At 36.4% G+C, this 72,089-nt stretch overlaps 3 protein-coding genes across 6 annotated transcripts; all 3 read right to left on the bottom strand.

Moving 5' to 3' along the window:
- Positions 1-18,732: 18,732 nt before the first annotated feature.
- Positions 18,733-45,988, bottom strand: LOC139690709 (uncharacterized). Of its 3 annotated transcripts, XM_071588220.1 has the most exons (12): positions 45,557-45,988; positions 44,693-44,886; positions 44,124-44,232; positions 40,298-40,486; positions 40,089-40,213; positions 39,233-39,326; positions 30,507-30,733; positions 29,399-29,630; positions 28,597-29,296; positions 24,933-25,018; positions 23,978-24,056; positions 18,733-19,456 (listed from the first exon to the last, which is right to left on the bottom strand). In XM_071588220.1, the coding sequence occupies exons 1-12, from the start codon at positions 45,690-45,692 to the stop codon at positions 19,384-19,386; spliced, it is 2,244 nt and encodes a 747-aa protein (XP_071444321.1). In that variant the 5' UTR covers positions 45,693-45,988; the 3' UTR covers positions 18,733-19,383. The 3 variants fall into 3 exon arrangements, with proteins under 3 accessions (XP_071444321.1, XP_071444319.1, XP_071444320.1); XM_071588218.1 differs by having other exon boundaries at positions 28,597-29,630; XM_071588219.1 differs by having other exon boundaries at positions 28,597-29,630; positions 40,298-40,483.
- Positions 45,989-51,886: 5,898 nt separating this feature from the next.
- Sod2 (superoxide dismutase 2) lies at positions 51,887-58,515 on the bottom strand. Of its 2 annotated transcripts, none has more exons than XM_071588369.1 (6): positions 58,415-58,515; positions 58,192-58,286; positions 57,922-58,115; positions 57,729-57,845; positions 55,534-55,713; positions 51,887-52,184 (listed from the first exon to the last, which is right to left on the bottom strand). In XM_071588369.1, exons 2-6 carry the CDS (start codon positions 58,221-58,223, stop codon positions 52,039-52,041), a joined length of 669 nt encoding a protein of 222 aa, XP_071444470.1. In that variant the 5' UTR covers positions 58,224-58,286; positions 58,415-58,515; the 3' UTR covers positions 51,887-52,038. The 2 variants fall into 2 exon arrangements, with proteins under 2 accessions (XP_071444470.1, XP_071444471.1); XM_071588370.1 differs by having other exon boundaries at positions 58,198-58,286.
- Positions 58,516-62,235: 3,720 nt separating this feature from the next.
- LOC139690838 (protein dimmed-like) lies at positions 62,236-67,193 on the bottom strand. The gene is made up of 4 exons (XM_071588432.1): positions 67,125-67,193; positions 66,075-66,211; positions 64,274-64,512; positions 62,236-62,744 (listed from the first exon to the last, which is right to left on the bottom strand). The coding sequence occupies exons 1-3, from the start codon at positions 67,155-67,157 to the stop codon at positions 64,311-64,313; spliced, it is 372 nt and encodes a 123-aa protein (XP_071444533.1). The 5' UTR covers positions 67,158-67,193; the 3' UTR covers positions 62,236-62,744; positions 64,274-64,310.
- Positions 67,194-72,089: the final 4,896 nt, after the last annotated feature.

Genomic DNA, 72,089 nt, shown 5'->3' with positions numbered 1-72,089 from the left:
ACGGCGGGGCTCCGCAGCACGGCAGCGGTGGCGGCGCTCCCGCTTTGAATACATATCGCTGATTTTCGTCGGGGCTGTCGAATATTCGAAGGCAGTCACTCGAGAATTCTCGAGGAGGGACGAGGAGAGGGAGATGGGACGATTCGATTGTCGCCGGGCGGAGAGTTCGCTCGGAAAAAGCAAACGGGTAGAAGAGGGCAAACCGCGGCGCGGGGGAGTGGGGCGGATGCACGGGGTGCGGGTTCCAAGAGGAGGATCAATAAGCATACAGAGATACATACATACGTACATACATGCAGTGACTCCCATGTCCGAGAACAAACAATCGTTGGAAACTCTCCTTAAAAAAAAAGAGGACCCATTAACGCCCGGTTACGAAAAGAGGAAACTTTCGTGCAGCTATGTGAATAAACTGAAGGAATTTGTCTTGCATATTAATTTTTTCTAGGTTCGGTTTATTATATGATCAGCAACTAATGGAAGTAAGTGCTTATCTTGCATCAAAAATTTAAATTTAAAAGATTCATTTACCTATCCACCGCGTCAACATTAAATTATCAGAATGTGTGTTAATATCAGAGATCACATAACTTCCTTTAATTCAAAATATGACTAGTCGAAACAGAGAAAAGTCATTAATGATGGATAATGTGCAAGTATGATGCCTATGGGTTCATTTGCGATGGTTAAATTTTTTTCAAGAGACCGTATGAAATGCAGCCCGTCAAACTAGAGCAAATTCAATAAAAATGCTAAAACAGTGGCATTGGTACCATTTGAGTTTCATTCATCCTTAATATTTGTAAATTATAGACGGCATCATTCAACACCGATTATGAAAAAATAAAAATAAACTTAGATAACTTCAAACGCTAGCTCAAACGTTGGCCACACTTATTTTTTTTGTTTCTGATTAATCTTCAAGAATCAACAGGAAACTTTAATGCATAATAAATTATTCCAGAGCTATTTAAAATCGTTTAATGTGTACACCAGTAGTTGGTGATGGAACAACACCTCCATGGACTAAAACCCAAGTTATTCGTGAAATTGAATTTTCATCAAAACGTTACTCAACACACCGCGTAGTTTACACAAGTTTTAATGGCATTAAGTGTTAATAGACCAGCAGTTAAAGGGAGAGCAGGAAATAAGGTAGAATAACCTACCTTTGGATGACAGTCACTCCTTTAAGTGATTCAATAATTCACACTAAAAGTTCTTGCCATTATTAAACATTGAACGTAATTCATGAATAGAAAATGATGGATGAAGAGATAAAATCGAATAACAAACTGGTAAATAAACTATACTACTTCAGGATTTACATCGTGGAAGTTGAAAATATCGATTGAAAAAGAAAAACCGTGTTATCAAACAGAAATTTCAATGGTGGGATACTGTTCAAGTTTTCACGGCATCATTAAGCGCACATATTGAAGCATCATTCATTTGGGATACGACATGGACAAAATATGACCGGGTCATACAAAGGCCTCATTTAATAAGTAAATAAACTTGCGCCCGATTCTTCTCTTCCGATGACGCTAAAATAAATGTACCTCGCCTCTCGAAGACTAATTATTATGCAGAATGAAATGTGAAGCTATTAGCAGAAAAAAGAGAGAGAGAGAGTTCTCAAAAGAGTTTCTTGCAATTAAATTTGTCTCTATTTCTTGGGAAAGATTTTTCTATGAACTCATACTGAGTAATCTAAAAAACAGCGTAAAAAACCACCACAGTAACTTTAGACTCACATAATAGCCCACTATCCACAGTAACATTTACACACTAAATGATTCACACACAAATGCAAGAATTTCAGTGCAAAAATATTTTCCATGAGATGAATTCTATACTAAATACTTCTCAACGCAAGAAATATAAATTTAGTGACCGGTGGGAATCAATTTAATTCGATCTCCAATTATTTAATAATAATACACCAGACATGAACTCAATTTGAAAGCTTCTACGCTTTCTTATATGGATACAATACTCAGGTAGTACTATATACGAGGACTATACAATAAATAGTGATCGTACATGTTTTTCTAAGCATTACCTATTGTACAAAAATTTCATCTAATATTGTCTTGTTAGCTCAATGTGTAACTTTCACGAGATACTATTTTCATCCATTTCATAACTGTATTACGCCAGCGATACCCGTTCAAGTTGAAACATGTTCAGCTCGCCCACAGTAACGATGAAGGTAACACGCGACGCTGCGTTGAAATTTTGCTCGCGCCTGAACAAATCGCCTGTCAAGGCCTATTTGATGCAACAGAAGAATTAAATTACGTTTTTGGTTCCTTATAGCAGAGCTAGAATGTAGTTTTCAAATGCTTAAAGAGGGGAGACAATAAATTTCATCGGAAGGTGGATCTGGAGCTCCAGTTACTGCTCTTACGTAAGTATGTAAACATTAACACGACTGCTGCCATTGTGAGAGAAGATTGTCAAACAGCGTTAAGAACACTATTAGAAATATTTATAATATCATTGGGTGCCACCCACAAGTTATTAACATAAAAAATGCACATGGGACGTGTTTTGTGCGGGGAATTGCACAAAATCCACCGCGAAATCGTGACTATGATTTTTTATAATCAAAATTTGATTTCCATTGGTGAAATAAACGACATCATGGATTTTCAGTACATTTAGTCGTAAAGGATAATTCCAGCTTGATTCTATTCTAGAACACACGGGACCCTGCTATCCTTTGTTACGACGTTTCACAGGGCCTCAGATTCGATCAACATTCACGCTATTAACCTGAAGCGCGATCACGGAACATTCCTACGCCTAATCGCTGAACGTCAATATCGCATTGCATTTGCCTTTGAGATCACGAATCTCGCTTCATGAGGAGACCCACGCTATAATGGGACTTTCGTTATCTACGACGGAAAGGTCTACGGAATTAAACAATGATTCATCCGATTGCTTTCGTAACTCTCATACAGGGTAGGTATGCTGGCTGCCTCGCGGTGATTGGGATTCATGTAAATGCAAACCTATCGGCAAAATTTTAGTGCATTTTAAAATTATACGCCTTCCTCCTAAACCTCCGGGCAACCCCACGAATTCATATTTGTTTCTTTATCTACTCGTCAATTCAAAAGCTGAAATGTATTAACCGAACAGTCTTAAAATTAACCAATCAGGCAGTTGGTTTTAAAGGTGACGGTAAAGCTCATCCAGTATCAAGCCCAATGGTGAGTGAAATTCAAAAATTAAAATAGGTAAGTCGGTTCCTTTTCTGGTTCTGCCTCTAGTTTCCCAGGGAGAATGGTACCCGATAAATCGCACAGTTGGATAAAGCTGAGAGTATCCTCCAGAGACGTCACGGGGAACCGAACCCAGTCCCTCCGGTCAGTAGCTCAGCGCTTAACCCAATGGACTGTCACGTCCCGTCAACAATTTTTAACCTGCAAAAAAGGAAAATGTATACGTCTTAAGACTGCGAGATGCGGCATCGTATCCGAGCCTTAAACTACTCACTAAATAGTATTGGTGCAAGTATGGATGATGCCTCAGGACACATGTAGTCACATTCTCATATCGAGTAACGAGTTCTACGTTCATAAAAAAACACCAAGTTACCCGCGGACCCTTTAGGTTGAATATTTTGTACATCGAAACAATTTCAAAGAGGAGTGATATTTTGACCTCTTAAGAGTCTTACTTCGCGAAATTAATATTCATCTGTGAAAATCAATATAATAATGATGCACAGTGGTTTTCTTTTATTTCTATAACATTACCATTTTTTACAAAAGAACTTTTAACCAAAATATTTAAGCACCAAGCAGGAAAAAAATGCCGATAAAAAATGCCCATCAAAAAACTTAATGCCTTAGTTGTCATTTTTGCTGCCACATTAAGCATATACAAGCGGGTCTATTTGCTGTGACACCGGACGAGCGATTTCAACCGGCATATGGCTCGTATATCATCGTCCCAGATCGACTTCTGAATATTTTTTTAGATTTCATACGCATGGTATAAAATAGTGAACGTATGCCGTAATGGCAAAGATTTCATGTGCAGTGTATTTGATTGCCTGATTCGTATTTGCCTACAGGGATTTTTCCACTAGGTGATCATATGTAACTTCTTTCAGGTTGTTTTACATTTACTTTGTTATTGCTGTACAGTGTATGACCGTCTTTCAAATTGAAATTATTGGGTATCTACAAAGATAGTTTGGATTTTTTCTATTTTAAGTCTTGAATCAGAGAAAATATGGATTTCCTATGGTATTTGACAGATACCTAAACTGTGATGAATAAACCAGCTGTAATGCCAGAGGCGCTGCAATTTAAAATATAATGGAGGAAATAATGAAAGATATCTGCCTTACGTAGATTAACTTGGCTATGCAGCCACTATGGCTCATCTTGCACGCTTAAAGAGAGATAATGGCTTTGATTTAGAACTTATTGTAACAAATTTTGGTAACCCAAAGGACTTATTCATCAATCCAAGGAGAGTTAACAGCTAAATTAGATTGAATACTCTAGAAAACACCGTCCAGCTTTCAATCTAGTTTTTAAATTGTTTTTCAACAAAAAGTGATAGCAGGCATGTGTTAAATGAAAAAATTGTTGCAGTCCTATAACCCAGTGTTTTTTAAGGAATATTTTAGAAGGTCGGTAGCAAGCAATCGCAATTCCATTAATTAAAGTGCAAAAATAGAGTATCGCATTAGCCAAGGCTTCTCACAATGTCATTGTAATGGTCGGGGCTTTTACAGAATTTAATTTACTATTCACCTTCATTGATCACAAGGGCTGACATAGTCCGATGGATAAGCGTCCAAATCAATATGTTTAAGTATACCATGCATGCCAGTATCGTTTAAGTTATTTAACTATACTTCAACATTAGTACATTTATATCTGTAAATAAAAGGAGGCCCAAGTGAATTTAACATAGTTCGTGTTCTTAGTATGTTTCTCAAAAATGTCGTTATATAAAATTATCGATGACAGTTTTGAAGTCGATGTCTAATGCAAACAGTGGACTAAGTCACTCGGTGAAGAGTGTACCTTAGGTACCCTAGCTAATTCAAAATTCCCCCCTCCTTGCCAGGCTGAAGGTAAGGAAAGTCCGGGGAGATTTTTCTCTAAAATAATAATTATAAATGAGCAAAATAGCCTCTTCGTGCGAATATCTAAATATCAAATATTATTAGTGTTACTAACTATACCACGGGGCATAGATTTTTTTCTTTCGTCCATTTCTAATATCTTACCGCCAATACTCCGTGGCTGAGCTTTAAGCCATCGAAAGCGTCCATCAGGTCACGGATGGTGGCTCCGTGGTGGATATGATGCTAGCTACGACATAAGCGAGGCACTCGTCGAATAAGCAATCGTGTACAATAAGCGACTGTCCTCGGAGGAAATAGGAGCCCATTTTGGGGTAAGATGACCTAAAATACAACACAATCCTGCGATTACACCGTAACTTGGCGAGTGGCAACCAGCTAACCAGGCCGATTATCCGGAGGAGAGAGCGATATCCCTCTTTCATGCAAGTGAAGGTGGAGACCACCGTGCCCGGCACAACAACACTCATTTCACTGCAGACATGGTGGCAACAGTCATTTTAATGGCTGCAGTACGACAATGCGGAATGCAACAGGGAATCACCACATCACTATCCTCAGGAACAGCACCTTACCAACTTTTCTTTTTCACTTTTTACTGACTAAAATATCATACGTGATGTGTCCTCGTGCAAAATTTTCCAATTGTGTACTCAGATGGATACCACACCGAGAGAGTGCATAGGGAAAATCACTTTTGAATAAGGAATCGGAACGCTCCGAATCATTCTGGGCATCCGGAAGGGTAGAGAACTTAGAAAAGGTAGAAATTAGTTGAATGGGACCAGACGTCTTAGGTCTACCTGAAATGCAATTGCCTAATGGTGGCTTTTGAAGCGGTAACTAAAGGTAAATTATTACAGTAAAAAGTTAATCTAAGTCAATCCCCAGAATTAATTTAATACATCGAACATGATTCTTACACAGTGTATTATCATCATTGAGGCCACTTTAATAATGGCACACTATTGAAACCATTATTAGTGTATTATAAATCATATACACGTTCATATAAAACATATACATTTTCATTCACGGAGCCTGCGTAATTATCCAACAGGATAGAGCAGTAATTATAATGAATGAATCACAATATAATCGTTAAGGTGAAGACAGTACTGATACCGTAATGATACGAGTTTACATTCGGACGACTGACTGCGATGATGGTGGAGGATATAATCGTTGAAGAAATAAAAAATGCAAACCGAGAAGAAAAGATAACCATCCTCAGAGACTAAAATTCAATCATCGGAAAAGACCAAGAGGTAGATTACTAGGAACTTCAAAACATATGAAACTGTAGAGACTAAATGAAATCTAAGAAAGGTTTTTTTGCCGGCCTATAAAGAGTGAAAATTAATGGAGGAAAACACGTTATTCCTAACCCACTTACGAAGGAAGTACACAAAAAAGATGCTAAGAGACGTAAGAAAATGCCAACTTGATTATATACTCGTAAAGCACATGCTTTGAAATTAAATAAAGGACTACCAAAACTAACCATCGATAGTAATCATATTTAATATCAATTATCCTCTTAAATACAAGAAAGCAAGGAAACAAATAAGAATCAACTGCAATTAAAAATATTAAAATAAACTGCGTCAAAGACGAAATTCTAACGGGTAACAGAGAAATAAACAATAGAGTAGCAACATGGATCAAGATAGGTGGCAGGATATACAGATCGGGTCATTGGAAGCCACAAAATAAACTGTAGGCTAAAGGGAAAATATGGAAAGGAAAGCTAGGAACGCAGATCTATGGAAGGAGAAAACTTTCGACAAATTCAAAGAATGAGGGAAGTATTAAGGGTGAAGAAGTGCAGTTTGGTCAAGGCAAAGCTGATGCTGCTTACCGTGCTCTATCACTTTAATGAACATAGAGCTAAGGTTAATGCCATTCGAGATAGCAACTGTTACATTCTTACAGAAGTCAGAGACAAAAGGAAAAATTGTAAAGAGTGTTTGTAGAATCTTTACGATGAGAAATAAATGCGGCCCAGAATAATGAAAGAAGATGGTGTTCATAATGATGAGAGAGGGGGCTACATTCTCGGGTCTAAATTTGACGCCGCAGTGAAGGATTTACAGTGAAACAGGCCACGTTGAATCGATGGCATTCCCTCGGAAATACAACAGTTTCGGGAAATGAAATGTCTCGTAACTATATAACATAATATGAGTTACGTACATGAACCTTAATAATAATGTAAAAATCCCTATCAGACAAATGTGAAAACAAGAGCATTCACTCTGACGACACATTAATAAAAAAAGAAATAATAACAAGAGTAATTTACTTAAGAAAAAATAGGGAAAAATGAGGATTTAGAAGTAAAGAAAAAACAGAAGACTATATTGCTCTAAGATTCGTAGGAGAAAAAAGGATACAGAAAACACCATTTAGAGCATTCACGGACGTGAAGAAAATTTTTTACGTGAAAACGGAAATATGGCTACATATTTTCAAATAAACTGGAATGAACTAAAACAACAAGATTGATATGCCTTCTAAATAGAGAGTATACCTCCGCTTGCATATGTCTGACCCCGCCACTCGGCTCTTCGGCATGCATATTTGTGCATCCATTTTTGGAGTCTAAACACCATTGTTTAACTTCTTCATTCATTACTGTAGATCCATAAGTTAGCCACAACTTCCGCTTAATTAGGCAGCTGATGATTCTTTTGCAGGCAAAAATTGAATCACAGCACATTATTCACAGAGCGAGAGCAAAGACTTTTGCGAGCATTTTTATCTGTATTCATTAGCAAAAAACGACCATTTAATTTAAACAATAACATTAGCGGCTTCAAAAATGACCTATAGATGGGGCCGTATCCGTACAAAATTGTTCTGACCCTCCAATATTTAAATATAAGAAAATGGCACTTACTTTTCGAAAATGCCTAGTAAATGAAAATAATTATGGACGTCCTAACAGCCGTAAAAATTAACTGTGGGATAAAGATTAACTCTGAGGCATTAGTATTTGTGGACACTAAGAGTAAAGCCTTAAGATGAATCTTATTGCTTAAATTTCTCAAATATCACGTTTAGTTTTCTAATGTTATGACAGAAGGACGGGAGCAGTAGGGAAACGTAGATCTCAGTGAATCTGTATATGCGGTATAAATGCGGTCCTACAGAAGAATAATGAAAATAAAGTAGACTGACGCAGTGAAATTTCGAAAATTACTTTGAAGAATGGGTGAGAAGATAAGTATACGAAATATTTTTACAAGAAGAAAACTATGAGGACACATCCTGTGACGCGACAGTTTACCTGAATTAATTCCAATTGAAGGAAGCATAGAGGAGACGAACTACTAAGGAACTCAAAAGATGAATTACGAGAAGTAGGTGTTGGAAGACGAAACGCTTGAAAGATTACCATAAAATGAAAATATTGGCAGGTAACAGGACAACTGGAGAGCTCAAATCAATACTCGGATTAATGACCAATGATGGTGACTAATCACGTCCAACATAGTAAGGATGGAGAAATACTGGCGGGGCGTTGTTTTATCCAACTCACTGTCGGAGGAACTCCGCTCGCCACTGTTTCAATGAGCTGGATCCACTGGGCCTAATTGTTGGCAAGATAGTAGACCCTACCGCGAAACACCGAATCGGTACTCAGTCACCACCCACACCATTACACTCTCGCCCATTTCAAGAATTCCGACCCACTAACTTCCTCTATTGCCCCTCTATATAAGTCTCTCTCTCTCTTTTCCCCACCCTAGGCCTCCTCCGGTCGCAAACCCTTTCCATCCTGCCCCCCGCCCGCCACCACGCCTCGTGCCCTCCGAAATCATCTCCGATATCCCAATCCTTCCAAATTATTCATGAGAGGCACTTTTCGCGTACTACATTACGAGTGAAGAGAGCAGTGAGCGATGGTGTTCAGTACATAATGTATTGACTGTGAAATTTTTATTCGAAGGGAGAGAGAGCGAGGTTTCGCGGGTTCGAGTGCAGTGGGAGAAGGAAACTTAAGGAGGGAAGATTGGCTGGGAGTGAGGCTGGCTTGAGTGTTTGGGAAAGAGTACATGGAAGGGGAAATGGCAATACCGATGGAGAGATGTTGAGGTACGCATTTGGGAACTCAAGTGCCATTGGGGACGAATCAACATTCATTTCTTCGTTTCTCAAAATATAAGGTATTAACGCACGTGCAACGATAAACGACACCGAAAATTCAATTTAACACAAGCCTCATCACCTACACTTGGAGCTTGGAGTGGTCCAAGAGCCACCTTTAAATCATATTTCATGCATTAATGTAGTATTAGTACTGTACGCCAAAATTTCCGACTACTGGACCGTGAAATCATAGGTGAACATTTCCGCTATCGAAAAAGTAGACTATTCTGGTGTGGGTTCTTTACAGAAATACGGCTACCCAAAGATCGAGTATTTTTACCCTGGGCTTATAGGAAATTATTCAGGCAGGCATAATTCTTTTGAAGTTATGACGAAACAAGTCTACAGTTAGAGATTTAAAAAATCAATTGAATATGCTTAATAACTCTAAAAACTAACCATGATGAAGTGAATAAATTGGTAAACAATAGGAAATTAATACCTACCAAACTCCACGAAATCACGTCTGAAAACATGTTATTCTTAAGCATCAAGTTACTCATTTATCTTATATCTCCTCTGCTAATTAAATACTTTGGAACCTAGAGATTCACGCATACGTATAAAACACAAACTTGGCTGAACAAAAACCACATTGGTTTTCGCCTGTACAGCCTTATTATTGTAGATGATAAGCGATCCACCCTCATTGCCAATTGCCGACGGGCTTTTTTGTTGTTCCAAGCGAATTTCAGCATTGAGATGCGTTTTAAAATGAACACGTCGATGTACCAATGCCAAATTCATCAATTTGTCGGCACCGTATTGCGCATGGACGGGGTCATATTTGGGTATCACTTTTACATTGAAAGAGATATGCGTTTTGATGATACATAAAGCATACATACCACTCTCGACATCGTTTGAAGAATGCAAAGGGTACGATTGATGATAACGTTATGCTCGAAATTACAGATTTATATCCTCATCGCCTCGTCCTAATGGACGGATAAATATTTATCGTGAAATTAATTTCTCATACCCAGAATTTAGAACGGAATACCCACTGCATTGATGATGTCAAATTGATGGTTCCAATTGTTTGGCAGTTCGATATCATAATTTTACATCACACGTAGTTCATAAATCCAGTAGGCTGATCGCAACAGTGCAGAGACCTAATTGCTCACGGACCGTGCTGTATCTGAAATGGCCAGCAATCTTAGCCAGATGGGTCCCTACAAACTATTTCAACTTAAAAATCTGTTTCATGTAAACTTAAAGAGAGGAAGAGATACAGAGAAGTCAGGGAATTAAGATACATCATTTATGCGGCGGTGGGCTGGAGTGGACTTATAAATATACACTGAGACCGAATACAATTATTTATCTGCGATATACAATCAGCTAATTAACAAACTAGGGAAAAGGTTGGGGGGATAACGATAATGGCAAGGTAACAAGTACGATCCTACCTCAATCTCGATCCCTGGAGTACGTCGACGACGGAGCAGCAGACAATGGCAGAGCAGCGTCGAGGTGCGTCTACCAGGTCATCACCAAATAAAGCCCAGCACCAGGCCGGAGCCCCGTATGCCGTGGGTCCCATTTATTTCTTGGCTTCCCTTACGACCCTCAGGGTCGTTTTCGGAGAAACCCATTTTAACCTTTGGTTGGGACTGCTATAATACGGAGCGGTTTCCACTTCCACTCCCCAGTCACCTTGACTCAAAACGAGTCGTCCGTGCGCCCCCAGGTCCACCACGACTTGGATTCAAACGGCTCATGGTAAATGGATCCAACTTGAAGCCCCACGCAACTGTTAAGAGAAGAAGAGTATTTGTGAGGTTTTTACCAAGTGGATCAAATGAGTTCACGAGAGAGGCCTTTCTAAAGAACCACAGGTTCTTGATAATGCCAAGAACCCTCCAAGTCACCTGGTCGCTACAATATTTCATACCACGGTGGATTTTTAAGGGCTACATGTTAGCTTAGTGGGTAAAGCCTTGTGCTATTGACCAGAGATCCCAGAGGTCAAATGCGATCCATGTCTACATACAGTCCCAGTTTAATTGAACCGAAGCAACTTTCTGGACTCCAAAGCCAACGTTTCGGCGGGCAATACGTACAGCACATCATTATCTCTCAAGAAACGCCCTCCTATTTAAATACTCAATAAAAGTCAAAATTAAATTAGCAAGCAAGCTAAATTCATATACAGCTGGAATGAGGGACAAAAGTAATAGGGCAACCCTCCAAAGGTTTAGCTGCAGTAACTCTTCAAAAATAAAACTGCCGCGTCATAAGAACCCTTCCAATGAACCATTCTAAAGCGATCTCAAGTTGTTGAATTTAATTCTGTTCTCGGTGTATTCTGAACCAATCACCGCACAGGAAATGCTTTATTCCAACATTAGCACTTATATTGGCTCTGGAACCTTACAAACATCAATAACAGTTCATACATTTACGAAAGAATAACACCAAATGTATTTGTTCATCGTCAAATCCCTCCTGTTGACGGATTTCGGTGACTGATGACTAGAGCTCGAATTTTAGCATCCAAAAATTTGTAAAAGTTAACTCCGTTTAAGTTTCAAAAAGCCATAATTTACGATTATTTTGGTAACTAAAATCATGAAAGCAGTAATTTATAAGTTATTTAAAAACCACTTTTGATTAAATCCATTACGATCTATAAGCATTAAAAGAATCTTTTCTCTCTAGATAATAGGGCTTTTCCAACCTTTCTGAAATATCATTCCAGGTGGCATCCCCAATTTAAGGTTGGTTTATAAACTAAAAGCATATTTTCTTCCCCCTTGGGTCAAGTAAATCCCAGCCCAAGTTTTTCAACATTTCTGCCTTTTTTATGAAATGTCCCACAGCAAAACTTGCAGCCAGTCGCTGAAATTTGTCCAGTTGTTTATCTCCCCAGTAAGATAATGATCCTGAAGAAACTGACATATTCTAAAATCGGCCTAAAAAAAGTTTCAAAAGCAAAATCCTTTGTTTCAGTGGAGATCTTTCTTATAGTTCTCGCAATAAGTTGTATATCTATAAAATCTCTAGTTAATCTCTAAATCACTGCATTTGATATGTGGCCCCCATTTTAGATCCACAGTTAGGGTTACTCCTAAATAATTAAAGTAAGTCATGTCATTCAAAATGTCATCCCTTAAGTAGAAATCATTCAATCTAGCAGTCCTATTTATATGGAATCAAACTAGTTTTATTTTGCTAGCATTGATGACCATTCGGTTCTGGTTTGCCCAATTCTCCGAAATATATGGATTTTTTGTAATATAATGTTTAAATTTTTTGTTTCTATTTCACTGTAAATAATTCAATCAACTGCAATAATCCTGATGGAGCTTTTTATATTTTCTCCAATGGCATTCATGTAAATTATAATTAGCTAAGTTATCAACCCAACAAAAAAGAAATAATCCAATTTACTACCCTTCCATCCAAGCCTATATTGTCTACCTTTTTCATAAGAACCTCATGATTAACCCGATAAATGCTTTCAAGAAATCGATTAGCATTCCATCAATTTGCTTACCCTTGTCTAACCCATCCACTAAGTCCTGCTGAAGAGATGCTAATTGACTCTCACAGGATTACCCTTTCCAAATGCCATGCTGTTTTTCCCATAACCAGCTCTTTAATTTCAAAACTTTCTTAACATATTTTCAAATCAAATTCCCCATAATTTTGGGTAAAACGCATGTCAAACCCTTTTTGTGAATAGCAACTGATTTGACTTTTTCCGGTCATTAGGTAACTCTCCATTGTTAATTACAACTGTAAATAAATATTGTAGGAAAGGGACCAACACATTCCCCAGTAGTTTAATTAGTTTACCTGCAAGACCATCAGGACCCCTGGCATGGGTTTTTATTTTACTAAATCTTTTCTTTATGTTCCAGTCCCTTATTTCAAAAAGGATCGGCAAGATGTCTCCCTCATTTGTTACAGATGCTACCTTTTAATGGCATAAACTATACACTGGAATATTAATCCTGAACAGCTAAAGCATGTGAGCTGTCATCCAAAATGCCATCTTTACAATGAAAATAAATTGCCTCTAATCCCTTTCTGTCTCCTCCAAGCATACTCACTTACCCCACTCCAACTTTGATGTTTCATAGTTTCAGTATTCAGTTCCTTATAAGTATGTCTCTTTAATTTTTTAGACATAAAGTGCTCTGAATTTTAATCCTGTGAAGCCCTCTCACTCTCCTTTTCAAACTTCTAATTTTAGCATCATAATATTCAGGATCCGGGTTTATTTCAGTTTTTTTGAGGGAATATAATGATTTATGCCTTGATTTGGTATGGATTTGAAATTTTCCCATATTTCATCCATATTGCTCCCTTTCTCCACCCATTCTGAAAATTTTTCTGCAAAACAGTAACCAAGGTCCACCCCATCCAAATCTTTTTTCTCAGTTGTACAGATGGATAATGAGACGTGAAGAGTACTTATGGTCACTGATACCTTCTTGGACATCCAAAGACAAAAACACCTCATAAGTCTCACTAAAAATATATCAAAAAGGTTTTCCCCCCAGTAGGGTTCTTAACTAACTGAGAAAATTCCATGAACTTGATACTTAATAATATGATTCCTTGAGGATCGTTTATCCCCTGCTGCACCTCTGTGTCAGACGTGGATTAGGCCTCTAGGTCCACATGAGGAAGATTCAGGTCGCCAGTAATAATCATTGGTTTTTCCCACACACCCCCAGATTGAGCTCTATATACTCCCCTCAACCAAGCAAAAATACCTAAGCTATCATTTCCATTAACTGCTACTACTTCAACTTTTACTCCATTTTTGTTAAATCTGAAGCTCCCTAACACTCTCTCCTGGCCAAAGAATCAGGGCCTTGGTCAGACCCCCAGTAGATTTCAGTGTAAATTACATTTAATCGGTAGCTCAAGTGGTTAGAGCACTGGCTCAACAAGTCGAAAGATCCGTGGTTTAAGTCCCGGTCCAGGAAACATTTTTGCACTTCTGATCTGCTCGATTCCACCTTCCCCACCTCTGTTGTGTTCATCTTTCAGAAGTGTTCCTATCCCTTTTCCTTATATCTATATCCATGTGAATGAATACATACATACACATATATTATACATATATATATATATATATACACATATACATATATATATGTATATATATATATATATATATATATATATATATATATATATATATATATATATATATATCGGTAGTCCTGGGGTAGATCTTTGGACTACAGACCAGAGGGTGCGGGTTCAATTTCCGGGCAAGCCTCTCTGGGCAACTGCAGCTCCACCCAAGCTATGTGATTTTTCGGGTACCAGATCTTCCTGGGAAACCATAACCGGCACAGGGAAGGAACTGGCCCCCTTACCTAGCATGAATTTTACAGGCCGTTGGGCTTAGTACTGGGTGAACTCTTCCATCACCTACCAAACCGATCTTTGGGTTGATTACTGTATTTATGGTTTATATATATAAAAATATATATTTAGAATTCCAGATGATAACAAGCTTGGAAATATTGCTCCTCTCAAAGTAAAATATGTCTGCTTTGATGGATGCATCTACAGTTGTGTATAGTCAGTAACATCAAATAGCCGTCTATACACGGTTTAATATTATGCATCTATCCTCCTGCCAGATCATTTCAGCAATATATCTTTAGACCAAGATCTCTTTCCACATCATTCATTACTTGAGTGGCAAGAACCCTACTGCATGCATTATTTTTATTCTGAACTTAGGTTTAATTTAGCTAGTTTTGAATGAAAGCATGAACCCTAAAAACTCGGTGCATGCAAATACATACATTAATACTCTTTTTCAGCTCCTTTTCGGAGTAGCCACTATTTAGAAAAGGCTTATTCAAGTTATCTCTCCCTTTCACCAATTTCTGCCATACTGCCTCATTAATGAATACTTATTTCCCCTCTGTGACGTTACATTCATTCATGTTCAACTACTTCTGAAATTACCAACATCCCTCATAAACATAACAGTTTCAGGTTTAACTTTGTGGAATTCCTTCATTATGACGGTAAAAAAAACTTAACATTTCCACCAAAAGGATTCAATATATCACAACCACGATTTTGATGCTACGCATCATCGACACCATGGTCGTGAAATATTAAATCCTTTTGGTGGAAATGTTGTTTCTTTTTACCCTCATAACATCCCTCATCTTAAGAATCCTGGAATTTGTTGGTTGGCACTTTACACTGAAACTATGTTTCGTGATTCCACTCCATCAATTCTCCCAACATGGCCACACCAGAGAGGCACACACTTCTTTCCCACATGTCTATAACTAGTGAATCCAATCCAAATTATTTCACGATTCAATCCTCCTCAAATTTTTCCTCAAAATTACTCTTTCAAGCATCCCATACCCAATGCATTTATTGTATAATAATGCTTTTGCTTTTACACTACCACACACTATTATGAAGTATAGGGTAAAGTTATGCAGGGACATGGGCAGAGGAAGCGGATGGAGGAAATATTTCAAAGTGGTGGCAGTTTGAAGACCATGATAGAGAGCAGAACATTGAGAAAAGGGGGTACAGGAAGGAGGAAATCAGACTTTTTAGACAGTATCAAGGCTCGCAGTAGTTGAAAATTAAGAAAAAAATAAGAAGCTTCAATGATACTTAGAAATCAACAGTTGTTGGGGAGCAAAAACTTCCCTTTTAAATACCTTGATTGGTTGACAGTATTCACCAAGGCAGTTCACTTAATATACGGGTATTTTTGTTGCCTTTAGAATTAATTTTTTTCCACTCTGCAAGCTATTACAAAACATACAACCTTATCATCCATCTCACCATTTTTCACTAATATTCTGACAAGATTCATCAAATCAACCATTTGTCATCGATTAGTTATCCATTTACAGTTACTATTTACATTTTTCTCATTCTCCTTCCCGGGCAATTCTATTTCGGTATAATTTATTTACTTACTCTTGTTACCTCAATATAGCTATCCAGGGCTACCTGTGCATCTGCTGGGCTATTATTCAGCAATACTGCAATACTTATCACCCCATGTATGGAGAGCAGTTACATCTCTATTCCCAACACCCACCCATCTTATCCTGACATTACTCTCACAAAGAACAGCCCATAAAAACTTCAGTGACACTATGAACCTTAATTCACACCATCCTTCACTGCTAAGCAGCCACTTAATCTTCCATTCACTTGTCTCACTATTTCCATATGTCACTTGGATAGCACTCGATAATTGCAAATTCAATCCATATTATCTGAAAATCTGCCATAACTTTCCTCAAACTACTCTGTCATATACCTTCTCCAAATTAACAATTGCCAAGATACTTTGAACCTCTCTCATCATGCATTTCTTTAGTATTAGCCAAAGTACTTGAGAGTAATCTTTGGCAGCAATTGAACTTCTTTTGGTTACTCAGAGAATCTTTTTATTTTTCATTCTAGCATTCATTACCTTCCAATTTCCTGGCCACACCTTATCTACCTCCACATTCAGCACACACACAGTATTCCCTCCCAATGGTTAAGGCACTATTGGTCAATTTTCATACATTCATTTTCTCCAACATATCACAACAAAAACCAAAGCCAAGAAATATTCAAGAGTAATACCCCTTTCACTATTCTGAGCAAGTGGTATCCCTTCTGAAAGGACTGCTTTGACAGCATGCCATTGCCGATGCCACACTACATGGGAGGTATATGTGGTGTACTGACACAAGCACGATGCTATGTGGAAATATGCAGCAAATTTTAGAAAACATAAATTTTAATTTTACATGTCTATTTTCTCACCCAAAAATTTAAATGCTCGAATTGCGCAGTTACTGCTCATTTGTCCATTACCAAAATGCCAAGGAGCATCAACACAAAGAGAGGGGACAATTATATTTTAACCAAAAATATGTTATCATAAAATAATTAACCTTTCAAGCTAAAGAAAAACAGAAACTATCTACTACAAACCCACATTAAAAGAACATGTTTGTGGTGTGAGCTGACCGGCTTTTCCATAAAATGTTTTACTTACACGGTCTTGGCAAAACAAAAATTAAATTTAAAAAATGTATTACATAAGAAAATGCTTCATTGTTCCTATAAACATCAAGATTAAAGGGTTGAATTTTTTCATTTGTTTAGGAAATGCACATCTACAATAAAATGTCAACCTTTCCTGTGCATCACCTAAATATTTTGAGAAGAACTTAATAGTCCTGGCTCTTTTTTATCCACTAAATTTACCTACATACTTAATGAAAATCTTACATTCTCCTAATAACACCACAAATACAAGGGTGAAAGAAATAAACTATCTTTGTATTTTATTTAAAGTCCATTATTATTGTTTGCTACATAAAGCATACAGGAAATATTTTTGCACCAACTCTTGACAGTTACTCATTTAATGCATCAAATAATGAATTTAGAATAATAATGATTCATCATTTATTTTGGAGAAAATAATTCTTAAATAATGATTAACAATAGAACATTGTGTTTATTACAGCATGCAATATAAATAAACTTTGGAATGAATTACTGATTATTAATGACAAATACCTATTTCTTATATTTACAAAAGATTAAACATATTAAATAGAATGCAAATTTGCACAATAAAAAGTTCTCATAAAGCTTCATTTTGCATCAATAAAATCACGCCTTAACATGCATAACAGAAATAATAAAAACAGACAAAATTAAGTGGCTGAAAACATCTTCAGGAGCTTGTTAATCCAGGGCAGGCCGAGGAACAATTTTCATTTGACATAAACATCTTTATCTCATGTGCCATTTATGTAGTAGAGATAAAATTGATATTATTGGAAAGTAAATTGAATTTTCCTTTGAAAATTTTGACATGGAAGTACTTTATATTTCCAAAATTTAAAAAAATATAATTGAAAAAGTACTTATGACAGAAGAAAATGAAAAGGGTTTCTGGTTCTACCTCTAAGGTCATACCAGCCAAAGAATTTCATGTAAGATGCACATCAACTTAATAGATATATAAATTCAACCCTTTGATCTTGAATGTCTATGGATAAAATGAAGCATTTACTTTGGTACTAATAAGTGTTAATTATTAAATTTTTACATGGCTACAACTAAGGGGTGAAATTTACAAAAGAGAAAAACCACCCCCTTAAAGTATTTACCATTACTGTGTATATTCATGTGTATTTCATTGTAATTGAAATGTAGTGCTAGGAAAACCCCTGAGGTGCACATCCTAATGTTAAACCCAGTCCTTATAAACTAAAATACACTTAGTTTTTGCATTGATTTTTAAAGATTTCCTTGTACAAGTTTATTACATAGAGGTGTCAATTAAAATAAATATATCCTAATTCATTTCAGATCTGAAACATTTATATATTTACACTATAATTGCACATGGTAGAAAGAAATATATAATTTGCATATATAATCACATCTTCATTACACATTCAAAAAATGTATTTCCATGAAAACTTTTTTATTGCTTTATACAAAAAATGAAACAACTTTAGAGCTTCACAAAAATAGTATAAATGATACTATTTTTTGCACACTGTAGAAAGAAGTAGATACTTTGTATATATAATCATATTTTCACCATGCATTTTAAAAAAAGTTTCTCCATGAAAAGGATCCGTTATTGCTCGATACAAAAGCATCAAACAAGAACCGGGCTTAACAAAATAATTTCTGTTCCTTAAGATTTAATATTGTGAACCAAGAGTGACTACTTCCTGCTCCTGTTATGAATACAATAAAATTTAACAACATTGAAGTGAAAACGTGTTGGTCATTTGCATTTGACAAAAAAATTCAAAAGAGCAATATGGAAAAGTCATCCACTTAACTGGTTCAAAAGTGACATTTTGGACTTATTTCATACATTTATCAACTGAACAAAAATATCCACATGAAAAATGAAGGAGCAGAATTGATATAATTTCTTAATAAAAGATCTTAACATAATAATAACTTTTTTCACTGGTTTTTTTTCAAGTTATTTCATCATTAAATGAACACAGCCTGAAAAAATTTAAATGAAAATATTTCTAAAGCATGTAGATGCACTGGTGCAAATGGCACATGGCATTTAATGAAAGATGATGACACAATTATGCCAGGCTGCCACCTAACTTCTTTGCCTTCCTCCCAGCCTTTTTTTTAGTTGATTCTTGGCGTAATTTCCTACAAAGAAAGAAAGATAATCACCAACTAGATCTCTTTTTTGAAGTTGCATTAAATGTTCCCAACTTAAACTGACTAAACTTAGTTATCCTTTACTTACAAACTTTTTAAAATGCATACACACATAGACATGATCATTAATAAATCGGGCTTTCCCACATGAGGAAGCTCACCATTTAACTCCTTAATTTATCATATAGTTTCAGGGTTAACTTTGTGGAAACTGTCCATTTAGGAGAGAAATGATACATAACACTTGTAATTTCCACTACACCTACTATTTTCATTCACATGAGACTGGAAGAAGCCTTGAGACCAGAATAAAAGAACAGAAGACATACCATGGGAAAGGAAAAAACAATAAATGTATGCAAAACATTTGCTAGAGAATAAGCACAACAGCAACTTCTCTCCCACTCTCCTCCAAACTGAAGAAAAAGGAAGGCTAGACAATTCAACTATAGAGAAGGAACAAATATATTCCTCCCACTCCCCGTTGTTTTTTATCCCTTTAAGTGCATCACAAGGACACATAAGGGCCACAGGGCCCTACCTCCTGATTCCTGTGTAGATAACTCAAGATTCAAAGGTCCCGCTGTACCCCTAAGAATTACAAAAAAACCAGCCATCCACAAAGGTAGTAAAGACTAAAAGAAGAACCAGTAGAAAACAGCACTTCTCTTTTACTGAATGAAGGGACTTCGTATTTTTTTCATGGGAGTTTTGTGGTTGGAGTCAGTTTCAAAGTTTTTGTGAGCAGGTGCAGCTTTTATTTATTCAGTGATCATAAATGTTCACAAAGTAGAGCCTGAAACCATCATATTCAGTGCATCTCTTTCCCTTAACTTCCCCCATTCACCCCTATGTACCAGCTCTTTGGCCTAACCTAATCAATCAGCCTTCATCTACCACGCACACAAACCACCTTCCTCTCGTCAAGGGTGTATATATTTGCCAACATCTAGGTAAATTTCCCCTGAAGATGACACTAAGTGTCAAAAGCCATGTGAATAGAAATAGTGCAGTAAAAATCACTAGTGTTAAATATCATTTCTCTTGTCACTTCATAATAATAAAGTACTGCCACAGCATTCTTTCATGCATCGATTGCTGGAAAGGTAACGGCTGAGCTCCCACAAGACAGAAAAAACATTTTATAAAAAAATCTGGAGGAAGTCTATCTTGCAAAGCAAGAAATAAAGAGAATTCAATAGTCAAAGGCTAAGAAGATGGAAATATGTACAGCATAAACTATGTAACTTCCATCACTCATGCACCCAAATAGTAAAATAATTGTAAAAAAAATAAGAAGTACCCATAAATTATCGATAAAAATGTAATTGTGGCTAAAAACAATTAAAATTAATGTAATCCAACATCAACTTTTAGAGGAAACATTAATAGAAACCCCATATAGAAAATATTTTAAAAAATAAATAAAAAATCATCACATAGAGCATAATGCTTACATGAAATATGCTGATTCATGGCAGGGCAAGAGAGACCCTGCGCTACCTCATTATTCTCAGAAAGCTCTAGTACTTAGATCAGAAAATATCAGCTTGGGTTAAGATGGGATGCTCAGAAGTATCACTTAAATTTTAACCTAGGGCCCTCCATTTAGAAACCAAATACCCTAAACCTTTCAATCAAACAAATATTAAATTGTTCCAAATATATGATGGCGAAAAACAGGAGATGATTTATATTTGTGAACATGATTTTAGGAAAAAATCTTTAGAAAATGCAATGTCTGTCCCAAAAGTGGTATGACATATATTTTTCCGGATAGACAGAGGGATGGATGGCAGTCTCTGGCTGGGTTGGAGGGAGGAGAGTCTCAGTAAAGGCTGGAGGCCAGTGGTAGTTGGCGACAAGCCTCAAATTTTGGGCATAACTGGGCAAAACCAAGAAAGAGACTCATGACATGCTCAAGGCAGCTTATGGTAATAACACCATGGGTAGATTGGGTGCTTAAAGACTGGCACAAGTTAATTCGGGAGAGTGAAGAAGAGAAGATGTTGAAGATGCTGAACGTTTCGGACACCCTTCGTACTCAAAAAGTGATGAAAATCTTACAAGAGGGAAGGCTTTGTTAGACAGGGATTGCGAATTAAAGTGTTTGCATGATTACGGATGAACTTGGCATACCTAATAGTGATGCGCATTGACTTGTGACTGAAATCATGGGCATGAGAAAGGTGTGTGCAAAGTTGGTGCCGTGAGTGCTCTCTGAGGATCAGAGTGAGTAACACACTCAAACAGGAACTCTGGCTCAGCCACCCTAGAGTGCTGATGTTGCCCCACCAGACTTCTTCCTTTTCCACTGCCTAAATCTGTGCTTAAAGGATGTCACCATGGCTTGGTAGAAGCATTACAACAGACCATGACAAGGAAGCTTAGCAGCATTCTGGGTGCCACCTTCCAGAAGGCGTACGAGGCATGGAAAACCTGCCGGCAGCCATGGGTGGACACAAAATGGTGCTACTTCGAAGACTTTTGAGTGAATGTATCAATTCTGGCAATACATTTTTTTATTTGTCTCAGTCCTACTACTTCTGGGACAAACCATATATATTGCAGTGCAATGGTAAGAAATATTTAAACATTGAAAAATTTTGTGGCACTTGTACAGAAGTCAATTTTTGGTGGAAGGGTTCAAAAACTTAATCAGTGTGTAGTAGAAAAGCAGTCTCCACTTGCATCCACCTGCATGTACCTTCAATCACTTTCATTCAATACCAGCTTTAAAATTCACCCTCTTTTACTCCTTTTAAGTGCTATTTATTTCAAAATAATGTTTGACATGACTGCCAAATTATAATTACTATAGTTAATCAAAAGGTTAAGGTAAGCTTTAGATGGACACTAACTATCAAATAATTCTCTTGTCTCTCCTAACAAAATGCAACCCAACATCTTACTCAACAACAAGCCCCTCATTATCTCCAGGGTTGTTTGAAAAGTTTCCTACTTGAACATTAAGATGGCAGCACTAATTAACAAATGTTGGGAAATATTTTTGTGAAAAATACTCACCAATATTTCAGCCATTTTGGACACTCAGCTGTTATTTAACAATCATTTGATTAATCCATTGGGAGGGTTTTTTAGAAAATGGAAAAAATTGAGTATCGAGCTGTCATTAAATATTTGTTTTTGACAGGCAAAATGCCTACAAATATCAAAGATAAGTTGAATGCTGTGTATTGGGACCCTGCAGCATCATTTAAGACTGCAAAATTTAGGGCAGCTGGATTTAAACAAGGCTGTACCACCTTGGCTAATGATGAGTGTCCAGAATAGTCAAAAACTGCGACAACTACCAATAACAGTGAAAAAATTTACAAATTGGCACTGATTGATCGCCGAATACAGATTAGAGAGATAGCAGAGGCTATGAGCATACTGAGAAAACACATTAGTCACACAATGACTAAAGAATGAGCATTCACGCCATCCCCATTGGAAGTCACATTTGCTCACCTTGGACTTAAAATGTATTCAAATTATCATTCTAAGACCTAGCTAGATAAGTTTAAGTGTAGTGAGCCAGATTTTTCATGTCGACTCATAACTGCAGATGGAACTTAAGATCTAGCATTTCTCCTGAGATGAAGGAAGAGTGAAAACAGTGGACTTCATAAGCTGCACCTTCTCCATAAAAGCCAAAGATTTCTATCAGCAGGCATGGTAATGGCAAAGTTTATTGGGATAGTCACAGGATGGTGTTCATTGAATATCTTCAACAATGTAAATAAATAATGGTAAAAAAATACCAAGCATTAAATGACACGCTGAAGGCAGAAATTGCAAAAAAACAACTCTTTTGAAGTAGAAAAAAGTGCTTCCCATCAGGACAATACAAGTGCTTACACTTAGGTAGTTGCCAGGGCTAGAATTCAAGAATCGCACTTTGAATTGGTCAACCACTCACCACGTTCCCCAGATCTGACTCCCAGGAACTTTTCCCAGTCTCCTAACATTTAGGTTCCACTTTAAGGACAGATTTTCATTGGACGAGGTTAACACATACGTAAATGCCTATTTTGCTGAGAAAGACGTTAACTACTATTTGATAGGGCTAAAAAAGAGTTATTTAAAAAGTACAGCTGGAATACCGAATGAAACATTAATATCATTTTCAACTACATTTGTATAAACTTAAATCTAAACAAATATTTTGGCAGAGTACAGCAGTGCTATTTCCAGTGGACCATTTAATGAGTCACCCGCAGTATGTTGGACTCAGTCCAGATTAAGCAGGGAAATGTTCTTAATAGCTCTATTTGGCTTGTATCATGACATATACGCTTGTAGTGGCCACTGTGTCAGTGAAATATTTAGTATTTCAGCTTGATACACTACTTCTATTTGTATTTTATGAACAACCTAAGTTAGCAAAAAAATACCTAAATGTAATGAAACCAATTTGCACTGAAACATGGTTTAGCATCTTGGCCAAAAGTTAGAATTTCAACTGTCAAACAGAATGTAGTATAATTTTAACTATGTACATACTTATTTAAAGTCGGCTCTTTCAATCCCTTTGGAGCAGCTCTTCTCCTAGGTCTTCCATTTTCACTGGCCAATGGGTCACCTGAAAACAAGATTTTATTATACATTGAAATATATATAGTAAAATATTTTTTATATACAAATAACATTGTTTGAATAAGGTTACTATAGGACATTGGAATTGGATCAGGATCAGGGATTAAATCAGGATCTTAGAATAACTTCATACTACCAAATGGAATTTAAGTAAAATTTGAAAATTGGAAGGATGAGCAACATTATTAGAACTTGAGTTAAAAGAGTGTGCATTAACTAGACATGGGATTTTGGAAAATAAGTCAAGAAGATAATACTCAAATGCTGGCACGAATAAAGTAAAACATTTATTGACATTCATTAATAGAGCCAGTATATAATTTTGACTGTTCCTGATCAATGAAGTTTACTAATAAAAGAATACTACAAATGAATCCTTAATTGTCTTCTCATAAAGCCTAATTTTAAATTAATTTTGGCATTAGGTAAGGTAAGAAAACCAGGATAATAGATAATAATAAGCAGGGGAATTACATGCCCTTTGGCTCCAGTAATTAAAACAGCATTTTCACAATTTTATAAGAGAAAATAAAATCATCAATTTTTATAATACAGGTATGTGCACAATGAATAATAATGATAACAGTTTTTCCAAAATTGTCAAATCGTATTTTGGGCATAAAATTTTCTTTAAGATACACCCTTGTTTTCCAGGGCAGAAGGCAATTGTCAATATCTTCTGGCGTCACAGATTTTTGTAAACCCCAGAAAGATTTATAGAATAAGAGGTATTAGATTAGTTGAAATAGTCCCCTTGGATATAAAGCATCAACAAGGAAATCATCATAAAACACTAAATATAACCTCGTTCATATAAATTTAATCCATCTCATCAAAAGTACAAGAGGTAGTTATTACTTACAACTTGTATCATCAATACTGGTTGCTGAGTCATGTGTTACACTACCCCGCCACGAACTAGTGATGCTTGTTGTAGTAATATTACTCCTAAAAGTAAATGCAATTAATATTATTTTATATAATTATTCATTCCTTCAAAAGTTCCTGCAACACAAAGCAATATAGACTTGTTCCTAACATTAGTATATAAATGCTAAGATACACAAGACACAAAATTTTAGAAAAATATAAAAATATTGTAAAAGTACAAAAAATATCAGCCCTAAAATTCCAACTTTTAAGGGAAAAACATACTGCGGCCAAAATGATAAGAGAATAGTCAGGATTAATTTGGGAATATACACTAAGCTTCCTAAACCATCTCAGATTTTCAGAAACAGTGAAACATCAAATTTACATTTATGAGGTGCTCCGACAGAAAATGTAAAATTGAGGCAGAGGAAAACATTTTTTGATGTTTTATAATTTCAATATCTCATAAAATTACAACACAATAAAGAATTAGATCAACATCAATTTTTATGCAAACTTGCACCAGCATTTTAAAAAGTCCTCACACTGGAGACAAAAACAAATTCCCACAGATAAATAGGGGATTTATATTGAATTTAGATAAAATTTTAACTACAATTGGTTATTCAGTAGTTTTTCACCACTGGCAATGCACACTGTGTACTGACAGGTTTCAAACCCTTGAGGATCCCAACGAAAGAACAGACATGTTGCATTTTCATATTAATTGTTACAGATGAACTTTCAAAATAAATGTGTAGGCTAATGTTATTTATTGAGTGAGTACTTCTTGCATCTAAGGTTTTGAGATAGCAACATAATGCGAACATCAGTATTTCTGGCTACTGCTTTCCAGCTATTACCAACTAACTGTGCTCATATATTAAATGAGACTGTACCACTTTTTCTATAAAAGTTCTGCATTTCAATCTACTTTCCTCAGAATTTAAAAGTTTGATTTTTCAGCTCTATTTTTTATATTTTAAAATTTAAAACAATCAAAGTCAATGAACAAAGCCAAGAGCCAAAAAGAAGGCACTAAAAGACTAATACAGTTAAGTACAGACTTGGAATGTGAGGATGATATTGAGGACATGAGAATAAGAAAATGTAAAGCTAGAGATAAAGATATGAAATACAGATTTTTCGAGCAGTGAAATTTGTAATTGCAGAAAAGCCAGGATAACTGGAGTGTCCTATGCAGTGTAAGACATAGTAGGAATTTAAATTGAGTATGCATTCCAGTATGTTTCCTCATTCTGCAACCAAAAGATTTAATCAATATATTTGATATCAAAAGGCCATTTCATATTAACCTTTTAAGTGCCAAAAAGACTAATTTTTAAGTTCAGTATTGAAAAATCAATAACAATTTTTTGCACTTAAATTCAATGATAAGAGTATTGATACACCTATGATGTCATGTAGTCAAGTTTGAACCAGCATAAGTGCTCAAAATCTTTCTTAAATATTCAAGTTCATCGGTACTCTTACATGGCTATAAAGCTAAATTTCTAAATTAGTTACCACTTCATTGGTTTACCAAAGATTTGTTGAAGTACAGAATATATACCAGGATACAGAGATCATAGAAAACTCACTCAATGTTCACAGAAGGGTTTTGCCATTGAGAGCTCAATTGATTGATTGATTGGTGTTCCAGTTGTGTTATGATAATAGTACACAAAGGAGAAATTTAAAATATAGAAACAGCACAATGCAAGGTGTAACACTGTTGGCCTTAGTTAAAAATGATCCCTCACATCGATTACTGCTGCTCTGTGTAACGCAATAAAACCTAAAATAGAGCAACATTATCAGTTGAAACAGCAATTTAACATGACATACTCCTACATAAGGTCATGGAACAAAATAAATCTTTATTTCTTGGCCAACTCAACATTGAAAGAAATAATGAGGGAACACAGTACGGTCAAATTACAGGATTGAATATAAAATCTCAGCAAATACATGATTTACATCACTGTTAAGTGGACAGCCTATAGTAACAATTAAAACTTGAATGTCTGGATGGCAATGTTCATCACCATCTTATTTAATAATAAAGTTTAATACTTCATCCCTAACTTTATGGAAGCTTTAGATACTCATATCACCGTTGGTTTCACACTTTATGATGGTAATCTCTTCACTGGAACCAATCATTTTGTCAAAGCATCTTAATGTCAACCTAATAACAGATTTATTTGTGATAATTCACCACTGATGACCAACATCATGCATGCAAATTGAAATTTATAAACCACATTAGGTGACAAACCTACAGGGATAATTACCAACAACACAACTCAAAACAATTTTAAACACACATTTAAAAACTTAATATGATTGTTGGAATACATATCTACTTCTTACAACTGCTTAGGCATGAACTCATATTGCCAGATACCTATCCTCCCAGCAAACTATCAGCCTGACCAAACTGTGTAGTGAGGACAAAAAAACTCCTCACATTCATCATTCCCAGGAATAATGTGACAGGCAGTAGCTAATACCTGTCTATTTATTCCAAATAATCAAAATACCACTGTTAAAAAAAGGGGAGCAAGAGATAATCTCAGACATCAACACAAATGAACATAAGCCTGAAAATATAAATGATTTCCACTTAAGGAACTACCACCACATTCTCCAATTCAATGTTACCTTGCCATGAAAAAGTATGCATTTGTAAAATAAGAACTGGCAACCAGGAACTCAAGCTCATCATAGATATTAGCAAAACCAAATAAGCGTGTATGAGGAGAGAGAGAGAAGTATAATATTATGAAAAGGAGAAAGGAAGAAACCCAAGCAAGGAATAGTGAAAGTCATTTAATGTGAATGTTATCCAATCATTAAAAATGACGGAGGCTGATGATATTCAGGGAAGGTGGATGAAATACATTAAAGAACTTTGGGGCATAGATATATAGAGAAACCAACAACAAAGTTTTTTGAAAATATAAATTGTCATTTTTATCATCAGGCCAAGAATTTTTCACATCATCCTCACACATTAAGAATAGAATGAAATAGGAAGGATTGGTCCAGGGTTTCCTAAGGTAAAACCCACCAGCCACTAACTACTGTATGTCCATTTGAATCAAGAATGTTCTATTAGTAAGAGATATTTTCATTTTTGTTTTCTGAGATATAATTTTACTTAACTGGCTTGGGTTAAAAAAAAATTTCACTATGGAAAAATAAAAGTTGTACTATTTACCATTCCACTCATATAAGTTCTGTTGCTTATGTTACTTTTGTTTAATTTGCACATATCTCCACTTTTCATATCAAAGTAAAAAACTTTGTCTATAGTGCTTTTCAGTTTTTTCTGCTTGTTCTACAAATTCTTAGATTTTTACTAATAAAAACCCTAGCCTTAGACAGGAAGTCAAAATAAGCTTACAAAATTATGTGATATCACCAAACTTTCACTAATACAAAGATCATAAGATATGTGAGCATAAATGCACCTCAGTAGGATAACTAATTTCATGAAGGGTAGCAACATAGACAACTATGGAAAAAACCATGACTTTTTGTTGAGAACAACAAAATGCTGTTGTACATATCAGAAGATACTAAAAAAATGAGTCATCTTGTTATGGCGTCTAACATACCAATGCATTTTAGTTGCCAAAACTTACCCATAATCATCTTGGCTTTGCTTGGCAATGGCATTCAATTCCTTCGTAATGGCCATAATATCCTTCATAACCATGCGTTTTTCAACTTCAGGGCTGACAGGGAATCCCAAAAAGTTCTCCGTCTCATTACTAGTTTCACCAAGAACATCTGCTTCAGGTAGGTTGTCTGCTAAATTGGTATTGGATAAGTCTGGTAATTCAAGTCTTCTAACTCTGACAGTCACAAATGCTTTTTTATCTAATTTTGTGTCAACTAGTGGAACAGCCACAGACTTATCCACATCTTTAACCTGGCTGTTCCCTTGGGAACAGCCATCACCTGAGGAAACAAGAGAGTTACTACAATGACTATCCCTATTTGACTTACAGGCGGCTTTTGAAACATCTGAAACATTGGATACACTGGTGTTTTCAGAGGGCTTTCCAGGGTTCATTGGAGTTGATTGAGCAACTGGACAATTTTTAAGACCAATGTCAAAGTCACTGACATCATAGTCATCATTACATGCCCCTGTACTGTTAACTGATATTTCAATTTCCTCTCCTGATTCACTTGTAGCTATGGCATCAGAAACAATCTCTTTGGAAGAATTCACTATTTTGTCACAGCTATTTTTAAACTTTTTAGTTTCTAAAGCCATAAGATGTGTCTCCTTAGAACTATTCTTGGGTCTTCCTTTCTTCCTCGTCATTTTCTTTTCTGAAAATAAATGCAAATGCATCCAACTAGTACCTTCAAGAGGATCATCTTCAATGTGTGGTATGCTAATGTCTTGCACCGCATCATTATTTTTGACACTACCTTTCTTTTCATTAACAGGTGAATTATTTCTTTCTATGCTACCTTCTATACACATTTCATTGTTCCTCTTTAGAAGTTTGGAATCTATTCTAGAGGAAACACAAGGTTGCTTCAAAGATGCCTTTCTCATGGTGGCAGACTTGGGCCGGTTTTCTTTTTCGTTGGCAGAACTATAGAGTTCTTCATCTTGATCTTTATGGCCTGATTTGGAGTCAATAATACCTGAAATCACCTGCAAGCACAAGAAGTAAAATTAAAACAAAACTTGACATTTTTGATATCCATGAATACATCTGATAAAACGTATCTCTTTCTGAGAAGAACAATGGATACCATAACGACAGCAAAACTTTATTAATTGTAACACACACAGTGAATAATCTCTCTTCATTTTAGAGTGGAATGGTTACAAAATATATTTCCAAAGAGTCTAGACACAAATTATCTTTTAAAACTTTATAACTGTGCATGCGTGATGATTTACTGAGAAAGTATAGCCACAACATCAAATCCAGACATATTTTCCTTAATGTTTAGTCCAGATATTGAAATGAAATTATTGAATTTGTAATTCCACAAGAGTGTGGAATGACAAAGTCAATAATTTCATCTCATTTCAATATGTTATGCAAATAAGATAAAGTTATGCTGGATACAACAAAGTTTATAAAGTCCATATTTATACAACTAACTTGTTAATTCATTCATTGGAGTTTTTGGGACTTGAGATTTTTTACCATGAAAACATCAAGAACTGAATCTTAAATAATTCTCAATTAAGGAGACTAAGGAGCCTCAGGTCCTAAATGGAGAAATTTCTAGGATAATAATAAAATAAATACAACAATTCCACCAGATAATTTAAGAAAACATAACCATGGTTTACATGTTGATGCCATCAACAAGTGAAAACACATGTCACACATACAATCTACAAATCAGAGAATTAGCATTGAATTGAGGAAAATGGAAGGCTGCAGTCAATACATTTTCAAACTGAAACACTAACAAAGATGAACTCATTATATGACACATTACCTTGCAGTTATCACTTCAATTCCTATTTTTAAATACAGAAATAAAATTTTAAGCCAAATTATTCACCTACCTTTTGCACATTTACTGAGTTGGAATTATGTAGAAATCTAGAAATATCATTTAAAGCCACCACAGGATTCCTCAATGGTAAGTAATCAGGCATGCCAGGCCTTTCACTTTTGCATGGTTTCTTGCAATTATTAGGCACATTACATGTCTGCATTTTGACTTGTTCAGCACAGCTGGATTCCACTCTCAGATGTGCAATTGTGTCATTGAAAGAACTGCTTTGCTCAGCTGGAACAACAATATTTTACAATCAAATGTTTGCATATCAATGCTGGATATGGTTCCAAATATTTAATTACGGGAGCAGTTTCAAAAGAAGGATGTCCGAGAGCTAGTCACTGTTATTACATAAGTACGCATTAACACCAACTCAGCCATTTTGATAGAAGATTATCAAAATACATTTACAATACAATTAGAAATATTGACCATTTAATGGGGTGCCCCTCACACCTAGATAACAGAAAAACTGCACATGAGATGTGTTTAGTACACAGTTGGTTCCAAGACTGCTCATATGCTAAAACCAAGACATTCAAGTGCAGATTTGTACATCACTTAAGCTGATGTTGCATGAAGATGAGGAGTTTCTTTAGAAGGCTCTCAATGCAGATTCAGCTGTGCTACATCATTGTGATCACAACAGTAAACTGCAAAGCTGAGTGTAGACATCTCCCGCATTATGAACATAAAAAAAAGCCAAAAGATGGCTTCTACAGAAAAAGGGATGGTCACACCATTTTTCACAATTCAGGGATTGGTATATCACACAGCTTCCCAGGGGGAAAGGGTTGGATTAGACCATAATTTAGTTATCATGAAATGCAATTTAACATTGTTCACTGTGACTACTGGGTCACATAAATGTCCCATTAGTCAAGAGGTTTTTCATGAGTTCTTATGTCATGTCAGGTGGAATCTACTTAGTGCTAAACATATAATACTAGCTGACCAGGCGATCTTCGTACCGCCTAATAATCAATGAACAGTTTAGTTACACCATTAATAATTTAAGAACAGCTGTACCAATTTTAATCATATTTGACTTGTTATAATAATATAGGGAAAAAAATTCAATAGAACTACAAACATAAGCATTGCAATGGCTTGTCAGAAAGACATTTTCTTTATTCAGCCTTTATATACATTTGGATTTATTCTCTTGAGTCAAGCACCTTCTGATATACAACATTTTTTGTTTTGTTATCAGGCGCAAGAATAAATAAAGCGGATGGTTTACCAGCACGTGAGCATGCACATATAATCGACCATGAGAAAAACATGGGTTTTCTACATTCAGACCACAAACACTCAACGATTGGCCTTAAGATTTGTTATTCGTCATTGCGAATTCAACAAGAATTGTAAATTAGATTTGTTTAAACTCAAAGGGCATATCAGTTGGGATCATTGGAATCCTTGGAATGAGGACTTCCTCATCTTTGAATTTTTCAATGAGTATAGCGGCGTGAATTACATTGACCATTTGTTTTTTTATCACCAAACGCAGTCCATTGCATAGTTTTTGTTGGTTTAGGTTTTGAAGCATCATGACCACTGAGCCACCCATCAGCTGTAAATATTGCACTGGTAAGCCAGGCACATCCAAGGAGTTTAAAAATTCAGATGGATAGTTGGTGACTTTGTTTTGTTTGTTACACAGTCAATAGATTTGAATGAATGCAGAGTACCTACAATTTGATTCTAAAATTACGAAGTTTAAGTCATCCACATCTTTGTTCTTAGCCGCCAAAATTGCTCGCTCACTTAACCATTTGTGCTTCTTTTGGTTATCAATGATGTTCAGGAACACTTTGTTGATGTGCTTATCTTTTGATGAAACAAAATTGCAAAAATTCCAAGGAAATGAAATCAATCAACTCAATTTGTCAACAGGAATACGGCCATTACCAATAGTCAACAATGGCTTTCAGAAATCTTCAGCAGATGGATCGTTCAGCAATGTAACTCTAATCTTTGTTGTCAGTTGAAGTTTCTTCTCATAGCACCACAGATTTGATGATTTGAGGTAACATTTACTTCATCAGCAGCAATCAGTCTTGGAATGACAGGCAATGTTTAAAGGAAATCGCTAGACACTAAAATCATTGCTCCACCAAAGCATCTCCAGTAATTGCGCAGATCTTTCAATGTACGGTCAAGTGCTTCCAATGCGTGTTTGTGCACCATCGTGCATTCGTCCCATATGATGATTTTACATGCTACTAAAATTTTGGCCATTGCGGACTGTTTCGAAATGTTACATGCCACTTGTTCAGAATTTTGTAGGTTTGACAGCAACTTTAACGCTGAATGAGCCATTTGGCATCCTTCCAACAATGTGGTGGCTATGCCAGAATAAGCAACTGCTACTGCAATGTCGGATCTCGCACGAACAGTGTTCAAAAGCAATATCCATACTAAAAAGAAAGACTCATACTTTTCCACAGATTTTATTATACGGTACAATGCGTTTCACCGACTTGTGGCATCATCAGTTACAAATTTGCAAAACAGACAGAGCAAGAATATATACCCTCAAGACAGAAGGGGGCAGGGAGGGTTGGAAGGACCTGAGTGGGGTGGGGGCTCGCAGGTGCATTGATGGGTTGTTTTGACCATTTCCAAGCTAGTTTCTCGGAGAGGAGTGGGGAGGGGTATGGGAACAATTGCTCATTACAAAGTGTCGTGTTGGGGTTTACCAAGTGCCTTCTTATCTCTAATTGCTCGAGAGCGTCCCCCTGCTCTGCTGTTGCTCTGTCTGTTTTGCAAAATTGTACCTGATGATGCCGCAAGTCAGTGAAACGCGTTGTACCGTATAATAAAATCTGTAGAAAAGTACAAGTCTTTCTTTTTAGTGTGGATATTAAATACTTCCACGAAGTGAAGCCTGAAACAATAGAATATATTCAAAAGCAATGACATGAGGAATATTTTCCCAGTTCCACCAGGCGGATCCAGGAAAATTAAACCACAATTCCCATCATCAATTACCTCCATTAATGTATCATACTCTTCCTTCTGTTGGGGATTCAACAGGGGAACATTCGTTTGAACTGATTGGTCTGATTCATGTCCATCATATTCACGTTCCAATTCTTGATTAAACACGTTGTTCATTCCACAATCTGGCACTGACATTCCCAACTTCACTAATAAATTGCCACACATGAGGTAACACATGTCTTCAATCAACAAAACAACCCTGTTAATGAATCTCCTAATTTACCTGAATATCGAAATTTCTTGAACTTATATGAATTCGATGTAAAATGTCTTCTGACATATTATCCTTGTATTTGTTCCACAAGTCACATGGATTGAATGGGAAGCAGGTCGAAAGGATGATAGCAAATAATGGGCGTCTCTGACTTTGAGGTGCAGAAATAGTTGCTTCAGCCATTTTTGTGTCCCAATGATTATCGTTTTCAAGCAAATTGAGCTCTTGATATGCAGCATGATTTCAATAAATGTTGAGTACACCATACCATTAACAATTCGTAGTGATGCGAACGATGTTGGACCTCGAACATTCACCAGTCACAACCGCAAATAGAAGCATTCATCATTCTTCAGATTAACTGTATAAATACAGTCAAGAGCATCAGTAGAACGCACATCCAGATGGCCACGAACCATGTCACTTTTCTTTTGATTCTGAAATTTCTGTGATTAAGCAATACGACACGATATTTTACAACACCATTTACAATATTTTAATGGTTATTCTGCTATTCTGGGCTGAGAGGAATCCAAAAAACCAAATATTATTAAAATTAACAATAAAATGCAATATTTTACAATGCGATACTTACACAATATTTTTATGGTTATTCGGCTATTCTGGGCTTAGATGAATCCAAAGAAACAAATATCATTAAAATCGGTAGAGCCGTTCTTGAGTTATAAATGGTGTAACTAACACGATTTAAGACTGATTTAAATACGGGGTCTGTTCAAAATGTATCACGACTTTTGTGTTGATTCAAAAATTATTAATTTCTTCATGAGTATATATTTTGTCCCCTTCAAAGTAATCCCCATTAGATAATAGACACTTGTGCCAAAGTTTTTTCCAATCCTCGAAGCACTTCAAAAAATCATTTTATGTGATCTTGTTCAGCTCCTCCTTTGATACAGTCTTTATCTCGTCAATCATAATGTCACGTCGCTGTAAAATCACTGCGGGATCATTAGTGTGTGGTTGTTGGCCAAAAATCTACGCACAAGTAACGGCATATTAGATGCATTGTCGGCAAAAGTGACTCGAAGGTCAAGGAACGTTGTTACCACGCTCTTGTAAGGCCTCATTTAGAATACGCAGGCAGCGTATGGGATCCAAGTGAAAAAGGCCTCAATTGGGAAATTGAGAAGGTCCAACGCCGGGCAGCCCATTTAATTAAAAATTCTTACAATAAAACGCAAAGTGTCACTGAAATGCTTATGGAGTTCGGGTGGGAATCATTAGAAGAGAGATGATTCCATGCAAGATTGAAATTATTAAATAAATTCAGATCCACATGTTTCAGCACAGAGGTCTCGCAAATTATTCACACTCCTACATACATTGGTCGCTTGGATCGTTCATATAAAATTCGGGAAATAGATGCCAGAACTAGCCGACTCAAGGACTCCTTCCCACGGACAATACGGGATAGCAACTGCAGGGTTATAGATAGCAAAAATTCCACTTGCCACCCTCAGCGTCTAAAAAATAATTAGTTGTATTTAAATGCATGCTCTTCCACTAACCTTGTGTTTTGCTATAATAACCCATTCTTTCCGAATGACCTCATTCATGTTCTATTCATCTGTTTTTAAGTTTCCCTTTCAATCCCTCGTCCCTCTCCGCGGGGACAAATTCCCGCTACCTGCAACGTTGGGTCGCATTCCCTGCCTTTCACAGTCTCCTCAGGGGGTTGAGTGTTTTGTGTTGCATGTTCATGGGGTGATGGAGTTTCGCATTTTTGCTTGTTGTGTCCTGGCTTGCGTGTTGCTGGATGGCTTTCGTGCTGCATCCTGGGGTGCAGTTGTTCGTTGGTTTATGGTATATGTGTTTGCATGAGTTTTGGATGAAGGGATTTTTGCATGCGTGTGTGCGCTGCTGTGGGTGTAATTTTCCATGTTGTTGTTTTGCATATGGTGTTGTTCTTTTACAGTTGGTGACCTAACACCCCCCCGCCACACGCCCTTGCAGGGTATTATGTAGATGTAGATGTGTGAGCAGGGGCGTTGTCAAGGTGCAATAGCCAATTTTTGCATAACTTGCACGCAATATTCCTTATTTACCATTCTACCCTGTAGCAAGAACTCACAATGCACCACACCCCTGCAAACAAAGAAAACTGCAGGGAAAACTTTCATATTCGACCAAACTTGGCGTGCTTTTTTCAGTCTTGGCTAGTGTTGCAGCTTCCATTGGGATGATCAAGCTTTAGTTTCCATATTTCATCATGATTCGTCACCAGTTATGACCCTCTGGAGCAAAACTGGGTCGTCGCAGACAGAGTCCAACACCTCATTAGCAATGTTAATGCCTAGCTATTTTAGGTCGGAATTGAGCAATTTTGGTACGAATTTCACTGAGACTCGTGTCATGCCTAAATCATTTGTAAAAATTAAATGGCACGAGCCAAATGATATGTTTAGGTCCTCCGCACCTTCTCTAACAGTGATTCGACGATTGGCCAATGCTATTTTCTTCACTTAATCAATGTCTTTGTCTGTTGTTGGATGTGCTCGGGCGTCCGGCACGCTCTTTGTCGTTCACATCTTCTCGGCCCTCTGAGAACTTTTTGTACCATTGATAAATGTTGCTTTGCTCCAAGGTAGCTTCTCCATATGTCATGATCAACATTCAGAAAATGTCCATGCACTAAATTTTCTTTTTCACACAAAATTTGATAGATTCTTTGATCCATTTTTTGGAACAGGAAAAAATCGAAGACAAACCAAAACACATTGAAGCAAAACAGCCGTCAACAATTAAGTGAATGTTCAAAATGGCCGAACGTTTTGGCATAAGTGAGAGTCATAAGTACCAACATAACGCCATAAAAAATGGAAAATCAAATATACGTATCCCGCGAAAATTTAAAATTCAGGATACTTTTTGAACAGACCTTGTATATAGATTCTAAATTTATGGTATGGGAAAAAGTTTTTTTGTATTCTGAACACCAGTGTGCTGCTGGACCAAAAAGAAGTTGGACAGAGAGGAAAGTAACGACTAAGTTTAAAATAGGGAAAAAGAAAAAGTTTCGGGTGAAATCAGAAGAATGCAGAAAGAGTGGGTATAGAAAAAAAATAATTGAGAACTATAGGGATGAAATGGGCGGTGATATAAAAGGGAGAATGCATGAAAAATAAAATAAGGAAGTAATGTAGGCTAATTCAAAGAATGTTAATGAAAACGAAATAGGAGGGCAATTTGAAAATTTCTCGGAATGGAAAGAACTAAATAACTTACCTCAGTTTAACTTTTTATTTTTCAAAGTAATCTCCCTATACACTTATGCACTTGGTCTAGCGATGTTCCAATGTCTTGATGATATCTAAAAAATTAGGTTTCTTCAGACCTGCAATATACCCATCTACTTTGGTTGTTAGTTCTTTGATTGCAGAGAATCTCCGTCCACCAAGGAAAATTTTGAGCTTGGAGAAGAGATAGAAATCTGATGGTGCTAAATCCTAAGAGCGGTGCAAAGCCAAAGGGTGTGACAACAATTCATATCCTTAGTTCACATAGTTTTCCAAGGAAACAAAACGTGTGTGGGCATGAATTGTCTTGATGAGAGATAACTTTCTTCCTTGTCAGACCTGTGCCTTTTTTCATGTATCTTTTGCTGTAATTGGTCCAACAGGTTTGTGTAGTATTGTCCAGTAATTGTTTGACCAATGGGAAGATAATCTATCACCAGAATCTCTTCCGCAACCTAGAAAACTTAAGCCATCACCTTTCTGGCCGACCATATTACCTTAGCTTTCTTAGGTGGTATTGAATCAGCATGTTTCCACTTCTTTGAATACTATTTTTTGTTTCATAAGTTTAATCTTTGGTTACAAACCAGCACAGAAAATCTTGTTGGTTGCTCTTAAAATGGGTCAGACATGGTTACGAAATTTCCATTCTGATGCGTTTGTTATCCTGCATCAACAGTCACAGCACCCATCTATCAGATAATTTTATCATATCCAATTCCACTTCTAAATGTAATATGCCCATTTACATGACATCGCTCCAGGTTTAGCGATTTTTGTATTTTCAGTCTGTGATCCTCCAGGACCATTTTATGCATTCTTGCAATAATTTCTGGGGTCATGGTACATTTTAATTGACCACTACATGGATCATCATCTAAGCTGTCCTGACCAAACAAACTCATTTATCTACTTAGCAACAGTTGAATATGAAGGAGCAGAGTCTCGTGGTGTGCTCCAAATGTAGGCATGAATTTCCTTTGCTTTCGTACCTTCCTTTAAGAAGTCTTTAATCACTGCTCGAATCTCAATTTTTTCCATCTTCACTAATCACTATGTGGGAAAAAAACCATAGAAGCATCCGCACCACAGATCTCTTCCCAAAGCACTGATGTGTTAAAAGTTTACTCACTAAAAATTAACTATTACTATGTGGGAAGCTAATGGCACTAGCGCTCACATTTGGTGATGATTCCGAGAACCTTACAAACTACCCTTGTACAGTAAACTTTACAACTAAACATCAAATTGGATACATGATGAAACATGGATTGGAAAACATTGATAACTGAAATATGTGGAAAATATGGGCATGATATAAATGGATAAATGGAAAACTCTGCTATTTCATCCCTTGTGATTAATCCACATTTTTTAGCAATGGGAAGCGCACATTTTTCTTTTAATTTTCAACCAGTTTTACAAGGGTAGAATTTTATTTTACAAGAACACAGAACTACTTCATAAAGTGAATAGCAGCACTTATTTTCCTTAGGAGGCTAACCCTATCATGTAGCCAGAAAAAAACTAATGACTGGCGAAAGACCAATGTCAACAAAGAATCATTGGTACAGCTACATATTTATTATATAAAACCGATAAAACAATGTACTGTTGATAGTTAATGACTCATTTCTACCAGAGTAAAATTATATATTTGCTAAACTTTAAGGAGAATATGAAATTCCCAGGACTAAAGAATGTGAGTGAAATGATAATGAGAAAGTACAGATAGAACGAAAATGTTTAAATCAGCACATTAAATACTAATGACAACTTTTTTATTTTGATAAATTAAAACTTTGTAAGAAAGTCAAGGTATTCCAACTTGTACTTTTATAAAAAGTGCATTGAGATTTCAAAGCATTTACTTAACTTTATGATTGTAATTTTATCAAAATTTCAAGGTTCTGGGAAGATAGTAGCACCTATAATCCGCACATAGATAAAAAAGAGTTCACTGTATTTGTTAGGGGCTTTATAGTACATCACCAATTATGACTATCACCAGGCAAATATACCAGGAACAGATTTGAAACTTAATATACAATTTATAATAGTTATTAGTAGACCATAAAGGAGTAAGCTACAACAAACTAGTCTAAACTGAAAATTAGTTCATAATTACATTATTGCTACAGCACAGTGACTGACTCGTAAATACAGTATATTACAGTGAACTCGTATAGTATACCTATCACAAGTACTACTTTCTATCCAGACATACATGCATGCAAGTGTACTTGCCTTCCAATCTAGATCTATTCTTTTCCTTCTCTAAGGTAGTATTCCAGATTGATACCACTTTTTTTCCAATAGAATCACCCTCTTCGTCATTTTCCTGAAAAACGGTCAGAAGAGCAAAATATGATTTAGAATTAATTGGATTTCAAACAAATGTGACAAAAAATTCAGGTGACCAACAGCAATTCCTGTTTAGATTTTACAATGACATGACTCAAAAATCAGCCCCAGTAACATCTGTTGCCATGATAAATATTCAGGATCAATAACAGCTAAAAAAACAACTTTTTTTCACATTTTGCATGCGGTAAACACGGAAGTCCCCGCCTGATATTCTCAATGCATGAGTTAACTGAGTTTAATTTACAAAAAATACATGAGCATACTCAAGGTACCTAGGTGTCAAGAATTCTTATTATTTTATTTTCTGAATGAGCACATTCTTTTACAATGAAATTTCATTTGAAAATCATTTTTATTTGGAAAAATTAAGCATTCTTCCAGGCAGGTTCTTGAATGGATATAAACATTCAATTGAAACTTTCATTGCTCTTGGGATTCTATCACAGATTTTTCCAATAAAAAATATTTTGGTTGAAATGAAATTGACTAATAATAAATTCCAAAAGCCATTTGCTCTGGCCTGTTATGTGAAAACTAGGTACTTGAAATAAACTAGAAAAAGAAAAAAGTGATCAAAACGAAATGTTGATGGATAGTGGAATATAAACATGTTTACATAAACTTTCATACAACGGACAAAAATTTGTGCTAAAATATAAAATTAAACATTTCCATAAAAATGCATCTCAAATGAAGCCATGAATTTGATACTTTGCAACAATCATCCATAGTGTACCTCTTCATCAGCCAATTCACTAGAGTTTGTATCTGCACTGCAGTCTTCATCTTCCTCCAAACAAGTTGATAATCCACCAGGTCTTTCCCGAGTTTCATCTATGCTTTGTGAGTCATCATCAATTGCTAAAAAAATAAGAGATTATAAGGGTCTGGAATTTTGAAATCACTACCAAAGATAATGAAAAATGAATGCTCAAAAGGGCTCACTTTCAGGAAATTGTTGCTGATTGGGAACCTCTTCTGTCTCTTCATTTCTTATTTCAGTGCTCATTACAACACGTTTTAGACTGATTGTAGGGTGTCTGATTGTATACCCACTAACCATTGGATTCACCCTTTGTCTCTGGGGCTGACAAACAGACACAACACCAGAAGCAGGTACAGCATTCCTCACTGCTGATTTTAAAAGAGGAAATGTGCAAATTAATGCATCTAAAAATTCAAGATCTGAGATTACGATATTAATCTAGCTCCTAGACTTCAGAATCTGTAAGTTTCTATGGATGTTATGATGCAGTTTGAATTTGAGTTCTAAATTTTTGCTTAACAACCTCAAAGAAAGTGGCTTTAAAAAGAAAAAACATGATGCGGCAATTTTCTAAATAGTCAATGATAGCACTAATACTACCCCAGTGCAGATACAAGGAAAAACAATAGATTATAAGTCTTGCTACGGTTGAGTTTTGATCAATTTATTATCACAAGACTTTACAGGATCTAGGTTTGAATCCCAGTCTAGGAATATGAATCTTTGCCACAAATGTCTATCAATGGCAACAGGGTACCTCAAAAACATTTTCATAGAAACTCCAGGGCCATTTTGTTCCATTAATCAAAGAGGCCAGTGATTAGATGGAGTCTGATTCAAGGATAAAAATTCATTTTTCAATGTTGTGAGCTACCATTTATACTTCCTCATACCGAACATTATGTTCTTCTTAAGTTTGAGTGAGAAACATTCTAATACCAACTGTGAATTGAATAGACTTCAAATAAACTTATTAAAATGCAAAGGGAGAACTGTATTTGCCTTATGCCTTGTGGGTGATGAGAAAATGTGTAGCTCCCCAAAACCAGAATGAGCTCATCACATGAAAGTAGAGGAGGTATTATTTAAGATTTTAATAAAATTGACCATGAAATACATCCTGCAATTCTGGAACCATTACTGCTCTGAGGTGATCCCTCAAAAGTCAAATAATGTGTTTCAACATGTTCATAATGTTATATAATGTTCAGATAGATACAAACAATACAAGGAAAGGAAAGTGACAAAAATGTTCATTGATACTTGTACGATGGCTGTCCGAAAAGTTTCCAACCTCAACATTAAGATGGTAGCATTCTTCAACAAAAGTTGAGGAATGCATGCATACAACAATATGCATGCAATGAAAGATACTCACTAATATTTCAGCCATTTGGGACACTCAGCAGTGGTTTGGCAATTATTTGAGTAGGTCATTGTGGAATTTTTGGTGAAAATGGCAAGAATGGAGTATTGAGCTGTCATTAAATATTTGTTTTTGAAAGACAATACACCTAAACAAATCAAAGACGAGTTGGACACTGTGCATGGGGAATCTGCAGCATCACTTATGTCCATGAAATTTTGGGCAGCTAAATTTAAACATGGCCTTACTAACCTGGCTGATGATGAGCATCTGGAATAGCCAAAAACAGCGACGACCACCGATAATATCAAAAAAGTTCACCAAATGGCATTGGACAGCCATTGAATTAAAGTTAGCGAGATAGCAGAGTCTATGGGCATGTAGAAGGAATGTGTTTGTCACGTATTGACGGAAGAATTGGATCTGCATGAAAGGTGTCGCATTTGCCCATTTAGACCAAAAATACATTCAAATAAACATTTCCAAGGTCCTGTTGGAGTGATTTAAGCTAAGGGAGACATCTTTTGAAACAATTTGTAACTGTAGATGAAACTTCACCACTTTCCCATGAGATGAAAGAACAACCAAAACAGCGGAATGCAAAGAGTGAGGCAACATTAATTGACATGCTGAATGCAGAATTGCAAAAAAACCAACTTCAATTGAATAAGAACCAAGTACTTTTCCATCAAGACAAGGCAACTGCACACTCCTTCGCAGATGCCTTGGCTAGAATTCATGAATTGCAGTTCAAGTTGGATACCCACTCACTATATTCACGAGATCTAACCCTCAGCAACTTTTTCCTGTTTCCAAACCTTGAAGTTTTGCTTAGGGAATAGAGATTTTCATTGGACAAGGAGGTAAGTGCACACACAAATTTTGTAGAGAAAGAAGTCAACTACTATTATATTTATTAGATTATTACTACTCATTAAATTATTAGACTTAAAATGAGACTATACTAAAATTAGAAATAAATTTGAAGAAAAAATGTCTCAGTTATATGTTATGCCTGAAACTTTTAAGACTATCCACATAAAAATCTAAGGTTATACAGGGACGCACCCAAAAGTGGTAGGACTGATTTTCTCTGGCACGAACGGAGCGGTGGAGGGGGGTCTGCCTGGCAGGGTAAGGTGGAGGGGGCTCTTAACAACAGACCGACACCAACCTCAGTCGCCTGCGGGCTGTCGTTGAGTGAGGACACCGTTTTTAGTGAAGCAAGTTTTTTGTCCGCGTCAAAAAACAAAATGAATCTGAATTTAGAGCAACGTTATTCCGTGAAGTTTTGTGCGAAACTCGAGAAGACGGCAACTGAGACCCTCGATATGATCAAGCAGGCTTATGGGGACACTGCCTTAAGCCGTTACACAGTATTTGAGTGGCACAAGTTTTTTAAAGAGGGTAGGGAGCTCGTTGAAGACGACCATCGCTCCGGACGGCCATCGACGGCAAGAACCGACACGAATGTGGACAGAGTGAGGACACTGCTGAACACAGACCGACGCTTAACCAGTGAAGAAATTGCAGACCAGTTGGGTCTGTCTGCATCCAACGTCCAACGCATTATTTCACAGCATTTGGCCATGCGCAAGGTCTGCGCCAAGATGGTGCCGAAAATTCAGAGGGTCGACCAACAGGCAACGCGTGTGCGCATTTCCGAAGAAGTGTTAGCCAATTTACACCGAGATGAAAATTGTTTGGACAATGTGGTAACTGGTGATGAAACATGGGTTTTTCAATATGACCCCGAAACGAAAAGACAATCCACGGAATGGCACACTTCCACGTCCCCACGTCCAAAAAAGGCTCGCATGAACAAATCAAAATGATGTTGATTGTGTTTTTCGACCGTCATGGAGTGGTTCACAAGGAGTTTGTCCCACCAGGGGAGACTGTGAATTCGAACTTTTACGTGCAGGTGCTCACCCGCCTCCGAGAATGCGTGAAAAGTCTGACCGGCCATCGCAAACTGCTGGGTGAACACCTGCCTTCAGTAAGGTCAATGAACTTTGAGGCTAAAGACATCACTGGGCAGCAGTGGATCCCCAATACCATCAAACTGAGCAAAAAAGTTTTTCATATCCTTGTATCACAAAATGGATTAATAAGAAGAGTCTGGAGGCGAACAATCTAAATTTTAATGGACACCTCAAGCTACAGTCAGCTATAGTTTTAAGAAACTACTCAAGCTAACATTAAGTGGCCACCACACAAGAGGACATTTAACAAGCTTGATAAGGAAAAATAATCAGAAGTTCAGGACATACTTTCACAAAATAGCTTGAATTTTACCTTTAAGCATGGAAAATATTACATTTACCTGAATTCTTCAGGCTCATCAGGCATTGTTTGGCAATCCTGACTAAAAAAACATTAGAAACTCAGAAACTAAAAATTCAATGTCATTCCTTCCTGAGCATTGAATATCTCAAATCAAACTCATCAAGTAATTCAATTTTTATTTTAGTTTGTTAGATACAATTTGCATTTTTAAATAAGGTAATACTTGTACCAACATTACAAGGACTAAAATGATTCCAGAATTCAGATGATTACTCCTTCAAATAAAAATCTGTGGTATTTAAACTAATAACTATGAGAGTTCAACAAATGAAAATCAATGTAGCATTTACCTGTTGGTTCTGTCAAATACAACCCCATTGCTAGCTCGAGACACTCTGTAAGGGACACAGAATGTTTCACCGCATCTCTGAGGTGATTCATAACACCATTTTGATATGTCTTGGAGAAATAAAAAAATCTCATTATTAATAAACAATAGAAAGCAGACAGCAAAAGAAAATACATTAAAGCCTGTACATCTAATTTTCAATATATAATAATAAACCTCTCATTGCTGAATAGTGGAGAATGAGAAACGAATTGGAGGGGATTAAAAAACCAAAACACTTTAATTCAATGAAAAGGTATGATAAATTCCATACCTCCACAAATGCCAACCTTGAAGCTACCGAAAAACTCAAGCCACACACATCATATGCTGAATTAATGATAATCATTGAAAATGGTATCTTTAGGCAGATATTTTACTTTGATAATATTACAAGTCTGTTTCACAGCCGTTAAAATATAACAGTTTATATTTTAAACTAGCCCCGCTAGTTCAACTATTGTGTAAATCTTTACGCAATACCCAACTACAAAAATATATAATTGGCTAACATGAACCTACTATACTTACCGTCAGTAACTGCCTACATTCAGACAGCTGTTTTTCTAAGTTATGCACTTCCAGCCGAGTTTCATGCAATCGAGATTTTAGATTAACATTCTCCGTAACAACTCCTCTGAACCTTTTTTTTTCATTGCTCAAAGCACGAGCTAATTCACGATTGTTCCTCAACAAAACCTCATGGCGGGATGAACTCCTACTACCTGAAAATTTTCACATGTATACAGTAAATAACAATTTTTAATGTGACATTGTAAAAATCTTGCATAATGAAAGAAGACACGACTTTTCACTAGTATGATTTATTTGAAGACCTAGGTTTCGCTACAATGTAATATCTTATGGTTCTGAAGATTTTACGCTGAAACGAAACCTAGGTTGTAAAATAAAACTTTTACAGTGGAAAGTCAAGTGCCTTCTTTCATCAAATGTATAGTATTTGGCAGCGACAAAGTACAACCTATTTATCCCAACTTATTCTGGCTATGTATGATTTGGTTTTCCAGATTATCCAAAATGTTCTATGACAACTAGAAATGCGCTGTTATAAGTTAAAGCATTCATATTCAAACCAATATCATGAAACTTTGTAATAACTTTCCTTAATCTTCATTCAAGTTAGCTCAAACATCAAAACACGCACGGCACACAAAGTGATTATTCAGTCGTAGACTGGTAAATATTTCAAATGATTTCATATTAAAAATCACATCATTATATACAAAGAATATTTCGTAATTTACTCTAGCCATAACGTAATAATGCTTGAAAACGAATGTTAATCATGTTTTAACAAAAATATATAGGTGACCACACAAGGTTCATAATCACCTTCATTATTTAGTGAACAGAAAAAGTTATTTTTGATCTCACCACTTATGGAACTGGAACCATTTCGTCCTCCACGAACAATTTTACTTCTGAGCTTTCCAACGGGGACTGAAAACACTTTTTTAAGACCATTGGGTTTATCGAACGTTTGCGAGTTCGTAACTGTTTCCGCGAGCATTTTTTTACTCAAGGAATACCACTAACAAAATGAATACACTTGTTTATTTGGTGTTTTAAAAGCCCCTATTCATTAGGTGACACAAACACGTATCACAACAAGTCTTCGTGAACATGTATGTTTGTAGCGAAGCAGTGATAACTTAGTTCCACATAGTCGTTATTCAATTTAAACGTCACACTACGTTACTTTTTGCATCTTGAAACATTTTAACTAACTACAACACTACACTAATTTCAACCGTTCATTTTGTAAATCCTACACGCCCCTAACGTAAGCCTAACTTTACCCATTTAGATCCAGAAGCGGCAGTGTTACCAAAGCTTCGGAGACAAAACACTTTTTGAAGTTCCACCAATCAGGTACAGATATCAGTATCGAATCGGAAAACAACGTGGTTAAAACCTTTGGGTGTATAGGACGTGAGATATATTTCAATAACGAAAGAAAATATTCCGTTGAACAAGTTGCACTTTCTCGTACAAAAATATTGAAGAAGCTAGTATCGAATTCCCCCATAAATTACTCGATTTCCTGACTAATGGACTTGAAATTTTTGAATGTTCTCTGTCGTTAAGCTGTGTCCAGACTCATCATTTAGGGGCCTAAATCGCCCGATTTAGGGTGGACATGATCTTGAAGAGTGTCCAAATCGTTAGGCAGCGAGAGAGCCCAAATGTAGGCACATATTTTGGCCCTCGGATTTAGTACACCGTTTGCTGTAGCAAGTGCTTTGCTAGATACGTATCCTAAATACGCTATAATGCAACCCCAGAATTCCAAGAGCTAGAAGCGAGATAAATAGCGGAAGAATAATCGCCATGCGGGAGCGTTTAATATATGTTGGTCTCTATAACATCAGTATTTCTTTGAGATCACACTTTTACTCGGTGAAACAACCAAGGCTTTATTAAGGAGAGGTGGGGAAAGGAGGAGTTTGCCATAGGCAAGAGATATTTGGCCCATTCCATTTTAAAGTCGTTTAATTCTTGTAGTAACTTCATTTTATCGAACTATTGGATACATGTATTTGAAATGTAGAGATATGAACATATTTCTTTGTTTGGTGGTTCATTTGATGGCTAAAAACATCGTTTTTGCCATCGTGTTGGTATCCATGCTTCGTCTGTTGTTAAATCGTATTTTGATACATAAAAATTACGGAAAATAATCTTCAAGCGTGATGCTGTTTTTAGAGAGTGTAAGCATTAAGTACTGCCCATAGTAAAATTATTGCTGTCTGCATGAATTCAACTCGCATAGATTCATAGGTCTTTCGCCAAACATTTGCCAAAGGAGTCACGGTTTCACAACGTAATCCCACAGAGTAATAAAACTAACAAAAATTAAAAAGCTCAAACAAAAGGTAATTGTAGGATAAATATTGAATTGATACTAAGCTTAACTTATAAATATGAAAAATCATGCGAGAAAAGTGCTTTTAAATAAAAATAGTATTAGAACACACAACGTATATTTTCAAACAATTAATTACCAAAAAATTACCTTGTTGAATAAAAAGGTGAAAAGCTTATAATTATTGAAATGTAACACAATGTTACCAAATAATTATAGCAAAATATAAGATTAATAATCTATAGAGTTTTTACAGCCCGGCAAGAGAAAATCAATACGAAACTAGACAAAAATCACCCAAGTTACTGAATTAAATGGAAAACTTTAGTTATGGACTGCCGAAGGAATTTTTAAGTTTACTCAGAATTACGCGAAAACCGCTACGCGGTTTTGCAGCAACACATGTTTGCACAAGCTGTCTCAAATTTCAAAACATTTACATTCGGACATCATCTGTTTATTCCTTATTCTTAGTTACAAAGATGGCGGTACTACTACGTAGGGTGTCCCAACTGAAGCCGCCTTATGCTCAGGTGCCTAACACCCAGGGGCCTGAATCCATGCTTCCTTTTACCGAATAAGTATGTACAGCTGCGTCTGGACTCGGTTAACGTAAACTTATTCTTCCAAACCTTCATACCAGGCTGGTGTCAGTGGTCGGCCCATTTTTGGCCTTATTCCGGCCACGAGCGGGGGTTGGAACTAAAAAATGCCGACAAACCCTTCCCCTCTCCCAAATGAAGCGGGGGTGGAGGGTAGCGGCTTCCCGATAAAGGATTCAGTTGAATCTCGCTAGCTTCCAATGAAGTTGAGTTTCTGCGATCTTTCCCCGTTGAATATTCCAGACATCAGTAATGGCACGTATAAGATGTTACGTTGAGGGAAGGATCAACCCCAGCCATACTTACAGCTGGGTTTGATCCTTCCAATAATATTCATACGGCAGTAGTTACCATTCGTTTTTATTCAAGATGCTGCGTGTTCGGCTGTGACCTAAGATAATGGAAACAGTGCAACTTTCCAAGGGTAATTGAGGGGTAAATACATTGCGTAATAAGAGTCCTACTTAATGAAGTCACGCGCACATGTTGCTAGTCAATGATGGAATCACTTTTAACTTTAATAATCATCAAGAGTTATTTTATGTACAGAGTAACTATATGATACTCATGCGGGAGTGGGTTAATGAATAAGGGAAATGTAAATAAAAAAATAAATGATAAATACTTGCCTTGTTTAGTAAAATACTGGTTCTACCTGCAGTACGTTCGGAAATCGTTACAGTGCCCATACAAATCCATTGTAATGTGTGTTTTATACCACCTGTTGGCTCAGTGATATTGATTGATATTTCCCTAAATGTTAGTCATTTTACATTAGGATGACTCAGAAGGTCAGTTGTCGTTATGGCCTTAATTTCTCAGAATGAAAGCCTGGCGTTAAAACTTAGAATTCAGTGTTATTTATAAATAATTTATAATATTTTTAACTTAACCTTAGCTATAACTTTTGTGCGAATGTTTACACTATCCCGTGTTGTCTGTTTTTCAATCGAGTGCTTTCAAGTAATTATGTTAAATTCTGTTTAGATAAACTGACTTCTTGTCACAAAAATATAGCAAACGGTTAACAGAGAATTATGGTTTGTTGCGGGCATGATTGATAATTTTCAGTGGCTGTCCACAAATAATAGCAGTCTTGGAATTTTTCATGTTTTCGAAGAGCTAACCATGTGCTTTAAATGAGCTTTGAAAAAGTTAATCAAGTCACGCTGCAACCTTAACCATTAATAATTTTATATGTGATATTGCCTTTATCATGTTTCATTAACATAGGCTCTTTAACCTCACAGATGCTCTTTTGTCCCCATTGCCATTCCAGAAAATGTATGTTAATATAATGGATCAAGTTTTTAGCAATCATGTTGCCGTAGTAGTACATGCATTAGTTGGAAAAGGTGTGATATGAGAATTTTTTAAATTGGAATTTACAGTATTTTTTTAAGTCTAAGTACATCTTTCTTTTGTTCTTGCAGGTGTTTTGGGCATGGATAGGCTGGAAACAGCGAAATTGCTGATGGTAGTGAATTTTACTTTTGACAGCTTAAATGGGACAATGGATAACTAATACAAGAAACTCTTGAGGTTGGTCATCTGGAATGGAGGTCCCAAAATGGATCACTGGTAATTAACCCTTGCCAAATTCCAGGGAAAGAAAAGGGTTATCCACCCTACCTCGCAGTATGGGTGGCTAATAACCAAAAGAGCAGTTATGCTGTTGTGGGTTGAACTGAAAACTAAGCAGTTCTAGCACCTAAACACAAGAAACCTTTATCAAACCTCAATCAAGAAACCTTAATAAAGGCAAAAACATTATTTAATCACCACTCCAATAGGTGAAAAAAAGTCAAAGAGAAATTTTACCTGTCTTTTTCATCACATTTACCAAGCACTCATCTAATAAATCTTAATTTTTTGTTAGCCTGTCCACACCTCATATGTTTCACCCAAGAGAGATCGTGAGTGAAGGTATCGCCTAGGTACGATTAAATGAGTCTACACTCTCCATTTAGGTGTTCCCAATTCAGTTGGCATTCTAAAGGGCAGGGCTCCTTTTCCAAAAATTTATCACTATGCACTTTTCTCAGTTTAATTCTAAAGTTCATCTAATAAACCCGCCGTGTCCTCAGGATCGCGGATATCACAGTAAACCACTGCATCGTTGGCAAATAAATGTATTTTACTAGTGACTACGAAGTCAAAGTCACTACCGTAAAGTAGGAATAAAAGAGGTCCGATAACACTTCCCTAGTTGAAACCTGAAGTAACTTCCATTGCATTAGAGCCGACTCCATCTATCACTACTCTTTGTACCCAACTATTCAAAAAGTCTTTAATCCAACCCCGGATATTTGTATCTATGCCATATCTTCTGGCTTTGCGAGTAGTTTACTATGAGGTACTTTGTCAAAGGCTTCCTTAAAATCTAGAAAAATCGCGTCAACTGGAATATTGCTCCCTCCCGAAATAAGAATATCATGAAAAAAAAGCCTCCTCTGTTGTCAACTGTCAATTCACTCAAAAATGATTAAGGTGTACGGGTAACCAGCATCATGGAAAAGGCTGACTCATTAAATTCCTTCTTTCTAAGGATCTTCACCAATATCTCACCGAATGCCTCCAATAGCTTATTAAATCGTGCCGGTCAACGGATGCCCAAAATTGTAAATGGAATAGAACATATGCTGAAAAGTATTATGCGTAATATATCCTCTGGGCCCGATGAAATACCCGCTCGTGTATTTAAGGGTCTAGCTTCGGGAATAGCGCTGTATCTAGAATTAATATTTAAGAAGTCGCTGGTAGATCAGAAGGTTCCCTGATATTGGAAAATGGCTAACGTAACACCACTATAGAAAAACAGAGACATGGAGGAACTGAGCAATTACATACCTATTTCCCTCGCATCCATTTCGTGCAAGGTAGCATATAGTCGCTAGTTCGATCGTGAGACACCTCTATAATCAGATGGTATTAAGGAAAAGTCAGCACGGTTTCGGAAAAGTAGATCCTGCGAGAGACAACTTGCACTTTTTGTTGTTCATAATATTCTTACTTTGAGAGAGACTATTTATCAGGCATCTAGTCTAACTAAACATCACCATGTGAAATAGGCTTTTTATAATACAGAATTAATCTGTTATCTTTTTTAAGTGATCTCCTTATTAATAACAGGTGAAGATAAAATTTTTCTCACCAGGTATGCAACCAGGTACATACTTGCCCACTGCCTCCTTATTTTCTCTTCAGTTGCCACCACTCCTCAAGGGCACCAGGGGAAGAACTCCCCCTCTTGACACTTCCCCTCAACCTTCATCGACTTCGGCACAAAATCTCCATTACTGTAGAGTGGCACTGTGGTTTATAATCAAAAGCTCAGAGAGGTCAACCACCATTTTACTTAAGAAATACACATTGGCTGTAATAAAGGATGGCTGACCCCTTATTTTTTCATTCTGATCTGGATATAAGAAATTGGAATTGTGGAAATCAATAACTTGATGTATGCTATTGAAGAGGATGTTTAGGGTCCTTAATGATTTGTTGGGCTTTTGCACATGTACCCTGAGAGGAAGCCAGGGTTCTACAATTGGGCAAATTGCTCACACCTCACAAATGTTCCAGTACCATTGGTCAAGCCATTGTTTTATTCTCATTTTGACCCGTTTATCCTTTTGAGAGCACTTTCTTTGATATCTACCTCCTCCAGAGTAATGAATACTGCAACTTTTGAAGAATCAGATGAAGATGTCTTCTCATGCCACCTTTTATGAATTTGTGAACTTATATAGTTGACCTCCTGTGAGGAGGGGGTCCACTAACATTTAAATCAGGTAATTCCATTCTGTTAAAATTAGCAATTTTTGAGTTTTGCATTTAGAACTAATACGTTTCTTCCTTAGATTCAACTAATAGTAAGGTCAAAGTCATTCTTTCAGATGATGATTAAAATGCTAATGTAAAAACTCTAGTTTAAGGGTTTTGGCAACAAATGAAGAATCAGCTGACAAATAGCCATTAAAAAATTAATTTTCATATCTAAATATTCTTTCTAAACCTAAACCAGCCATATTAATAAAAATTTTATTTTTTATTGTTTTAATTTAATTTAGCTATCATTTCAATCGCATATCACAAATTAATCAAGAGTACTTTAAAACCCCATTCTTATTTCACCAAAACCATAATCATGAAAGGTTAATTTGGGTCCAATGGGGTATGAAGTAAAATCTTTTGAAGAAGAAGGTATATTCATTTAGAGTTCAATCACCTCAAATATTATGTATATATTATATGAATCTTTATTTACCCTGACTTGTAAAAGTTACACATTAGTCATCTATACAACACTGTTTTACACATTTATATTCTCCTTGAGTGAGACAGTCATAGGAAATTTAAATCGGAATCAAACAATTAGCTTCGATCACCTAGGACTGAGCTTTTTTGAATCTTTCCTCCACATCTTTCCAATTAGCAACCTTGAAAATATTTTTGACATAATCAGGCCTTACATTTTTATACTGCAAATAGTATGCGTGCTCCCACACATCAATTCCAAAGAGAGGCACCAGACCTGAAATAAAAATTTTTATGTATAAAAATAAACAAAACATCAAGTGACATTTCTTTTGAAGAATCCAGCAACAGCTGTAATTCCTCTAATCATATAAACAAAGGCCACGCATATTTTGGATTTCTATTCCCGACCATCCTGATGGAGATATTGTTTATGCCACTTTTCCACCCTAAGTGTTTTGAGTATAGTTATATCAGGATGGCCAACAGTTACCTGATTTCAGGTTTTTAAGCATAAAAATTTTTGTTTTCAGGATTTTTACTGCCATTTTTATTATCTTTTTCCCACAAAGTAATTAAACTAGTACAGCTAAATTTATGTTCACCAATATCCGCTCAATTTTCTCTGTAGCATAGATATTCACTGATAGATAATGAATTAATAATAATTATTTTTAATCTGATGGCTTACTTAAATAAAAATCCCATTTATGGTAAAGAGAGAACCTGGCTTGGAGTTTTGGACAATTTTTAATGAATCTAGATGAATTGAATGAAAAACTTGCCATTACACCATTTTATAATACTAGTATTCAGGAGATACAAATACATCAAATGATTATGCGTGTAATCTCGTTACTGCTTTAAATAGGAAGTAACCCTGACCATACCAGGAATTGAAGAGAATATGGGGGAGCATTTAACATTGATGAAAAAACCATTTCCATTACAGAGTACTATCTACCATGGTATTTACAACTCTATACCAAACAAATACTACTCAGTTGTAGTGCAGCCATAGTGAGTTAGATGTTTTGTAGCCCGATTAACTATGTGAATGCTCCTTCAAAGTACAACGTCTATCCCAAAAATAAGTTGAATGATTTTTTTCACACTGATGCAGAGAGCTGGAGTGGGACAATTTAAGGCAAGAAAAGAGGTAGCCAGTCTTGGAAAAGCAACATGACCTGCATCAGCTGTCTGTGGGCCATTACAGCATACAGGTTGCTACAGGAGTAAACCCCTGGTTGAGGAGTGCGTCACAAATTCACAAAGCCACATGGATTCCATAGATCAACAATACGCAATAAAATTTGGTGTTAAGTTATGAAAATTGGGCCCAGAGGCCATGTCCATGGTTAAGGATACTTGCAGAGATGAATCAATGTCCCAAGGAATGGTTTTCTGCTGGAACAAGATGCTCAAGGAGGGTAGAGAGGAAGTTGGTGACTAGGATTACCCTTCACGTCTGTCAATTACACATTGCAAAAATAATGCGCCAAAAGTGAGAGACAAGCTCGATTTGAATTGAAGCCCGAGTATTGGAATGTTTGCAGAAAAGTGCAATATTCTGGAAACCCCAGCTCATTTCAATCCAACAAAGATATATCCATGAAAAAGATGGGTGCCAAGATAGTCTCTAAGGTGCTGTAGGAAGATCAGAAGGCTGTTCATGTGATAATCTCATGTGATCTCTTGGACAGCTGTGAAAGGTGTCTAGAACCCCAATGTGAAACAGCCAGACTTCTTTTTGTTCCCAAGAATAAAAAGGAGCTCTAAAGGCAACCATTTTAGAACACTAGATAACATCAGAGGCTATGAAGAGGTACTAGAAAAAGGTTCCAGTCAATGCCTTCCAGGAAGAGAACCACGACTGGCAGAGGTGCTGGCAGCAGGGTGCCAATGCATAATGGTGCTATTTTGAAGAACTGTACTAATTTGTATTTTGCTGTGCAGCAAAAAAAATTTTATGGAGTTATTCTATTTATTTTTAGGATAGGCCCTGTGCACAGATGTCACACACAATTCTTTATCTTCATGCAGAATACACAACACATTGAAAGTAAATACACAGTTTTAAAAATATCGCTGTGTCAGTCATTCATAGTAAATTGAAATGAGGAAAAGGCAAGCCATTTTCCCTTCCACTGCCTATTTATGCTCAGGTTAATTAACATTAATTTCCTAAATAAGTATTTTCTACTTAATTTCAAATTTTTTTGAGGGTTTTTCAAGAATTTGCCTTACAAAATGGAAGTCGTACTTCTATAATGTCTTTCTGGATAAAACAATTGGAATGGGACATAAATAAAATTAGATGCCAAACAGCATGTTGCACTTTAGGAACAACAGGAGTTTAGCAATTTGGGGAGAGGATTAAAAAATAGCTATCTTGCTTTGATTCCGAGGAGGGAGAGTTTTATTGATGAAGCGATGAAAGATGCTTGGATTCCACAGGCAATTAGGGCATGCCAGGCTCCTGACAGCCTCAGACCCCTCTCGGCAATGGAGGTACATACATAGTTTCTTCTCCAATCTCAACAAAATAATTTTGACTGCCGCAGTCACTTTTGAGTACCTCATATTTTCACAAAGCTGAGGAGACAGATTCAGTAAGGTCAGTTTTAATGAGACAACAACCTCATTTGGATTTCTGTAGTGGCCTGTCATTAAATGTGAATACACTAACTTTTTTAATGTAATCCCCTAGATGACCCCTGTTATGCCCCTAGGGCCACATGGAATGAGAAAAGTGGGAAAGCATTGTCCCTCCCTTCTCCTTAACAAAATATCATTGGTACCCAGGCATTTGCCCAAGGTATGCAAGATTACGCTTACCTCCACCAATTTCAATACATGCATTCACTTACACTAACAAAGGCTGGCACAGACACCACTGGGTAGATTCGTTCTCCATGAACAAAATGCAAGCAAAATCACGAGTCATCGCAATAATAAAGGGAAAAGAAAGAAAAAATAATGGTTGAAAGCCCATGACCATTGCATTCAGTGGTTAATCACAATACATGGTAAGTATAAATAGATTGGGAACAATTTTTTCCCAAAATGTGGGTGAAGTGGCAATCGCTTAAGTGTGTGCATGATTGCAGATCGTATTGGCCATTTAAGTTGTCCTGAAAGTCGTGCAGACAACCAAAAGCTGAGTAGAGTGTCTGCTTGTGAAGCCTCCTGCAACACTTCGCCATGATTCCCCAACCCCCTTACAGTACCAACTTGGCACCAGTAGACTATTTTCTATTCCCAAAAATGAAATCCTCCCTCAAAGTTCACCACCATGGGACCCTAAATGCCGCCAAAGAAGTTTGCACGCGTAACCTTAAGGACCTTCATGAATCCACCAGCCAGGGAGCCTCCGAGTCATGGAAAAACCACTGGCAAAAATATGTCAAAGCTCTCAAGGGATGTATCTTGAAGACTTATGAGGCATTGTATCAATATCCAAAATAAATCTACGTGTATTTTTCCAAAACTTTTCCCAATACTTTTCTACAAACCATGTATAGTTAGGTGCAAGTCTTGCCTAAAAAGTTTTAAATCCTGTATTTCCACTAATTTGTTCCACAAATATTAAACCTCAAGATCCAAATTTAAAGAAAAATGGTTACCTGTAGTTGCTTCCAACGGGTCCTGATTTGCACAAGCAGCTAACTGGAGCCTTTTGGATTGTTTGTTATAACCAAGCCATCCCCATCCTGAGCCTTGAACGCCAACAGCTGCTGTTTGCAACTGGGTTTTAAAGTTTTCAAATGATCCAAAGTCTCTACTTATGGCTTTCATAAGTTCCCCTAAGACAATAAAAAATATCTGTTACCATTGTATTGGACCAGTATAGCAAAATATGCCACTATATATCCAAAAAATAAAAAGTCTTTCACAGAAGTACACAAAATATGCATGGTAGTGTAATAAAAAAATATCAAAACACAGAAGCTTTAATAAAATTAATTTAAGTCTAATTGTGTCATAAGGTTAAAATAAACAAATTAGTTTCAAGACAATATGCTATCATATCGATCATGCATTGGTCTCCCATTAAAGATCACACTGAAAAAATCTCCCATTATATTGGCAGTGATCTGAAGGACTAAGACATAATGAAACATCTTTTAACAGAAATAACATTCAATGAACTTTGCCTTGGTACCACAGCTTAAAGCCATGGAGGTGCAGCCAAACACCCTCTATTCATGAAATCTGAAGTTGGAAGGAAAGTTATCACCACAGTCTCTAAACAATGTCTAATGCATAGGCCATACTGAAGTAATGATATACAATGTGAGAATGTTACAAAGATTCAAAGAAATCAGAAGATGACAAGGGACCGGTGTTATAAATGACTATTTATGCTGTAATCAAAACCTCCAATCCACACTCAATGTAGGATTGAAAAGCAAAGATGGCTCCACTGTGGGAAATGAAAACAAACATTATATTGCACTAACATGAACTAAAATATGTTTTGTTAAAGCCATCCCTAAATTTTTCAAATAACATCAGTTTTCAAAGAGACACTAGCATGGTCTTATGCTTATCTTGAGGACCATGAGAACATAGACATTTGTTGTGATATTTGGTTATCAGGACTGTGTGGAAAATATAATTGCAGTATCAACAGAATTCTATTATTTTCTTATCATGGCCATTTTCTATTCCTAAACCATACCCTCCCACTTCATTAACATTTCTATTTTCACTCACCACTGCTTAAATACCCCATCAACATCCAAATGTATCCTTGTAGCAAAATTTAGAGCTATAAATTACTCTGTAACTATCACAACAATACTACCCACTATTTTTTGCATCATGCTATAGTATTATATTAACTGGTACTTCAGTACTTGTACCTTGGATGAGGTACGTAAAGTACTTATCATGGATGTTAGTTGATGAATCGTTAGCGTGCATAAATAAATGGAAACTAAATTTTTTGCTATCTTTTATCTCACTGCTAATTTTTATCCTTATCACCTGCTCTATTGACTACTCTTCCCCCAAGTTTTTGATCTTGAACTGCATACCTCGTACTGACTCTGCATTCCAAATATCTCCAAACACTTATTTCACCAATCCTTCGACCTCTCTTCACTAAAACAACTTAACTTCTTTTCAGAGCTTCTCATTTCATATTTCCTAACTTCCCCAGCTCAAATATTTTCATAAATTTGTATACAGTTGCAGTAAACTTGTGTCTTTTGGCTGCAGTTGTTTGATAGTGTAAGTACTTTGTCCTAGGACAACCACAGCAGTCTTTCCTCTGACCAGTTGAGCATGACATCTGCCCCAAGAACCCTGCATTGCCACGACTCATTATGTTAATGTTTCCTTGCATCAGTATTTCATTGTAAACAAATTTAGAACCCGTTGCCTTCCCACAAGGTGTTTCTATCAGGCTATATTTATAATGGCCACCCAACTCGGATCAGATGTCACCGAAGCCTTAACTACATGGATAATCTTCCGTGATCTATGTCAATATTCGCCGTCTCTGCAAATGGTGACCCTAGCACGCGCGATCATCATTGCTGCAGTCAGTTTCTGGGGTCATCAAGATCTTTCATCACAACGATTTATAATTTGTAGAAAGAGGGGAATTGCCATTAGCTAAATACTAAAATGGTCGGCTCGCTCCTAATTACAGTGGCGGAAAAGCAACACATATTTTTTAAATTGTTTAACAGTGTTTGACTTCGTTAAGACATATGTAACCCACTTAATACCGGTGAAAATATACCTACCAGTTGTAATAATTATATTTAATGAGGTTTATTAGCTCATTATTTATTTTCGCTATACGTACCGCTTGGTTCCCCTCCGCCGTTAGGAGACAGATTATTCCAGAAAATAGAATGATTTATGTGTCCGCCTCCGTTAAACTTCAAAGCAGGAGCAAGAGCAATGATTGCCGAGACATCATCTAAAATATAATGTATGTGATTAAATATATTAAACACTCCTTCAATTATTTTTCTCGTATTTGTCTTCTGTCATACTTTTGGCTTTTGCCTCCGACAACTTTTCCTCAGCGACATTCAAGTTATTGACGTAGGTTGCGTGGTGCTTGCTGTGGTGCAACTGCATAATTTCGGCACTTATCACAGGTTCTAAAGCATTGAAGTCATAAGGTAGATCAGGCAATGTATGTTTAAATCTTTGACCGGCTTGAAACCTAGAATTTCTCCCGCACCTATAAATGTAAGTAAGAAGTTAACAACCATGTTCAAAGACTCATCGCAGTTAGTTGGTCAATTCCACTCAAAAACCTGTACATGTTAATGACAGCAGTCCGCAGCATTCTTCAGGATAAGAGTAGATGCTCTTTTGGGTAGGAATCACTTTATTTCCTCACGAAAACAACCTAAAAAGAAAATCTTTTCTTAAACGTCTGCTTCTTGCCGGGCTTAAACAGTATGAAATTTGTACTAAGATTTGTCTTTTCGAATGAAACATCAGCAAATTGAGATTAGAGCGGAAACTGGCATTTACCGAGTGTGAATCTCCGATCTACCCAAAGGTCCGTTGAGAGAAGAAAGGACTCTATACTCTGTTACATAAATTACCTAACATACGAGCAATTATTACGCGTGTAACGCATGCCGCTTCGCCATTGAGGTGCGCTTTTCAAATCTTCCCATTACACTACTTGAGGAATTTAAAGAAAGCGGTTCTAGTAGTTCCTCGAATTATTATCCGTCGAGATAAATTGTATCTATGGCTCTTGGTTAATGTCCAATTACAAGAACAAACAGGACCAAATTTTGTTTTATCCAAATTTATAATTCACCAATTTGGTAGGTATCATTCAAGGCTCATTCATTCACAACACCTCATCATTGCTTCACCTTATTCTCATTCTTCTTGTGGATCATGTTTAGATTTGGCTGTGAATCAATTAAAATTGTCTTTTTCCGGAACAAATTTCTTTTGTTTATGGATCTCGACTCGTCTTCAAAATCACAGCTATTAAGGCAAAAGTTGATTTGATAGGTGAGGGTGAAGGTCACCTGGTATTATACCCGATGGAGACTGAAATTGAGGCGGCATAGTAGGGGAGTCAGATTCTTTCCTGGTGATATCCATTTGAGACCCTGTTGAGAAACATTGCTTTCCAGGGAGATTTAGTTCCCAAAAAATCACGGAGCTTCAGTGAAGCTGGTTTGTACAAATCACTGGTTATTCAGGCCCTTCAATCAGCAGCCAAATGCTATGTCTACTAGGCTATCTAAATTTAGTTTCCCTGCTTTTTCCCCCATGTATCTTTGTTTCATCGACATTTTTCCCTTTTGTCAACTTCTTTAGATCTTCCACTGATGGTGTCCTAGAATATTATGTCACAGAGTGCTTTAATGGTTGCTCATTACGTCTGGATATTCAGCAAGTTCCCAATTTTTATTTAACCATTACTTTTGTTTACTGATGAGAATATTACCGTTAGATGCATTTGAATTGATCATGTATCTAAAATAGCTTAAACCTGGAGATAATAATGAATATTTTTATCATAATTTTGTCTTGTTGTTCTTTATTCAATGTACTGTATGCACTACACTGGTAACATGGCGACAATGGACATCAGGTAATTCTATTATACATTTGTGAGTTTGTTTGGCCAGGATAAGTATACATGTACTATTATGTAATTGAAAAAATTATGAAAATATGTACATGAATAAAAACAGAATTATTAACATTGTCAAATAAGCTACTTAATTTTTCTTCAACATACCGAATTGTTATTTGAGGAAAAATTGTTCCTCATATCAACTGCTTGGATGCAAGACATGTTTGAAATAATTCAAGTGGGTAGGAAATGCACATTTTGCTTTGAGGCAAATGATATATATGGTCTGTCCCAAAAAAAGTGGAATAAATTAGAGGAAAAAATTATTGTAGATCATAGTACAAATTACTGAAATTCTTCAAAATAGCACTCTTATGCATCAACACACTGATGCCAGGATCTTTGCCAGTATGCTTCCTGGAAGGCATTGATAGGAGCCTCATTCAGGCACCTAGTCACGGTGCTTTGACATTATTCAGCATTTCAAAATAGTTGCCTTTCAAGTCCATTTTATTCTTGGGAACTAAAAGAAGCTGAGGTACAGCATCAGGACGATAGGGAGCCTTAGGCTGCATTTCCACCTTATGCTTGGCCAGGTACTCAGTTGCAATTAGGGGTGATGTGTGATGGCACCTTACTGTGGTACTTACTTCAGTTGGCAAATATCTCCTTCTTGATGTGTTGCACTCTTTCCTGCAACCTTTCAAGAACCTCCATATAGAACTTATCGTTCACTGTCTGTCCCTGAGGCACAAACTCTTTGTGGATAATGCCTCTTGAGTCAAAAAAGATGATAAGAAATACTAATTTTTGAGACAGACCCTGTAGACTTATGAAATAGAAATTAATTTTGAAAGGAGAAGATGAGAATGCATTCATGAATTTCTAATTCCAAATCTATGGTTCGTTAGCGCTAATCATAATTTTAATAGTTGTTAGTATACAGTTTCCTTTGTAATTCACCATAAATGTGCTTTAATCATGTGCCATTCAAATCTCAAAAAGAAACTTTTACTCTCTAGTGATACCTCTCTCTGTATGCACTTCTGTTTAAAGCTTACATTTAATCTTTTATAGACAAAATCTTTAAGGTGAATATAATCCATTAGGTTGCTTTTACAGCTTTTTTCTTGTATTTTTATGCTATACTGATTAGAATAGATCAATTATCCCATTCAAGTATGAAATTGATCTTAACTGGGCCTATGGAAAGGATTATCAACACCAGTCTTTATATATTATAAAATCAACTGTAGTTAACCCAAAAGTTGTTTTTGCAAATTTAGGTAGAGTTGAATGCCAAGCTCCATTTTACGTGAAATTCACATGTATGGAAGAGGATCCTATCTTGTGCAGCTAGTGATTTCCCAGTAAGATCTGTCTCTCAAACAGTCATGCAACATAGGTGTATCTGGGCCACAAGCATCACCAAGTTATGAACCTTGTTCCTGCTAATAGCAAAAAATTCTACCTAATAGAACAATATTCTCTCTTTTATGAACTTAATTGCTCTTAAGTTTGTCGATTCTTACAAAAGGAGACTATTGGAGAGTGATTTTGCCTTGGGTGCCCCAGTAAGTTGAAATCAAGGGAGAAGGAATAAGGCCACAAACTAAATTACAAAAAAAGCTGCCTCAAAAAGTTGGTGCCTGCACTTTCTTCCTTAACCCGGGATGTACTTTTCTTTCATTCAACGTTCTAGATTGGTTTTAATGACTAGGTTATTAAGCATTTATGAATCAAAATGTATCTGAAATTTTGGGAAAAACAAAAAAATTATGGTGAGGCCAGGTCATAACTGGTCGTAGGATTCCTCTTCCAGAGTCATAGGTATTGGATAGAGTTGCCATTGGCCAAATAAATTATTCACATAGGTACTTAGAAAAATAATTGAAGCTGTTATTAAATAATACCTGAACTCATATCTTTCCATTTTTAAAATTAAGCCATTATTTCTGTTTCTCTCTGGTGACCTATGATGGTTGATGTGCTGCCATATCCTGATAAGCTTTAGGTTTTGGTTTTTGACTTCACACAGGAGCTGACACAATAGCCATGCTCACAGTGGAGCTCAAACCCATAATTTTTGGGTTAGCTGGAGAGCATGTTACCCACCCAGTGAGCCCAGCCAGAAATAGATTTTTAGAAAAGTGGTGATCTCTTGCGAAGTTTGATGCAGAAAAATAAATATATAGGGGATAGGGTGAGAAAAGGGATTTTACTCACTGGATTAGTAACTTATTTATGGTTTTCATAGTTAGCTGCTGCTGATAGTATGAGACTTTTCTCATGGCAGTCTAGAAATTCCTGCATAAATATCGCATTATATTGTTGCATCATAAAGAATTGACGTTTTCTTGCCTTGAAATGTTGAGACACAAGATGAAAGAGACCACAATAAGTTAATACATTACATTTTAGGAATATTACATTAAGGTTTTTATGAGAGCTGAAGAACATTGGAAAGGTTCTTCAGCGGTCAGTTCTTCAGCAAAAGATATATTAATTTTCCTGGGATTTCAGGTGAAGGAGCATAATTTATTTTCCCCTTGGTTGGAGTGGAATCTACCAAGCTATTTGAAATAAAATTCACTTTAGATGATAAGGTCAAAGAAATGGGGTTGACTCATTGAGGTTTGCTTAAAAAAAGTATGGTCATGGTTTTAATCATGAAGTAATAGCCATAATAATTTCTTATCAGTTTATTCAACATATTTACACACATATATAAAAAATCTTCCAACATTTGAAATGTTTTTTCTTATTCCTGTAGCCATGAGGCACAATATTTTTCTATGACATGAGGGTGAGTTAAATGAAATAAGATGGATGATATTGAAGGGGCCAAGTGCTTTCAAAATGATACTATGAGTTCCCTGAATGCTTTCATTGTGGAATATGATGACTATTGAAATGTATTCCACACTAAATACTCTATGTATGGCAAGACTTATTGACCAAAATGATTGCCTTTTCTTCTTAATGCCTTCACATTTATTACAAATCTATTTATCACAATTGGAATCAAGAGTCCTCTTCAAATGTTGTGGCTTCAAGTCACAATTAATAACTGACTCCAGTAATAGTGTGCTAATATGATATATTGGAGAATGGAATGGTAACATGTTGAGGAGACATGAAAACTCAGTGTTAATCCACCTGTCCAATGCCTATGCTATGCACATTCTAGGAGTCAGCAGATGTATCCTAGAGAAAAACCAATGTTGTGTAAAATGTTCCATTGGTTTGAAAGACCTGTGAAAAATTAAACCATATTATAAAAATATCAAATATTTCAACTTCATAAATTAAATACAACCAACTATATATTAAAGCTATTTTTTATTAACTACAATTTAATTAAGCCCCAGAAATTCCAAAATAAGGCCAAATATGTACCTAGGTTTCAAATGTCATTTCAAATGTCATATAAAACATAAAAAGAAAATAAATTTGAATTTAAATTATCCAAAATACAGTAATGCTATCATTAATTGATGACCAAGATGAATGGGGAATAACTGCGCCATTTAAACTAAGTTGATATGCATTTAGGAAAAAGGTCAAAAAACAAAAATGTTCACTCCTTCACAAACTAATCTGACAGCATTTAGCTTGTTGCTTTAAAAAGGTTGCTTCAAATACGTTTTAAAAATTCCAAAGCTATATGTTTTTTAAGTTCTTTTGAATATAATTTCATTTAATATGGCAATTCCCAATATGATTACATGAGGCAATGCCCAACCACCTAGTGCCATGCTAAATCCTCCCTAATTAGTGCAATGAACGGTAACAGTAAAGCGCAAAGACATCATATGAAAGATTTAAATAAATATACAATTAGTCTAAAATATTCCAGCACTTGTATTAGCACCAATAGTGGATCTAGAAAACGTCTAAGACGAGGGGCCATTTTCATATAAAGGCAAAAATAATTTTTGAAAATATTCTCCTGCCAAGAAAGTTCAAAATTATTTGAAATTTGAAATTAATCACCCTAATTTAGAAACTGTAATGCATCTTTCAGCAGATAATGCAATTCATAGGGGATAATAGGTATTAAAAAATAGTTCTAGCAAATGAGTAACATTTTTAAAGATTTAATCATAGCCTCAAATCATTCTCCAAAAGTGGAAGAACCCCTTTCCCCTTTTGAAACCACCTCTGGTAACAGGATAGTGAAAAAAAGAATTGCCAAGTCAGAATTAGGGTCAGTATAAACTCTAAACTTTCAATATAAACTTTTGAAAGCAGCCCTGCTTTGAATAGCTTACCCCTCTTGAGAATTTCTATGTTGTACCTCACTTAGGTGCTCTCAGACTCAACAATGGAATTGTTCACTACTTCTCCATTGAAATATTTTATATGTAACATTAAAAAAATAAAATGCTTCTGTTTTTTATGTCTTCAACCTTTTATGTAGTTTACAACTAATAGTATTGGGCCATTGAAGCATTCAATTCCTTTACTTAATTAGGTGGATAAATTCTCATTTACCCATAACCCTCCCTCATTGGAGTGTCACAGCACTGGGTTAGTTAATCAAACCATACTGAGCCTCATCCACTGCTATTTCACACTTGCTCTCTTGCCCCTGATTTCATGTTAGGCATACATGTATTGGCAATAACCTTCCAAGAAAATATACCATTTTTGTTAAAAAATATTTTTCCAACAAATTTCATTTATAGCATCAACCTATAGAATATGCAAATAAAATAATGACTTCTTATAGTAATGTATGACTCCATTGTGGAAAAATGAGAATGTGTATGTAGACTTACCTATTTAGGAGACATCTAAATATGATATCATCTCTGCTCAAACTTCTTGTGTCCGTGGTACTGTGACAGGTGTGCCTCTAATTTCTAAGTTTTCTTGAAATGGTGAGTTATTATTGAGCTCAATTTCAAGTTCATCGGTGGAGGCTTGTTGATCAGCACCACTACTGTTACCACTGGTACTCCCCTCTCCTTCACCATTAGTACCTCCACTGCTATTTGATGAATTATCATCAAGGAACCTGCAATTATTGGTTTATATTATGGATTGAAATTCTACTTGGGTGGTTCAGATGTTGATTTAATTCTCAATTTGATTGAGAACTTAAAGGGCCTGATGTACTGAATGACTTTAATAAGCCTTTGCGTAAATTATACTAATTGAGATGAATTAATTACTTTACACATTGTCAGTTAACTAATGCTAATTTTAGGTCATCTGAACTGTTTTTCCTTTTCCCTCTCTGTGTGCCTTTTTCTACAAAAGGGTCGAATGACCTCTTTCATTGTGTTACTCCTTGCATTTCAATTACAAAGGCTCATTAATCTTTAGACTTCCACCAACCAGTAATGAAATGATGAAATGCCTCTCTGATTTCAACTAATTCCATGCCCCTCATGCCATCTTTTCCTGCTGAGCCCTGTCTCCCTCTAAATTTTCTTTGAATTTCCTACTAATTTACAACTGATTTTTTACTCCTCATTTATGTAAACCAGACTTTGTTTTTTTATGTGTTGCTGTTTATTGCCAATTGTTAAGTTTTAATTGATATCCTTTGTTCATCTTAGTCATTTGTTGAATGTATTTGGCTTGATGCTGTTTTGGACTAAATAAATAATCTGGTAGAAACAGGCCTTTGACCAGGGTTATGATAATATTAAAAATATCTTGATTTGGGCATTCTGTTGCTTGCCTAGAGCCAATTTCAGTCAGTGATTGTTCAGCCAAATTAAGTCAATTTATGCAGTGATTTAAATTAGGAATGACATTCTGTCATGGCAATTTTGACAGCCAGTGAATACATATCTTTCTCTAGACCATGTCTTCATGGCATGAAATTTTGTCTAATGAAAGATAATATTGTTTTCAGTTAGTTGAGAGGTCTGATTCTCTTTCTAGAGAATAACCTTGTAGTGTTTCTATTACTAATGCTGTTCCATATTAAGGCTATCATGATATCTTTCAACAGGAAAAACTGCCTGTATTATCTTTTGTGACACACCTTAAGTTTTGCAACCAGCAGCACCAAAGTATATGATAGACATTGGATAATGAAAAACCTCTGCAGTGCATCTCCTCACTGTTCTTCATCTACAACACTGTTTTACGTGGCTTATGGATTAATAATTCATCATTTACAGCAATGCCCCTTTACAATCAGTTGTATTGTAATTTATGAAAACTTGGGAAGTTCTGGGATAGTTTGACCATATATCAGAATCAATGAAAAAAATCTAATATTGAGTAAATATACAATGGATGGGTAACTACTACGAAAGATATTCAGAGAGGTAATTTTATTGTTGCTGAATGAGTCTCAGATTTTTGGAATGATTCTTGGGCTGAATTAGAGAACTCCTAAACTAATATGCACACATAATTCATTGAATGCAATTCTCATTGGATTTATAAGCACATAATTCACAGTATGACATTGTTCCAGGCCTTAATGAAACTATCATACTGTTTTAGAGTATAGCCTATACAACTTAGTTTTTTCCATACTGGGTAACTTTTTTGGAAATATTAAGAGTACAGTCAAATGATTGAATATTTATGATAATTAGAGAGAGATTTACTCACGTGTATGGTTTCTCTTCACCACGCATTTCACATATGACATTAGTTAGTGCCATTATGTAGTTTTTGGCTAAAGTCAAAGTTTCAATTTTTGACAGCTTCCTCTCCATCTTTACATGAGGGATTACCTCACGGAGTTGCTGTAAAGAAAACAAAGGATTTGATAACTTTAAATCTATAAACAAAAGAGAATCTAATTTAGACAACTACTTTCAAATAGGGAATTAATGGATATATTTTAATGCTATTTTATTAATATTTATATTTTCAGCCAAAGTAATAGAGGTGATTGTTCTTAGAAGATAAAATGAAACTCAAAATGTCATAATAAAAAAAACTTTCGGACAGACACACAGGTTGTGAATGATGGATAGTTTAAGTTAGCACATGCTAAATAAAGATTAATAAAATTTTTGACAAAAACAAAATATATCATATAACCAATGATAATGGGTTATCAACAACGTCCACTAAGTGGTCAAAAATTGTTATCTTACCACCAGCAGTTGAAAGAAAGAGATTTCAAAGGCAGAGAATGAAGAGGTATGTTTATCACTCTTTTCAAATGTTTTCAAAACCAAATGGCATTCTAGGTTTTCCTATGCCTTTTTGCGATTATCAGGATATGATGATTTCAATAAATTACAAAATATGTCATTCTAAAAGGATTTGCCTTTATTCCAACGCTAGCTGAGTAGACTTTTTTCAAGGATGCCATAATCGTATTCGTGATTCACTCACTAAAAACTTGAAGTATTTCATCTTTCTGACCTCTTCCATTACTTAGCCACGCATAGAACGCATCGTGTCATTGAGCGCGCATTAAAATGTTTGCTAAAATGAACATTTTCAATGTTGAAATAAAAATTAAGATCAGCATCAGAAAGATGCAGCGAACGTTTTGAACGAAATATTTTCGTCGTTAACCCTGGAAAAGCGAGTACATCAACTCAGTTTAAACCAATGGAAGGTAAAGACTTGCTTTTATTACGCTCGCTTACCGTCGTATTGCCCGCATCGATGTGTGAACAGTGAATTCTCGTCTGTACTCACCTCGAAGGCATCGTTGAGGCTGTGCATCCTCATTCGCTCCCTTTCGTTGCTCTCTAGTCTCCGCAGATTCCTTTCCCTCGCCGACAGCCCCGACCTCCGCCTACGCCCGTTCGAACCCCCGCCGCTCCTGACTTCCCTCACGGGCGACGCCCCTCCGGTGCCCCCCTGCCTTCCGTTCACTCCTGCTGCGGCGCTTCTCCTTCTAGGCCTGGACAACTTTCGGGACGGTCCTTCGCTCCCTGAACTCTCGTAAAATTCTGCCGGGGAGATACAAGAAACCGTGTTCACGAGGATGTAAGGTTAAGTACACGTTTGGATATCCACTCGACTATGAACAGAAACGAGGGAAACCAAATAACAGCGGTCCAGATCTCATTCTGGTTTGGATTGTTATTAGATATTTCACAAGTAATTTTTGCCCAAAAAGTCAGTTTCTTGCGTTTGAGTAACTTACAGGCTCAGTTTTTCTCGGTAAGTTTGATGTTTTATGGAAATGTGAATGTTATTTTTGTTTTCAAAAGTCAATTATCCGTTTATATGAATGTTTAATTATCAGAAACTTTAATGGAACTTGAAAACACAGAAAATGATTCTTTATCAATTTCCGTATTAGATTATTAATATCAAATATATTTAATTTCCAAAATGTTATGTATACTGGCATCTTTATAGTCTGATATATGTGCAGTCATTCTAAGAAAAACCCCACCATGGGGGGTGGGAAGCTTTCTCTACGTTGTTCCATGCAATTCGAAACGACACTTGTCGTAGAATTAAAATGTTTTACTCAATTCATCTAACCGCGCATTACCCACCACTATTGTTTTTGCCACTGAGTACGCATCAAAATTATTTTGAATTAGTGAGAAACAACTTCTCACAAAATTAGGTGAGAGGTACATTCATACGGTGGCAAGTGACCTTGTTTACTGCAGAGAGGACCAGTTCGAATCTTGACGGCGATAGGTTGGCTGCTTCGATCTCGGCGTTGGTGCTCAAGTTTCTACGTGTGTGGCGCGCTAAGAGCAACTGTATATACCTGTACATCCAGAGCCCCACCAGCCGAATGGAACGCTCAACTGAAACCCGTTCCTTAAGTTTGTATTAGAGATTGGAAGGTATCGTCCTATTGCTCTCCTATTTCGTTCCCTAAAATTATATTGACCTAGTACTAAACCCTAATATTAATAACCCGTATTTCCCCCAAGGCTTACGTGTCCACAGCAGTTATTCCCCTTCCGCATTAATCATACCTATGAAATTCATCCACATTTCCACCACTGTAATAGGTAGAGGAAAACACTTGTTGATATTGAAGCTTTGTCGTTCAAGTTATGAACTTGTAAGGAATATAACAATTTATTCTTTGGAAAAACGCGGGAAAGGCCTTTGATTGTCTATCTGATCTTGTAACAAATATTTTTTTATACGGAGACGATTACGCGAGCTCATTTATTACATATATATATATATATATATATATATATATATATATATATATATATATATATATATATATATATAATACTATACTCAATGTGCGAGTTACTGTTTTTCATTTTACGCATATTTTATGTATATTATTTTTATATTTCTTAAAAACGAAAAAAAATAATTTTTTAAGCTAACTACGTGAAATGAGGTTACTACATGCCTGGCCACTGGACCGTTCCCATTTATACTTACTTTTGACTAAGATTATGAAGAGTGGATTCGTACTTCGCAACGAGGGTATTTCAAAGCATTTCTTTTAATAGTTGTATCCTTGAGCCTTGCTGAAACATTGCACAAAACTTATTTGGAGAGTCATGTTAGGAAAATGGGGATTCACTAATGTGGTGTTCCGACTTTGGAATAGGCCCATCCATTGTGACTTCATCGAAAAAATTTTATTTCTGGAAAACTTGAAATCGTAATACATGCTATGCCCACATTCGTTTTATGACGGAAAAATCGAATTTTTAGCACATACCAGATATAAAATGGCATTGATTCCAATGATATATGTCGGTATTAGTCGTTAGTAAGTTTATTATTGAAGATTTTCTATTTAAAATTTAACATTTCCTGTAATATCAATACAATTGTCATTATTGTGAGCAATGTAGCCATGGAAATTAGGCATCGCCATGAGAATATTCGAGTTTGAAGAATTATAATTAAAATTTTCATCGCTTATTCATTCTAATCAAGATGATATAAGTCCCTACTAAGCAATAAAAATACCAAACTCATCTTAATGAAGGATATACTATTCGAGTAGCGTTCATGGAAGGTAGTGAGGCATAGATATATCCAGAAACTATATTGGAAGACACCCTACTGGTGAGATTTTGGCCATTAATTGTGGCAGGCCAATTACGGGAATAATGTTAGTAATAGCTAGAAAGAAAAGTGTAAAGATAAGTCAGGAGTCGGAATGAAGTTTCTCCTTAGGAAAGACCCGCGATTCCAAGCTTAACCTCACATCTGACGGACGATATAATTAATTTCCAACATTTTTCTGACGACTTCAAATTAACAACCAAAGTTCTATTGTTTCAGCTATCTCTGAAAAATGCACTCTCACCCTGAAACGGTGTTGAAAGCAAACTCAGACGGGAACGAATAAGGATTAAAAGTATTTATTTCACAAATCAACGAGTATATCACAGCATTTAAATCCTAAGAGCAAAAACGTACAATTTATGAAGATTGTGATATTAAAATATTATTTTTGATAATAATTGACTACCCCACTAGCAATAAGGAGCAAGAGAAAAGCCACACATAACACCATAGAAAAATGGAAGGAATGTTAAACAACTGATTCTGAAAACTAATGATTGGTAGAGCAGACCATATCCTATTATGAGGACGAAACAATTGGACACTGAGCATTTATTACCTCAGAGATCACCAAGGTGGCACTCGTTTCATTCGAACAGGAATTCATATTTATGGACACAATTTGCCTAAATTTCAGCGCATTCAATTCAGCTTCCGGCTTAGGGACCATGGTAAAGACAGACATATAGACAGACACGCACCACCAAATTTATTCCATGATAATTATAGGATGCATCGCATCCTAGGGGGGAATCGAGGTTCGCCACCGTAATTTGGAATCAAGTAAAACGATAAATGATCAAGTACATAGCTCATGGCCTGTTGAAGCATTCTATTCTTTAATTTAAAATGAAATAATTGTTTCGTACCTAGGTTTTCGCTCCCATCCCCCGCGGCACCTACCTTGCCTCCGCACTTTCTTCGGAGACCTCCTCTTGGAGCCGCCCGCCCCGTCGGGGCTCGCCTCAGCGCCGCCCCCCTCGCTGCTTGCCCCCCTCCCGCTGTCCACGCTGCGCCGACCCCACTCCGCCTCCTCCCGACTGCCACTCCCGCTGCTGCCCCTCTCCCCCTCTGCGCCACCTCCGCCCCCGCCGTCCACGCCCCCGCGGGCCATCCGCCTCCGCTGCATCATCGCTAGCTCCATCTCTCCGCATTCCTCCTCTTCTTCTTCCTCCTCCTCTTCCTCCTCCTCCTCTTCCTCCTCCTCTTCGTCGCCCTCCTCCCCTTCCTCCTCTCCCTCCTCCTCTTCCTCCAGGTCCACCTCTATCTCCTCATCCTCTTCCTCTTCTTCCTCTTCCGGCCACGGCGAAGGAAGCGGGGTGTCACCCACGGGCAAGCCTTCTGCGGCTCCCTTCCCCTCGCTCACCACGCTGCTGCCCGCTGGGTTCGGCGACATGGCGTCTCCTGGGGTCCCTGAGGAAGCACACCACCCACGCTATAAATGCCACACCTTCTCCAGTGCCAGACACTCCGTGCTGAGATCATTTTACTTAAAACAACTTGATTTCAGGCGAAAATTAATCAAGAGTTGTAGTTTTAATCGGTGCACTTGTTAGCTAAATTAAGAAAGAGACTGATGGCCGTATTTTAGCTAATAATTTAGAAAGTTGGTGAAATTGGATGAAATTTTTAGAACGCTCCTGCCCTTCCGAAAAGGAAAGTTGTTCAGAATTTCAGCTTAAAATTATTTTATTAGCCTAATTCTAAATTTTAGTAATGTAACTACAAGGGTTCTTCTCTTTCAAGCAATAAGTTGCCCAATCCTCGCTAAACTTTAATTCACCGGTAAGTGATTGAATAGGGAATCGCTTTAGCACGACACTTCACCGAAGCCATTGGCCCAACCAGCTAATGACTTCTTTTCCAATCGAATATTATAGCCGTTAAATGTTGGCATTGATTTTGTGCTGTTTTGATATGGATTATTTGAAGTTAGCAGTATGATACAAACTCGAAGCTCTAAAATCGCACTGCCATGACTGTATAAAATGCATATGTACGAAAAAAGAAGGAAAATTGCAACATTTTTCATGAAAGATTGAATGAGATGAGAGAAACAAAACCCGGTGGAGAATTTTTTGGGACCTTAACTTATCATTTCCTTCAAATTACCTGCAGATACTGATCATGGGACCTGAGAATAATCAAATTATTGAAAACACCTATGGCGCTTATCTATGGCTGTTATATCATGTTACCGGGGCTCCGAAGAGTAGAAGGGTTACTAGGGAAATAGTTCTGCACATAAGATTATTCTTAGCTGGACCGACCACCAACAGGGCAATAATTAAATGTATGTATTTTGAACTGGCAGCAGAAAATGAAGGGTAGATAACTGGAGAGGAAATTCAGACATGAAGTCACAAACTTAGATACTAGAAAGTCTCTTGAAAAATTAGCAATCCGGTGCCTGCAATCTGCTACCAATGTGAAGCATTGGGTTATTGACAGAGATCAGGAACATCATTAATTTTAGGAAGTAACCAAATGGACTATCTCATAGGTACACAATTATGATTTACTTACCTTTATGGACCTCACGTTTGGTTTTGTGTTTATCTAAATACGAAGAATCCCTCCTAAAGTGTTGCTTTCAATCCATGATAACCTATAAAACTACTTCCAGGTTGAAAACGC

This window comes from Hetaerina americana, unplaced genomic scaffold (assembly GCF_022747635.1).
Source record: "Hetaerina americana unplaced genomic scaffold, ioHetAmer1.1.p SCAF_3, whole genome shotgun sequence".
Classification (NCBI taxonomy): Eukaryota; Metazoa; Arthropoda; class Insecta; order Odonata; family Calopterygidae; genus Hetaerina; species Hetaerina americana.
This window is presented reverse-complemented; position numbering and strand designations above follow the sequence as displayed.

What these genes read in the sequence shown, in the direction of transcription:
- LOC139690709 (XM_071588218.1), bottom strand. Translation starts at nt 45,692, where the DNA reads ATGCTCGCGGAAACAGTTACGAACTCGCAAACGTTCGATAAACCCAAT. An exon ending in AATGTAGGCAGTTACTGACG is followed by an intron (nt 44,233 to 44,692) that starts GTAAGTATAGTA and finishes TATTTCTCCAAG; the next exon opens with ACATATCAAAATGGTGTTAT. An exon ending in TCAGCAACAATTTCCTGAAA is followed by an intron (nt 40,214 to 40,297) that starts GTGAGCCCTTTT and finishes TTATTTTTTTAG; the next exon opens with CAATTGATGATGACTCACAA.
- Sod2 (XM_071588369.1), bottom strand. Translation starts at nt 58,223, where the DNA reads ATGCTGCGGACTGCTGTCATTAACATGTACAG. An exon ending in GCTGTCATTAACATGTACAG is followed by an intron (nt 58,116 to 58,191) that starts GTTTTTGAGTGG and finishes TTACATTTATAG; the next exon opens with GTGCGGGAGAAATTCTAGGT. An exon ending in CGGCGGAGGGGAACCAAGCG is followed by an intron (nt 55,714 to 57,728) that starts GTACGTATAGCG and finishes TTATTGTCTTAG; the next exon opens with GGGAACTTATGAAAGCCATA.
- LOC139690838 (XM_071588432.1), bottom strand. Translation starts at nt 67,157, where the DNA reads ATGAGGATGCACAGCCTCAACGATGCCTTCGAG. An exon ending in GCCTCAACGATGCCTTCGAG is followed by an intron (nt 66,212 to 67,124) that starts GTGAGTACAGAC and finishes TTTTCTTTACAG; the next exon opens with CAACTCCGTGAGGTAATCCC. An exon ending in GGTGAAGAGAAACCATACAC is followed by an intron (nt 64,513 to 66,074) that starts GTGAGTAAATCT and finishes CAATAATTGCAG; the next exon opens with GTTCCTTGATGATAATTCAT.